This window comes from Clarias gariepinus, chromosome 3 (genome assembly GCF_024256425.1).
Source record: "Clarias gariepinus isolate MV-2021 ecotype Netherlands chromosome 3, CGAR_prim_01v2, whole genome shotgun sequence".
In the NCBI taxonomy this organism is placed as follows: Eukaryota; Metazoa; Chordata; class Actinopteri; order Siluriformes; family Clariidae; genus Clarias; species Clarias gariepinus.
The window spans coordinates 5,964,039-6,036,127 of record NC_071102.1 but is presented as its reverse complement, the minus strand read 5'-3'; the positions used below and the strand labels follow the sequence as shown (position 1 = coordinate 6,036,127).

At 36.5% G+C, this 72,089-nt stretch overlaps 2 protein-coding genes across 2 annotated transcripts; both read right to left on the bottom strand.

Moving 5' to 3' along the window:
* Positions 1-12,471: 12,471 nt before the first annotated feature.
* Positions 12,472-25,903, bottom strand: lpcat2 (lysophosphatidylcholine acyltransferase 2). The gene is given in 15 exon segments (XM_053492993.1): positions 12,472-13,530; positions 14,337-14,440; positions 14,442-14,473; positions 14,637-14,735; positions 14,876-15,029; positions 16,320-16,445; positions 16,526-16,608; positions 16,819-16,873; positions 17,344-17,378; positions 18,573-18,631; positions 19,393-19,453; positions 19,870-19,982; positions 21,218-21,435; positions 23,423-23,565; positions 25,574-25,903. Coding segments are annotated over 15 exon segments (1,680 nt in total). The 5' UTR covers positions 25,790-25,903; the 3' UTR covers positions 12,472-13,348.
* A 9,004-nt stretch (positions 25,904-34,907) lies between these two features.
* mmp2 (matrix metallopeptidase 2) lies at positions 34,908-53,227 on the bottom strand. Its single transcript, XM_053492009.1, has 13 exons — positions 52,921-53,227; positions 52,240-52,466; positions 51,506-51,654; positions 50,873-51,001; positions 50,622-50,795; positions 49,922-50,095; positions 47,318-47,491; positions 47,024-47,179; positions 46,351-46,477; positions 40,012-40,148; positions 38,953-39,112; positions 38,133-38,242; positions 34,908-35,843 (listed from the first exon to the last, which is right to left on the bottom strand). The coding sequence occupies exons 1-13, from the start codon at positions 53,074-53,076 to the stop codon at positions 35,743-35,745; spliced, it is 1,974 nt and encodes a 657-aa protein (XP_053347984.1). The 5' UTR covers positions 53,077-53,227; the 3' UTR covers positions 34,908-35,742.
* Positions 53,228-72,089: the final 18,862 nt, after the last annotated feature.

Below are 72,089 nucleotides of genomic sequence, written 5' to 3'. Positions count from 1 at the left end.
TGTGCTGATGAAGTACAGTAATAAATCCTGGTGAGCATTTTTATAAGACAAGGCTTTAATCATGCTGCTCTTATGTAAATCTTAAAAACATGGTACTTTAAAGTGGTTAGAATTGAATATGGTAGTAGCAGTAGTAGGAGTAGCAGTTTCTTAAAAAAGTCACCCACTAATGTTTTGGACTGTCTTTTACTTTGATTACAGATTACGGCATGCAATCAATGTCACAAAAATTATTTCCATCCAGAGTTGCATTAATTTGGAAGTCTTCTCCAGCACATCCCAAACATTCTCAATTGGGGTAAGATCTGTGAAGGCCACTCCATGCTCCCTGGACTACTCTCACTCACTCACTCACTCACTCACTGTCTTTACTGCTTAAGCCTGTCTTCTATTCCAAGAGACTTGGGGCACAAGGCGGGGTACACCCTGGATAGGGTGCCAATTCATCACAGGGCATGCATGCACACACACAAACACACACACACACTACGGGCAATTTGGGAACACAAATTAGCCCCCAAAGGAACCCTAAGAAAGAACCCAAAGAAAACCTTTCAAGCCTGGGGAGAACATGCACAGGGCGAGAATCAAACCTGGCTGGGAATCAAACCCGAAGTCTGGAAGTGCAAGGCGACAGTGCTCTTTTTCTCAATTTGAGCACAATAAGCTTGGCATGATCATTTTGGAAATTGCTATGCCACCAGGGAAGAAAAATAATCCATTGATGGGAAAAGCTGACCTTATTTGTTGGACATACTGTATAATGTTGCTGAACTGAGACCTGACCAACTGAAACAACCCCAGATCATAATGCTGCCTTTAGGGACAATAGGGACGATGCATGATGGGTGCATCGCTTCATCCACCTCTTTTCTTACCCTGATGTACTCATCAGTCTAGAACAGTGTAAATCTGGACTCATCAGAAACATGAAGTTTTTTTAAGGCTTCAAAATCCATTCTTAATGTTCCCTAGCAAACTGAAGCCTTTTTTCCCAATTAGCCCCACTGATAAGTGGTTTTCTTAAGGCTAAAGAACTGTTCAGTCCCAATCTCTTGAGTTCTTACTTTTAGGGTTAATCATAGCCATAATATTCACTGTTTTTTTTTTTCACCAAACGTTCAAGTGATCTCACATCACAATAATTCAAACTGTTTTTCTATTTCGTCCTTGAAGATGATGGGTCACCACTATTCTTTATTAGTAGTTTCAGCAATCTCCTTAGTAGTTTTAATTTATTGATTCAGGCCAAAAATTTGACCCTTCTAAAACAGAGAAACATCTTTGCCATGACCACAGGATGTATCTTCTAATGTGGTTGTTTAAGGAATGAGAAGGTACTCATTAGTTAGGGTTAAATGACTTGTTGCCAGCTGAACAATATTAATCACTGCAGTAATTATCTAATGGAAGGCTTTTAACTATTTGCTTAGTTAAATCCAGGTGGAGACTTTTTTGTCAGGTCATGTACATTACTTAAGGATAACCTTAAGCAAAGCCTGTAGGCTATGTGCCAATTAGTATTTTGGTAAATGTTAGATTTTTCTCCAGGAGATGGTCCATGAAATACTTGACACTGGTTCAGGAAGGGTATACATGGCAGGTGCTGGAGAGCCTTGGGGCTGTGGGTGAAAGGTTGATCATTAAGCGAAACAAAGAGCAGACGTGTGTATGTTTTTTTTTTTCTTTTCTCTAAATTACATTACTTCCTCTGGCCTTTTAGATCAAAATCACAAGTTTGCAGAATCACCCGAAGAGCTATTCCAAACAGGAAACAGGCTATTTTTTTCCTAGACTATGCAGTTTTATAATCTGCAATAATGTAAGTTATATGTAAGGATACTTTGAAGTTTAGGATTGGAATTCACTTTTGTATTTTTTCTTATTCTTCACTGATATGACTTGAAAATCCAAGGAAAAATGCTTTGCTTGAACACACACACAGAATATATACTAAAAGAGAAAAGGAGAGAGAGAGCAAGAAATTTCTTCTAAATTAAAGTTTATGACTTGAAGATACAATCCAGTAACATTTCTGCTGGGCAAAAACCAACAAACCTTTAATTTGTGTCTCATTGTCCAAACCAAGTTTATTTATATGTTGCAGATTACATAAGCGGTTTACAAAATTAGATTATTATTGTTAGTCACGCCATTACTAATTAAGTACTGTAATTACTAATTAAGCTAATATGCATTAATATGCAGTGTAACATATTGACACCACTGAGAAGGGTCTTTGACTACAGTATATATATGCATTAAAATATTTAATTTCCATCCTACACAGGGGTAGGAAATTGATGCCACTATATAAATTAAAGAGATACAAGAACAGAGCTTAGCTAAAGCTTTTAGAGAAAATTATTATTGTGTGTTTCACCATTACTGTTGTTTTCCCCTACTACTGTCATAAAATGCTGCAAAACACTACTAAATTTGTCATATGTCAAAATCAGTCACAATGTAGTTCTTTCAAAGTATTAATAAATTTCATGATTATGGCTATAATATTTTTCTATAAAAATTCTTATATCAAAATACTTTTTTTTATTACTTGTGGTTTCTGAGTTAATATTAAGCTATCCTTATCCATATTTGCTCTTTTTGCACATGCCGAATAGGGAAACAGAAAAAGTAGAATCATCATAATAATAATAATTATTATTATTAGTAGTAGTAGTAGTAGTGGTAGTTGTTGTTTTCTATTTATTATATATATTTTTTAATAAAAGCATTCCAAATTATTCTATTCCTCTGACACAACTGGAACCAAAGGCCAGCCAATATTCTGGTACCAGACACCACAGCACACTCCCAGAGGCCTTGTGGAAGCACACAATGAGGGCCCAGTGCTGCCCCGTTGGCAAAAGGGGCAACCAAAACCTAGGTGATTAAAATGTTAGTGTTTTTAATGGTGTAACTAATTGGTGTATGTTATACAAATACACCAATAAATAAAGAACAGTACAGGAAACTCCCAATCTTAGAGACACAGATTATTGTGACATCTTGATGTCTAAATCCAAAGTGATGGACATGGAGTGAACTACAATGTGGTATGATACACCTATTTTTCCTACTCTAAGTCTAAACATAATAAACGGCCAGTAATCATGTCTCTTTTATTCAATAAAGTGGAAATGTAACCAAATGCTAAATTTAGATTGAGCGAAAAAAAAAAAAAATCTGTGGTGTATAAACAATCATTTACTGTTAAAGTAATACTGATAAACAGTCCTCACTAGCTTTTCTTTTTTATGTGAAGTGGCTGTCAAATAAGTCACTATGAATTATCTCTTACTATACAGTGGAAACAACAATGTAGGAGAACAAGTGCTTTGATATAAACCTGTTTGGCCATATTGTTGGCTGTAAAATAAATTAGATTCAATAATTAAGCAGCATGTTGACAGCAGTCAGTTTTATGCCTTGTGCCCATTTTTTTTTCTTGTTTTGTCAGTATTTGTATCACATTTTTCAAGTGAAAAGAGTCCATCTTTTGTGAAGAGTGCAGACAAAACCAAAAGGAGAAGGACAGCTAATTTTCCCCAGATCACTGTACTGATTAAATTTCATACCAATGCCTCATAAGATTATTATCTTTTGACTCATAATTTTTGATTATTCTCTGTTACCTTAACTTTATCCAAATAATGACTTTGAGTCAGACATTTTATCTTTAGTGAAACTGTATAATAAATAAAAAAACATGCTCAGACGTAACCACGACAAGTGAAAAACCTCATGCATGAACGATGACGTCTTTTTTAACACTTTTGCAGCTTAGCTTCCTCTTTTGTGTCTGGGAGTTCCTTAAATTTGGACTTAAATTGCGTAAATATTTCCTCACCTTTTTTCTAAGAAGAAAAGGACTGCAAGAAGCAGCATGGTGTCAGCCAGAGGTTTTAAGGAAGGGCTGTCCTGTGTTTGTGTTTCACCCTCCAGGAGGTGCCGTTATGGCTTTTGTCCCTTCTGCTCAAGGCCAAGACTTTTTCCTTAGATCAAAGACAAGTAAGAGTGCTACAAGTTGTGTTTACTTAAGAAGTCTGGGTTTGGGAAAACTGTGCATAGCTGTGGGTGGTATAGCACAAATAAAGTACAGTACAGGACACTCCCAATCTTAGAGACACAGATTAATGTGACATCTTGATGTCAAAATCCAAAGCGATGGATGTTGGAGTGAACTACAACGTGGTATGATACATGATTACTTGGCGTTTATTATGTTTAGACTTACATTAGAGTAGGAAAATTAGGTGTCTCTTTTTTTTCTGTAAAGTGGAGATGTAACCAAATACAAATGCAACATTTAGATTAAGCAAAAAAAAAAAGTGTTCTTAAAATATATATATATACAAAAAGTGGTGACCTATTATAATTTTTAAGTGAATCTGGTTGAGATGAAGACTGAGAAACCAGAGAATGCAACCAGAGACATTTCTACGTTTCAGTGGGTTTTAGCTGCTGGTCAAATATTAGACATTAAACTATTACTATGATGTGTTGATTGTCTTTAATGACTTCCTTGTTTAAGTTTCTTTAACCAGGGGCATGGTGAAATTTATGTTTATTTGGTTTAATATCCGTTTATATTTGATCAATGTCAGCTGGGCCAAGATATACTAAGAGATCGGAAGTATTGGGGTCAGGAGTAGCTTAGTGGTTAAGGCACGGTTCAAACCCCACGGCCACCAGGTTGCCACTGTTGGGCCCTTGACCCTTAATCCTCAACTGCTCAGATGTATAATGAGAGAAAAATGTAAGTCGCTCTGGATAAGGGCGTCTGCCAAAATGCCTAAATGTAAAGTATTAGGACACCTGCCATACACCGATATTTGGACCTTGCCCAAACTTGGAGGGAAATGATGAGGCACACAGTTGTCTTAAAAGGCTTTGTATTGTTACACCCCAATTATGCAAACCAAAACAAAGAAACAAATACCACATGGCAGTTCAAATCTAAATTTGAAATTTTATTTACAATCAAGATGGCAAGAGCTGATTGGATTGTTGGTGGTTAATGTGATGCAAAATCTTGTCCCTGGACTGTGTTAGGGTTTGTTCTCTCAGTGCTTTGTGGTTTCCTCTGCATGTTCTGTTTCCTCCTGCAGTGCAAACACAATGCGTTGTGGGCCACTTGGTGTTTCCAAATTACCAGTGGGTGTGAGAATGTCTGTCTGTGCCCTTCATTGTGTTGCCACCCTATCCAAATGTCCTTTGTCTTGTGTGCTGATCTCCATGAGCCTGAGCTCTCCACAACTCTACACTGGTTATAAGCAAGACAGAAAATAAATGAATTAATGAACGAATTAATAAATTAATGAAAGCGTCCCACTCCAAAATAAATAAAGGGGGAGGAGAGCAGCAGGTCTAGCCTTAATTGCATTTCCTTTAATGTCAACCAGTCAGGATGGACATAACGGTCTGGAAGGTAGACAAGTTGCAATGCAAGAGAGAGAGAGAGAGAGAGAGAGAGTCTAGACATATAAAATTGAACCCACAGAGGACGGATGGCACACATTCAAGACTACCACACACACCCCCACATAAATGGTAGCCCAGAATGGTCTATGTAAACTTTACCACAACCCATGAGTGACAAATTCAGGTATGACTTTATTGTTGCTCTTAATATAAGTATTGAGTTTTAATGCACATGAGAACAGAAGCCAACACATCAGTGTCTGGTTATTGTTTTGCACATAAAATAAATAAATAATTTGTGGTGAAATAGTTGAAGTTTAACCTCTTGTCACATTCAAGTAAAAAAAAAAAAAAAAACACCATAAAACTTGAATGGTCAGATAAGGGGAAGTGCCTCTTATTCCACTACAGAGGCACTGTAGTGTTACTGTAATTCACTTGGTGTCATTTGATCTTAGATGAAAACAAGCATTTGGGAGAGTCCATCCCTAATTCAACCCTCTGCAACTGAATACCTCATGTCCCAAATTCAAATAATCATCTATCAGGTGTAAGGCTCAAATAGTTAACCTCTGTAGCAGTTAAACTGGCATTTTACAACATACGGACCACCAGAAATTGGCATGGAGTGGATAATGATGATGATGTTTGGTTTTAGGATGAAATCATTCCTTGTGCAGTCCTAAAATTCTTAAAAGCAGCTGCATAGTTCACGAGTCTGATGGAAACACTAGAAATGTTATGCTTCACCTTAAGCTGCCTCACATCTTGAATAAATGTGCACAACATGAACTTACTCCCCTACATTGTTTGTATTACCTTATGTTGACAAACATAAATATACAGAAGGTTAAATCTTCTAGGACAGCTTTGGTCATAATAGAGCACGAAGAAAAATGCTGCTGGACAGCATGTAATTCTGACCATAACAGTCAATAACCATTCACTACCAGATTTCCTTTTTGGTAAAGGGCCAACATAGTCAATGGTAATGTCCTCAAAAGGGGTTTGCAGAACTGGAATATAATACAAAAGTGCTGGCTTAAGCTTTTGCTTGGGTTTTCCAATCAGCTGACATGAATGAGTATGAAAAGGTTTACAGTATTTGGAGACATCCTGTTTTAACTGTGGCCAAACAAAAATGCTGGAGTATTCAGTTATAGGTTTACTATGAGGTAACCTAGACTAGACTTGCTTAATTTACTCACAAATTATCAGGGGTAAATTTACTTAATAGCAATTGTTCTTTGTTTAAATTAATTGGTCATGACAATGTTGAAGAAAGGTGATATGATTGCTACTCTGAATATTCTACTGTGCAATCTTCACTTTGCTCTCTTTTTGGATCTTCCATAGAAACTGATTATACATTTTAAGAAAGTGGTTAATTTATTTATAAGTCCACCAAAGAAGATGACTACTGAACAGACTCAAAAAATGCTCGCCCATCCGCCCCTAGCGGGTTAGATTTGTTCATTGCCTAGGCAACAGCCTATGCATGGTAAATATTATGTACTGTATTTTCTTTAAACCCTTATGTGAATGATTTGGAAACAAAAGAGTTAAAATAAGCAATAATGGTGGAGAAATATTTTTCCAAACTCTGTCATCTACTAAATCATTTCCGAGGATGATATCAATGCCATACATAGGCAAAGAAAGACAAACACCCATAGCAACCTCCCCACATACTAGATCAAATGATAAGAAAGAAATGGTGTAAGTGAATCTTTATTGGAACTGACCCAATGCCAACAACCTGTGTTGTTGATGTACCTGCATATATATATATATATATATATATATATATATATATATATATATATAAAGAAAAAAATATTTCTAGAATAATGTTCCTAAGAATCATCCACTATTCCTGAACTCAATTAAAAATCTTCCCTTTGTTTATATCATTAAATTGTTTAGTCACTCACATGAGTCACAAATGTGTCAAAAATATGCACTCTTCAGTGAGAACCGCAGCTTCCAAACTTAATGTTCATTAATAGAAGTAGTGATGTGGTCTAGCACTAAACTTTTAAACAGCTCTGATAAAATCAGGTTGCACACATTTTCAGAGAACCACTGAGCAAAATGATCCGAAATCCTAGGAACAAATTCTGCATGGGATACATTTCTTACCCTTTCAAAAGTTTTGTCTGTATGATTCTGGCACTAATTAAAATCTTTCGAGTACGAAGCATTAACGTAATCAATATTTTCACTAGAACTAGAGGAAGAAGAACATTATTCAGTCTTGCCCATGAAACCACACTTTATTTATAATATTATACATTATATTCATATATTCAGTTGCTTCCTCAAAAGATGGATGCATCACTGGGTTATTTGTTTAACCCAGCAAGATGAGTTAAATATTCAACCCAAATGCTGGGTCATATTTAACTATAATGCTGCGTTAATTCTACCACATAAATTGGTCAAATGTTCTACCCAGATGTTGGTTCATTTTAACTAGAATGTTGGGTTAATTCTACTTCACAAATACTGTAGGTTATTATTATTTTCATGTTTTACAGTGAATCTGTAAAAAAAAAAAAAAAAAAAAAAACTACCCGTGTCTATTAAACAGTTAAATTACTTTAATATACTGGTCTATGAAAAAAAAACTTCCAAGTTTTGCAAGCCATAGATATATGCAATAAACAACATCCTATTAAATGTTTATAGAAAAACATTTATTTTTTAAAAGCACAAGAACAGATAATCAACAGTGACATCATTACTATACTATTACTCACAAGGGTAGAATGGAGTAATTGCACAAATAGACTGAGGCAGCTTATACAGAGCAGGATCTCTCTGTGACTTTAGATATCTTTTCTGCAGAACAAAACTATCCAGCCCTGGTCTCATTTTAACATACAAACACTGTCTATCACTTTTCAAGTAGGCCTCGCTATTTCATAGCAACATTACAAAAAGTCCTCTACAGGAGCACACTGCTTTTGATAGTTAAGGTCAAAAATATAAAATGCCTTGAAGCACACATCAACGGCCCCAAGTAGTGTGCATTGCTCCAGAGCCTGTCCCACCAGAATGACGAATGCCTGAAAGCAGCGCTGGTCATTATCTCCCAAAGTCAGGATGTAGGGGTACGGCCTTGACACTTCAGCCTGCTGGAGGTATTCCACCATGTTGGTGCCAACCTTAGAAAGAAATGAAAGAAAGTTAAAATTTTGTTGAATAGCAAAGATTAAACTGAATAAGACTATCAATTTAGTGTGTAATAGAATTTATACTAAATAAAAAATGACAAAGCTAGGGTATAGGTAACCTGAAACAAAAATATGGGGACAGCTACTACCAAAAATAAAACAGCAAAATAAGCATGGCTTTTGGGATTAAGCTCCTTAATATATTTTTTTAAGTCAGACTAGTTAATGTGGTTGCTAATGCTAGTAACCTAACCAAATGCCTGCTCATGTTAGCACTACAGTTAACAGTTTGGCGTTCATTCATCACTTCACCATCTTCGTCACCCTGAAAACATTCTACAGAGAAAGATAAAAATCTCAGACATCTTAGCCGTTTCTTTCATACACAGGTGTTGTTCTTTGGCTAGCAGCTATTGTCAGCTAAATTATCTTACCTCAGACCAGCCTGAAAGTTTGAGTGTAACCTTAACACGGTAACAGTAATAAATCTTACATATAGCAATAATTTTTCAGTCATATGTGACTTAGGTATTAGTCGTGGAACTTGTGGGAAGAACTTGTTAGGAACATGTGTATACAGACCTTGTATTTAACGTCATTTTCCCTTAAATGTACGAGGAGGATAAACCGTCATCAGCGGTGTGGGAGTTTAAGAGAAGACACAAAGCTCTGACTGACATCCGCTGAATACACCGGTGAACTTTGGGGAGGGGCCAATCAAACTTCAACCCAGCAGCTGGGTTATACAAAAACTACCCAACTAATTGTAAATAACCCAGAAAAATGACCCAACAGAGGCAACCCAGCGTTTTTTAGTGTGTAGGACTGATCAAACAAACATTACTGCCAGAAGATGATCTTCATGTGATCTTCATGATGGTCTTCATGTGTGTGCTGGCGGTGTGTACTAATGTACTCAGAACCTCGACTCTACTTCAAAGTGCTCCTGAAACAACTACTCTAACCCATGGACAACACTAACCTAACCAAAAATATATAAATAAATAAATAAATAGTTTAATTAAAAAGGAAAAGTGGGAGTTAAGAAACTATGCCTTTTTATTTAGTTTAATAGTATATGAAAAACACTTACCATTGTTTTGTACCAAGATTTTTGGAGGCCTTTTATTCCAAGGTTAAAAAAACAGATTAAAAAAAAGCAAATCTAGTCACTGCAGGCCTCCCCAAATACATATCTACTATGCAAGTCTGGTCATGTACCAGTTTTAGTTCAATAGAAAATGTACAAACCCCCATTTGTTTCAGAGTGCTTAGGGGGTAATAAAAGATGCCCACATGCCAGTTTTAAATTAAGTTGGAATTTTATTTACAATCGAGATACCAAGATTAACTTCAAGAAGAGAGAGAAAGAGAGAATGTTGGCGAGGGAAGCGTAAGTATAATTTCTTAATTGTCATTTCACAATATTATACATATCTATGAATGTATAAAACATATGCGGCTCACGACTAAATGCAAATAATGTGAAGCCAACGGATGCATCCAGCATCTCCTATACTTGCAGGGTGAATACAATTAGCTTGCTGCATTTTGCGACTATTTGGCAACTTGTCAATTAAACTCCTCATCTTGTCAGTCTTGACCTTTCTTTAGAAGAGCATCAGATCAGTCTCTTCTTCATCCATGTAGGCAGATACCAGCTTGCCCAGACCCCTTTATCCAATCCTCGTGTGGTTCGGTGCAAATCAAACCTAATTAGTGACATTGATTGTTTACGATTTGACTAGAGAGCTTTAACCCGAGGCTGCTTTAAAATGGGTCCAGCAATATAAAAGAGAAGCACTAAGAAATAGAAGGCAAGTAGGAGAAAGAGGCAACAATGTTATTTAATTGATTTCATGCCATCTCATCAATTGTGGTTAAAATGAAATGGGCTTTTTTTTGTCTGAAAAGGTTACAACAAATTGACGGTGGAAATCACAGCTGGAGAGCACAGTGCACCGAACAGCAGGGATTTAATGAAGTGAGCTGCGTGCCATCATTCATCCAAGCAGGTCCTTACAGAAAAGAACATCAGTCTTCTGTAGGACGCCACCATCATCATCATTGACCCCCGGAAATTAATTTTGTACATGCACTAATTTAGAGAAAATCATTTATTACAGTATTCACACACACACACACACACACACACACACACACACACACACGCACACTACATGCTCAGTCACTACCTTTCTTTTAACTTTATTTGACAGGATGTATGGCATGGTAACAAAACTTCCTGTCTAATATTTTGTCATTGTCCATGTACCTCTGCTAAATTTGGCTACCCATCTTGTCAGTGTATTAAGAGTAATATTCTCTTGATAAATCAACATAAAATTTTTATCATGCAAATATGAGATTTGATTAATTGTGTGATAGATGAAGAATCAGCCAAGTTAGGCCAAATCCCAGAAAGCTTTCCATACTCGAGGTTGTAGAACATGTAGATTGCTCCACAGTGTGCTCATGTCAAATCAGTATTTTCAGAATTATGAAGTTTTGACAAAACTTTCAAATCTTTAATGAAATTAATTGAATATACAGAGCTGGCCAAGAGTATTAAGACAAACAGGAAATTCAGTGCTTTAGTGACATTTAGTTTTTAAATAGTAATAAAAATCAATATAATAAAAATTATTTGTTATTTTATGTGATGAAATGGTTATATTTGTTGTTTTCTTTCGGCTGCTCCCATCAAGGGATCGCCACAGCAGACTGTCCGATCCGCACAACGGATGCCCTTTTTGACACAACCCTCCCATTTTATCTGGGCTTGAGACTGGCATCAGTGGCACAGTGGATGAGGTTTAGGCATTGTTTGGAAAACAAACCTGGGCCTTCCACATCGCCTATATAAAAATTAATAGTAAGTATATGAAGTTCTTTATTATTTAAAACGTACTGGTCCCAGCTGGCCATAGAGTCAAAAAGACATCTGCATGATTAATCTTGCTTGATTTATTCCTTAAGTTCATGTACAGGAATATTCCATATAGGACCTACTTCTTAATCCGAGGTGGACACCCTGGTTTCAGCAAGTTAAAGTTTTCCCACATATTAGTTCAATCCATTTTCATAACCTTATAGCTATCTCATAGTTTAGATGAATGCACAGTATGCAGAAAATGTGACATTTTCTGCATAAACATGGTCATGGTAAAATGACATTGCATTACAAAGAAAAAGGAGGAAGTATCTAGTCTTTTCGTTGTAATGCAATGTCATTTTACTATGACCATTTTTGTGCAGCAAGTGTCCACCTTTTTTTTTTTCCAATGATGTATCATACACATATACGTACAGTGCATTCACCCAAAACTAAGAACTCTGTTCCAGTCCCTGCGTCAGTTTACAGTTATGGATCAGAAGGATACAAAGACGGATTAAAAGGCAGCATGACTATTAGAATTCTCCTTTGGGTCACATTATATTATTTGTAACCACCCATAAAACATCTTATCCATTCCATTTAAGTATTGATTTGATACTTTTGATCCATCTGCATAAACTCTCCTATACAGTAAATGCTTTTATACAATTTTATACACTCTGGATAAATTACATGATAGTGCTTGGCTTACTAAAATTTTAAAACATTTGTTCTTTTACTCTGCAAGATTAATAATAAAGTGTCGATTGCATGCACAAATACATGGAGAGCTTAAAGACCAACGATTTATCATGAGTACATGAGTAATAACTGTGGGAGAAGAAAAATGGGTTTCTGCTGTCACCTGGTGGAAGACTGCAGAATAAAAGCATTAAAAATTATATCCTTAACAACAGGTTTATTTGTTTTAACAGCTGGAAAATCTTCCATCTGTTTATCCAGTGCATCTGAACACAAATGACACTATTAGAATCCATGTAGCTTTATTGTAAATTTAAAATAGTGCTTAATAAAATAAAAAAAAACAGTCTGTAAACAGTAACAGAGATTTGGCCCTTCTTGGCTCACACTAATGTATAAGTGACTAAGAGAGAATGCAGAATGCTAACTTTATAAAATAAAAAAAATGGATATAAAAACAATTGTTACACACCAAGGAAAGGAAAGTAAGGGAAAAGCAACGTAGATTAGAAACCACTGGGTTACATCTTTACAGCTGAGTTCAAAAGGAGATAACTGCAAAGGATGGTATCAAATCAAGTATTAGATTGATTTTATCCACTGATAAATTATGAGAAAAATCTGAAAAATGACAAACTAAACGTCACATTGCTCTAAATTAAATGCAAAGATTAGCATTTTCCTGTTCACTTCTAAACCTCAAATTGAATTATGGTAGCAATGTGTAATATTATGTTTCCTCTAAAGATGTCAGTAGTTACATTCTATCATGTGATCGTCAGAAGAGAGGCGGATACGTTTCATGTTGAAGTGGGTATGCATTTTTTTTATTTGGCTGACTCTGTATATAGCTGGCTTTTACAGTGTTTGAAGAAGAATTTTTGTAAAGTTGTAAACTTTGTATCTTTGGATTAATAAAGTCACAGTGGTACAGTATAATCATCAGCTATTTGCAGAAACACACCAGCGTTTGAATGCTAACTACAGTATCCAGTAACGTCATCTAAATTTGGGGGGAAAATATGTGCATATACTTAATGTACTGATCCACAGCAATATTTTCTTTTGGATTCTGCAGAAGCACAATTATTTCTAGCAGAAGTGTGCTTTGCTGATTGCCTCACAGTGTAATGGATATGACTTTGCTCTTGATATAAGGTGCTTAGTCATCCTTCTTGTCCAAGTTGCAGTCTTCCTGCTGCTCGCCCAGGGGATTCATAGAGGAGTAGATGAGGTTCGGGAGGGGTCCTTCTCCCAGGAAGCACTGGTATCGCTGGAACTCAATGTATGTTGTGAAGAGTTTAGCATACTCGGGGTGGGTGTAAGCAAAAGAGAGAAACTCATCTAAAGTAAGAAGGAAGGGGGGGAAAAAAAACAATTTAAGTTATAGCCTGTTAAACATACTGTATAGACTGGATACATCACCACAACAGTTTTATCACCGTTATTGCACAGAATATATAAAATAAAATAATACAAAGCAAAAATTAAACAAAGCTAAATGCTTTTAAAAAAAATAACATTAACTTGAGAGTCGTTAATTCCTAAATCCTTAATTAAAAATAAACAAGTGACAGTTATAACAAAGGGGAAAACATAAAAAAATCAATTGTCTTCCACTTCCTTAGTGGACTATTAGTTGGTAGACAAAGACACTCTGTCCTGTTCCAAAAGTTAAAATGCCTTTATTAATCCATGGCTTGGCAAAGATTTCAAAATTTTAAAGAGACACCTTTCAGGTCACTTGAGTTTTCATCAGGGTCTAAATATTAACTAAATATTTGTGGCACTTGGTTACTCTTAATTTTTTTTTATAAATATTTTAGTGGAGGTAGAAGATGTTACACCCATTGAAAAAGAAAGTGTTAAAATCTACAAAAATTAGTGCATAAAGTGTATTTTAAATTAGATTAGATCTATCTAGATCAACTGTTTTATACTGTAAAACTTTTCAATTTTAAACTTTTATACTGTACTTGAATGTGTGACACTTTGCTCTTTTTCTTCTTTATTAAAGACCATAACATAACTGTTAAATCTAATGTTTAAACCATTTCCACGTATAAACTGGAGAAAATTCACATTTCAAAGAAAAATATGGCCGGGGATGGAGGTGCAAACTTTTTAATCTGTATAAACTGTATACTTACCATATGTGATATGTCCTGATCCATCAATATCAATTTCATCAAAGAGTTGGTTGACGTCGAGATCACAGACACCGAGAGTGGTGCGAAGCAGGCTAGTAAACTCGAGTGATGCTGTTGTCCTCGTCTATGTCAAAAAGCTGAGGCCAATCATCACACAGGGTTAGTATACAGCTATATATCATATTTTCACCATCGTTACAATATAAACTAATTAAAAGTTTATTTACAAATGCAAAGTTGAATATTTAAGCTCTGGGATAGTTCAAATAGGTCAAATACTCATAAGAAATGGGGATGTACCTTAAATGCTGTCTGGATGACTTCCTCTGTGTTCGCTGGTCGACACAACACTGTCATACCGATGACATATTCTCTAAAATCAATAGTGCCATCGCCGTTCTGCAGGGCAACAGGGTAAACAGTTTATTAGACCTACTCTAACATACATTTCTGGATAAGAAGATGCGAAGAATAAGGATTAGACGGGATAAGAGGTAACTTTGAAGTACTTCATAAAGTAATTAAACACACACACACACCCTGTCAAAAAGATGAAAAAGCTCCTGAAGCACAGGACTGACGGGAAGCTTGAGAAAATTGGCAAACTCCTCAATCCTGATTCGACCTCCTTTACAAGACTGGGCAATGGCAGCAAAATTCTCCAGCTCCTTCCGCATGTTATCCCATTTCAGACTTTGGAAAGATAAAAAAAAGAATCATAAAATAAGAAAACATATATTAACTTAGTTTTACTTAGAGACAGCAAAGAAAACCTGTGATATACATGAGCCAGCCATACATCCAGAAACCTCTGTAGTCCAACTAGGGACGGGTGGGGCCAAAGGTGACTACTGTATTTAGACTGATTTTTAAGACAGTGATAGGATTCACATTACGTAATATGGGCTATTTCGGAACACATGAGCCCCCAATCCTCTAAAAATAGAAACTTACAATTACAGCTAATACACAAGGGTTAGTCACAAATTATCTGCACTCTGGTTGTAAAATTAATTTTAATCATACTCATCATGTATATCGCTTTGTCCTGTATTCAGAGTCGCAGGGGTCTATCCCTCGGTTGAAGGCTATAACAATAGACCTAGAGCACAAAGTGGGGTACACCCTAGACCGCTAGCGCAGGGCACACACACACACTCTGGGCAATTTGGGAACACCAATTAACTTAATCTGCAGGTCTTTGGACTGTGGGAAGAAACTGGAGTACCTGGGGGAAACCCACCAAATATGGGGGTAGAACATGCAAACTCCATGCACACAGAGCTGGTGGTGTAGGGCGCAAGTGCTAACCACTATACCACTGTGCTGACTAATTTTAATTAAAAAAAAATTGAAAATACAAATAAATAAATATCTTTTTATAATCCCCTTTCTGTCGCAAATTTTGACATTTTAACAATAGAGGGTGTCTATTAGGATTGACTCACTTTTGGAACAACTAGTGGACATTCAAAGAACTGCATGTTTTGGCTTCTATTTTTTCAGAACCAGAGGTTGTTCCTATGCACTACAAGAATGGTAAGTGACATGTCACTCATCACGTTTATGTGCTTCATCACAAATTTCTGCTTCTGATTCTGATTACATATACAGTACACATGATGTGTGCATTCAGATTTAGTTAAAATAAGAATAAGAAAAAGTGTTTTCAGGTCAAAGTTCCTAGATGAATCCTTGTTCCTGTTTCTATTTGTTGGTCTTTCATAAAGAGAGGCCTTACTTGCAACCTTATCTATTTTTATCACTGATAATTATTATAACCTAAGCATATATACTTATAAAAGTCCTGACCTTTTTTTTTTTTTTTGCATTTTCAGTTTTACCTTGCACAGGCTTCACATTGAATATGGCCTGATCTTACATTGACTCTTTTCATTATATTGCTTTGTGATGCAGCCATAGACAGTGCATACAATATTAAGTGTTATGGAGAATGCAGCAAAGTCTAAACATGTGCTGTACTCAAGCTTTCTGCTGATCTTGGTAAACTCCACTAGCCCCGCCTCCATGGGCAGAGTCAGCTGGCCTGCTGAGATCATCAGTCGACAGTCCTCAAAAGTGTGATCTGTAACAGGCACGCCCAGAGCCCTGTTAAAACACAAAGTTAATCAGTACTGTCTGACTCATTTTACCCCGCTAACTTACTTGTACCATCATTCGATCCTTACTCTGCCATTTGTGTCCTCACAGACTGTGCAAATTTTATGGGATCGCTTTTCTCTTTTTCATTGGGAATATATGGGGGAAGGAACTGAAAGAGTAAGACAGAAAACAACATACTTATGATCTGTTATAATTCAGAGCATTTTATTTTAAACTGTAAACATTCACATAATATTTGAAGGAATCTTTATCTGAAAAGAATGTTGTATTTTTTTTTATGTTGGTTGCATGTATGTTTTAAAGATAGGATGTCTACAAGAGACATTAAAATAGAGAAGTTGACATGGAGATGGTTAACCTCAATTTGCACTGTCGTATAAAGCTGACACAGGGTGAGGGCGACCAGGTTTCGGCTGTAACAGGAAGCAGTGATAATGTTACTACATGTCCTTAAGAAGGAACCAAAAGCAAACTATGTATTTAGCAGTAAGCATGACATTGGCTCAATAGTTGTCAGTTTTAGATTTCCCAAGAAACAGAAATCAGTATTGGTGTATGGATTTCAAGCGACTGTATACATAATATTAATAATAATAATAATAATTTCAAAAAGGGACTTTGTTCCACCTCTATATTTAAGCACATTGAAAACACACAAAATAGGAAAATGCTTCTGTTGCCTGTCCAGCGAGGATTATTCCCTGGAAATTAGGACTGGAAAGTATGACAATTCTCAGAGCTCATTACAAAACTGAAATACAAACCAGTTATGGCAACACTCTGAGAAGATATTTCATGTTGAGAGCTGAGCAGTTAGCCATATGATGTGGACATAGACAGAACAAACAACGTAAGTCTGTGAACTGTTAACTGAATCACTTACAATGTAGGTCCTTGCCATGTCCATGTTACTGTGTCCTGAGGAACAGTACAAATCACGCACATTAGTTTTATTAGATAGAAATGTGCTTACTTTCCCACTGTTTATCCCAAATATTACAAGAGTAGAAACCCTTATTTGTATGCAGGTATGATTGTAGATTTTTTTCTTACCATTCATAATTACTAGGTTATCAGGTGATGCACAGGCATTTTTTTGTGCAAAACATAGAAACATTTGCACATTCTATTTATACCCATGTCATACTTGTATTGCAAAATTCAGTGTCTTATTAGAAAGTAAAGTAATATACATATTTTTCAATTAGAATCACTATTTAACATTACAGAGTAGTGCAATAATGAGTAGTAACTTGGTATTTATTTATTTTTTATTTCACTTGGCAACCATAATTGTTGTGTAGTTTTATTAAGATATTCCTCAAAGGCAACAAAGATCATAAATGCATAAAGCAGAGTTAACTCCATCCAGAAAATGCCACTGCATGTTCATACATTGTATGTTATAAAACGAAATGAGTACGAAACGACTGCATGCTTGTTCTTTACTGAATAACATTATGACCCTAATATTAAGTAGGTGTCCCTCTTTTGCCACCAAAACAGTTATGACCTGTGTGTTTTGACCCCTCTCTATTGGAATTACAGTAGCATTAAACATGGTTACATGGTTAAAGAGCTAAAGTAGCTCTTCTATTGGATCAGACCACACAGGCCAGCCTTCACTCTCCATGTGCATCATAAAACCTTGGCCACTGATGGCCCTTTTGCCAATTCACTGGTTTTCCTTTCTTGGATGACTTTTGGTATGTCCTGACCACTGCAGCCTAGGAACATCCCACAAGAGCTGCAGTTTTGAAGCTTTGACCCAGTTGTCTAGCCATTACAATTGTCTACATTACAACTGTGTCCTGGGTGGCTAAAGCTTACTGATGCACATGGGATGCAAAGTCTGGCCTGTGTGGTCTGATTCAAAAGAAGAGCTGTTGTAGCTGAAATTAATGAAAAGGTTATTTCTGGTTGTAATACAGAGGTGTCAGAACACACAGTGCATCACTGTTATTTGTGGCAAAAGGGACCTACTCAATATGTGGCAGGTGGTCATAATGTTATGGTTGATCGATGTATATACTGTGTATATGTCACCTAGAATCAGCAGCAATAATGACAGCAGCAAGTCATTAAAACAGCACTTTAAAACAGGACACTTACCAGTTTGTTGGGATATTTAATTAGCACTGGCTGAACAGGGACCCCTGGTAAGAAAGCACCTAAAAAAAAAAGAAAAAAATAGGAACAAGCCTTCTGTTTCTCAGAAGCACACACAAATTCTGAGAGTTTATTCTCATTTTCAAACAGATTCACACCCACTGAGCACACTGTGTATATCGAAGCATACAAAATGCACCATAGTTAACCCTGTACTTACTACAGTTCTGTTACTGCAAGTAAACATTCTATGCTTTTCTGGTACTATATATTGATTATGTATCATTTCTAAGTATCGATCAGACTATGCCCTACATTATAGTGTCCTATTTATCCTGCTGAGGAGCATGATCTTATTTAATCAATCAAATGCTCCAGTTTACAGTATAAAGCCTCAGAACAAGTACAATCTGTTTAAGCGTTTGAACTGACTGTATGCAATTCTTAAATAATCTAAAGTCTGATTAAATAAAGCTTAATATATACTTAGCCACTGTTCTGTACAGTATAAAGGAAGAATGTGTCTGATATGAAGGTCTCATCTGAAAGATCTGTTCCTGTTTTAACTTCTTCTGCAAACAAAAATAAACCCTAAAGTTGGTTTCCTCACATACATTTAATTCAGTTAATGTGGGTGTTGTAATGCCCCTGTTCAGCAAAGAGATGTTCTCATGTTATTGCATGTATAAACCCTGACCACTTGTGTTAGCTCTTTCTTTCTCTCTTTCTTTCTTAATGACTTGCAGACATCTCAGAAATAACAAAAATAAATAAATAAATAAATTAATTAATTAATTAATGACATAAAAGTGTTCCCTCTTACCAGGCTTAAAAGTAATGAGACACGATCTGTTTGTGCATGTTCCTTCTGGAAAAATCAGCAGCTTAAAAAAAAGATAAAGCATATGCATTGATTTAGAATGCATTATGCATAATACTGTGTTTCCCTATGATTTAATCAGAATCAGTCTAATTACCGTGTGTTAAATTCATATTTCATACTATTTTCACAAATGAATTACTGATGAATACAACAGTCAGTGAAGCACATTTGGTCCACGGCAGGAAAAATCTAGACATTCTTTCTTCTTATACAGGAAATGTTGTTCTCCAAAGGAATTTTAAAGCAATTTCCTGATTTCAAAACACAAAGACTCAACTCTGAAATCCCCTGTTTAACTGATGAAATCAGTTACATCATGTATTTATAATTAGCATTTTTTATAATAAAATAAAATAAAATAAAATAAAATAAAATAAAATAAAAACAGTAGAATGAAATGCCGGGTGTTATTCTGACCTGTGGCCAGAGGCCTTCAGATTTGGCCCGGTTGTTGATGGCCATGATTGTGTTTTTGCGCGAGTCTGGGTCTTCCCGTGAAACAGTGATAGGCTGTAGGGAGCGCAGAAATCCTAAAGGACATACATTTATATATAAGTACATGATAAAACATGCATGTTGTGCACAGGATCTGTATAAATATGCATAATAGATGTCAAAGCGCAATGGAACTTTAACCTTAAGGCTCTAATAAAATATCAGAGAAATGTTAACACTTTCATTGTTATGGTAAAAGTGTGTTTTGGACAATCAAGTCACACCCCCTTGCACAGGAAGTATTGCAAATCATGGGGCGTTTCCTTATCGAAGGTGACTGATAAGAGGGAGTAGGGGGGGTATAAGGGTGTGGAATTTTTTGAATAGTTGAATAGTGAATAGTTTATACAGTTAAGAGAATGTTTTTATTTATCCTGTCTCCAAAAGAAGGGACACTCTCACAAAATTACACTTTTACTAGAATTAGGGGAATATTACTTTAAGAATTAACAAAAATTTGATAAACAACTCAACGTAAATGTACCCACAAGTACTGGTCATTGAAGTGTGGAGTTAAGAACTAAAATCATTAGTTAAGAAAGGTAAGTAAGAAATAAAAGATTTAGGGCTTGGAGCTAGGAAAATAAGGAACAACACAGTCAGTGAGACGGTCAGATATGAATTTGTAGCTTTTAGAATTGTAACACTTTTTAATTAAAGTGTTTTTCCTTTTACATCGCATCACTCTGCTAATGATTTATTTATTTTTTATTAAAGAACAGAAGGTCATCATTTTTATTTGTTTATATCAGGAGTGTTGAAGTCTAGCACGCTGCATAACAGGTGCATTGCTTTATGTGCTTCCCTTCTTACCCTGACGCGTCCATCGCTGGTAATTTTTTTTACCATGCAACTTCACCGGGGCTGAAGTGATCTCCATTTTTTCCTGTCCACATTTCTTCTACACAGTTCATATTTCAGCACTATCCTTCCAGGTTTTAATAATATAATGAAGTGTTTGTAACCCAGTTCCAATAATTTTAAATCTCCATAGTTGTTTTCTTTGCTTGATGCAGCCCAATAAGATGACCATGTCATTTTTTTGGCTAGGCAGTATATTTACCTTATCTGACAGAAACCCCTGTGATGGCTAAGCAAACTATCAAACAGTTTTTATAAGGTTAAAGGTCTGTTACTTGGGAAACGGTTTTAGTCTCTATAGCACTGTTCAGTCTCTTTAGCATTGTTCAGCCTATTTAGCCTAATTGGTTTGTGTGCATATACTGTATTGTATACATGGTGATAAAAAACAAGCACATGTTTTACTCACGGCCGAACATGGGAACAAGTAGATTCTCAGCGCGGGATACTACAGATGGCATGCCTGATACAATGCATGTGATAGAGTCAAAGAATGAAGAATGAGGAGCCACAACCAGAATCGGAGCCTCGCTGCTGGTCGCCCGTTTCCCCTTGACTATAACACGAAAGCCCATCGCAAAGAAACACAGACGACCCAGAACCGCCATTACTCTATGAGACAAAAAGCTACACAAACATGCACATGGTCATGAGATGCAACAAACATACAAAAGTAGTCTGAAGTCAGTACTGTGCAAAACTGTTAAACCATCCCCCTTTTCTTCATATTTTGCTTCTGACGACCCAGACTTGCTTGTGTTTTTAATATAATATTAAGGAAGAATCCTTCAGACATTTTTTGCCTCTCATTTTTAGTAAGGTTTTGGCTTTTCAGTCCAGCCACTGTAAAAAACATCTAACTTAAGGCATGAACCAATGAGAAACAGGTGCAGATGATGACAGATGATCAGGCTGGTGATTAGTATACTGGTGATGCTGAATGCTGAGTGGTTGGAACAGAAAAGACGAAAAATGAGGTTGCTGCTGAGGCTGGTTTATTAGCATTATCTTTTTAATTGTATTTTTAGGGACTTTTCAGATGGTCACAGTAAAACATTTTTTACCATGTCTTTAATTTAATTCACAATACAGTACATTATTTAGTTTTATTTAATAGGAATAAATGATGGGTGGCTCAAGTATTTTGCAAAGTGCTGTATATATAAATATAAATAAATATGTTAAAAAGAATCCAACAGTAAAGATAAATAAAAATAAAAAAATGCTTTACAGCTTCCATCTTCTAAACCACCCAAATTGTCCAGTTCATCAGACTTGGTTCCAATTATCTTTGCTCTATTACAGTCTTGCTGTTTCTATGTGTTCATTTCTGTTCATCAAATGTTGATTTCGGGTCTCAATTTTAATTATGAAGATCTGGTTTTCATATTTAGTTGTTTGTCAGTCTATCAGTTAAATCCCTTAGGGGTCTGAAGCCTTTCTAAAGAACTCACTTGGAGAGTGATTCAGCACTTTCCTTCAATGTGTGTAAATCTTTACCAATATAGTAGCTAATTATTTTCTCTCATTTACAGTATGTAAAGCATGAAATATGCTTTCATAATGTGGCTGATGTAAATACAGTATGTTAGATTCATGTGCAACTTCTAAACTTATGTCAAACTACACAAAAAAATACAATTTCAACTACTAGCAGAAAAGCAACGACAATGGAGAATAATAACCTGGCAGGTTGTTTTGAACACAGAATTTACAGAGTTCATAAAAGTCTTGGTTGTGTGGCCACATGACTGATGTGCCTCATTTTTTTTTTTTTAGCAGAGCCTCTGTTTCTTTTCATGAATGTGTAAGACCTATGGGTCTAACCCTAAGGGTTAATTTAACTGTACATTTCTCTCTCATTCACTCTGTCACTCAGAGAGAGCCTGTGGAAGAACCTTTGAATTCCCTCCAGTAATAATTTGATTAATCAGATTAGACACTGAAACACATCACTTCCTGTACAACTACAATGCAGTGCATTTAGTAGCGCAGCAGTCAGTTTACCTGCATATAAGATGGTTTGATATACTTATTAAATAAAATTTCCCCATCCTTTTCGCATGTTTATTTTTTTTTTCTTGTGTGTGCAAAATATGCGAACCTAAGTTCAGAGTATTACTGTGTATTAATTTTAAGTGTATTTTTGGAATTCATTATTTCTACACAGCAAACGTTTTATGCATATCACTGATTGTTCATTACTTTATAAATGAGCTTGTGGTTATGTGGGATTTCCTAAAAGCAGTTCTTGCACATTTTTAAGGAAGTGGCCTTTTCTACAAATTACCGCCTTTGTCACATTTAAGAATTTTCAGAATGACAATCGATGCTTAGTTCTCTGTTTTCTATGTGTGTTTGTTATTATGTCACCTGTGTTGCACTGTTAGTTAATCACACTTTGGATCTGACTCTAAAGAACCAAATGGCAGCCTCAAACTATGTTAGAAATCAATGTGCAAACAACATGGAATTGTCTGAAAACAGTATTTACATTTTGAACAAAGTAGGCTTAAATTACAACAGATAAACACGTCTTTATTGCTGGTGACCCTGAGTGTGAAAGATTACTTATATATCATGCGCTGTGTATTTTAGTTTTAATGATGCTTACCTCCTCCAGCCAGTGAAAGGTTCCACCTCTCCTTTGAGAGGACACTTGAACGTGATTAGGGAAGAAACGAGCCATGCTGCCATAAGAACCAGGAAGAGAAAGATAACCCGCAGTGGCACGACGATGATTCCCAAAAGAAAACACTGAGCACATAAATACACAAATGCACAGGGAAACAGATAAGGCAGTCTGGTGTTTATTACCACAATATACAAAGATATACACTACACGGTTTTATTTGGCCAAACATGCAATAACATTGTAGCCAAATACATATACTGTACTTCAATATGGAGTTGGAACCCCTTTTGCAGCTATAACAGCTTTCACTTTTCCTCATTTGATCCCATTTGATTGGCTTATTGGATACATGTACTGAATGTATGAATGAGGAGGTGTACATGAATTGCTATTAAAGAGGGCTTTGAATATATAAAATCTGTAAAGCACGAATGTAAAGAGAAGTATTCATTTGAGAAACTGATATGAAAAATAAAAATAGGGAAGTCAATTAACTGTGCATGAAAATAAATCATCTGTAATCTGCAATTTAAATGTCATTGCTGGGGAATCATTTTGTAGAATTAATAGTTGTTGTTTTTTTTATCCCTTTTAGTAAGTGCATGCTAGGGTATGTTTGCTTTTGGAATTAAGATTAAAAAGTTTTCATATAACATGTACAACCATGTACATTTAATAGCAGAACCCCAGTAAAAAGCAAATGAGTCATTCTTCAAAGATGGTGGAAAGCGCTGTTACTTAGTTTTGCTGATGCAAAAATGCCATTTAAAATAACATAACAGAGAAATTAGTTGTATATGTTCAAAAACGATGGATACTTTCAATCATGAAATACATGTTCTTGCTTTAATGTTGAATATTTAATTGTAGACTTTGTTGACCAGACTTTTAATTGTACTTTGCTTATGGAAGTGGGGCCACTTTTCATCTAAAGTTATTTCTTTCATAAAATAAATCTGATTCACAACATCAATATCTTATAAAATAAATTAAACACTAAAATCATGAAACAATAATTGATTATAATTAATAATATGAAATAAATATCAATCACACCAAACTTTGTCATTGGTGTTACTGTTACATAGAAAGTTTTATTTTGCAATATATATGACAATTGCTCCTGCATCAGAGGTCACCAGATGAAGAGCACTGAACAAATGCAAAAAAGGTATGCCAGATGGCTGGATTCATTTGTTTAGAAATGTCATCATTTATTTATCAATTTTATGCAAAGTTTTTAAGTCTGCCATTAATCAAATGATTAACATTAGTGTTAATCATTTTATAATTATAATGGCCAAGAATTGAACATAACTGATTGCACATATAATAATTAATTGATTTTGACACAAAGTAATTAAAAACCATGAGGTCTTACACATGCAAGCCATTTTATTTATAGTTATAAATTTTATGTGACTTGTTATTTGTGTTACCATCATCAGTGTAACTCATCACTGGTGTTACCCTCATTGGTTTTCACAGGAAGAGAGGTAACAGCGGTTATCAATTGTATAAAAAATGCATTAAGCTCTATTTTTTGTGGATTCATAAAGTTTAAAAGTACATTATTGCTATTAAAGAAAATATAGTGAAAAAAGAAATAAATTTCTGGAGATTTTTTATCATCCATATTTGACATTTTCTATAGAATGACCCAAATACAGATTTTTTTCTCCTTCTTTTTTATTTCTAAGAAAAAAATAATGTGACACAAACCACATGCTCTGCATGTATATATATATATATATATATATATATTTATATATAAAACACTATACATGTTGGTGCATGTTTCAGATGGGCTGTATATATGAGGTTTAATAATTTTAACGATGATGTTTCTGTACTTTTACACATTTAATGCCACTGATGAATGATTGCACTGTGTGAAAAAAACGCCTTTCCTGCAGCTGAGATGTGAGAATGCACGCATACATTTATAACCGTCTTCACCTGTTCGTTCTGTAGAATATATATAAACAGCTGGAGACTTTCGAATAACTTGTGCATGTGCACGTGTAAGTACATGTACTGTCAGAGATGCACGACATTAGATCTAACACGCGCGCTACCGTGTCTGCGTCAGCTGACAGATCAAAGAGAAAGAACAAACGCGGCACTCACTTTAATTTTGTCGCATTTGGTCAGTTTGATGTCCACGCGGAAGGGATTGATCACGGCTGGGAGCAGGAGCGACTCCTGCCTGGGAAATACTCTTTTGGGAGGCATCTTCAGACCGTGACCATGTCCCGGCGCTCCGGTGTCTCCGTACGGTTCAGGAAGAGACGCAGAGTCACTGCCCTGCACTTCCTGATTAATAACAGGAGCTTCGCACTGCATACAGCAACTATACTGTACAACCTTTATGTCCTTCTGCCTCCTCCTTTTCAGGTGTTACTGCTCCGTGTCGGGCTCCCGTCGACCCGCCTATAGTTCTCTAAGCCTTTAATCCTCTTCTGAGCTGCACAGGCAGATCTTTATCAGTTTGCTTTAAGGAGAATGAGTAACTAGCCACTATATGCAGTATGTGATGTTCATCAGTTTCAGACTGTTGCTATGCATACCCAGGGTTGTTGTTATACTGTACTGTAGGAAGCAAAAGTTTTAGATGATTTAAAATTTATATTTAGTTCAATTAAAAAAATATATTTAGATTTAAATTTTAACAGTGGTCATTGTCACAAAGCAGCCTTAAAGAAAAATAGGGAAATTAGTATGAAATGTGTGAGAAAATGTGTATAAATCAAAATGATAGCAACATGAGAGAGGTGTGGAGAGGCATGAAACAACATGAGAGAGGTGTGGAGAGGCATGAAACAACATGAGAGAGGTGTGGAGAGGCATGAGGAGCATTACTGGCTACAAGACGAGTGGCCAAGCTGTTGAGGGTGATGTGGAACGTGCTAACGATCTCAACACCTTCTTTAACAGATTTAATGTCCCTCTGTCTTACACCACCTCCAACTTCAGCTTTAATACAGGCTCCTCTCCTTCTGCTTCACCATCCACCCCCACACAGAAAAACGACTTCTTCTGCACTCCCATCAATCAACATCTCAGATGACCAGGTAAAACGCGAACTGAGCAGGCTCTGCCCCAAAAAAGGGGCAGGTCCGGATAAAATCAAACCAAGGGTCCTGAAATCCTGTGCCCCTCAACTATGTGGGGTCCTACGGCACCTGTTTGGCCTGTCTGGCTGTACAGAAAGTTCCTGCCCTGTGGAAAACATCTTGCATTGTTCCTGTCCCCAAAATACCACGACCCTCTGCCCAGAACGACTACAGGCCAGTCGCTCTAACATCACATATCATGAGAGTGTTTGAGAGACTTCTCCTCTCTTGACCCTCTTCAGTTTGCATATCAGCCATCCCTGGGAGTAGATGCGCCATTATACATCCGCTCCACCGAACCTACTCCCGCCTCGACAAACCTGGGACTAGTGTTAGGATTATTTTCTTCGATTTCTCCAGTGCCTTCAACACCATAAGACCGGCAGTACTCGGGGAGAAAGGACCATGCAAATTGACACTCCCCTGGTCTCATGGATCATGGACTATCTGACATGCCGTCACCAGTATGTCAGGTTACAAAACTGTGTGTCTGACACATTGATCTGCAGCACTGGTGCTCCTCAGGGGACTGTTCTGTCTCCATTTCTTTTCACCCTCTATACAGTACATCTGACTTTAAATATAACTCAGAATCATGCCATCTACAGACGTTCTCTGACGACTCTGTGGTGGTGGGATGTATTAAGGACGGTGACATCTCCGAGTACCAGTCTGTGATGGATGACTTTGTTTTCTGGTGTGAGCGTAACCACCTTCAACCCCTCATCAATGGGGGTCAGGGGTAGCTCAGTGGTTAAGGCATTGGACTACGGTTCGGAAGATCCCAGGTTCAAACCCCACAACCACCAAGTTGCCACTGTTGGGCTCTTGAGCAAGGCCCTTAACCCTCAACTGCTCAGATGTGTAATGAGATAAAAATGTAAGTCGCTCTGGATAAGAGCGTCTGCCAAATGCCCAAATGTAAATCTAAATGTAAATCAAGAAAACAAAGGAGCTGGTGGGCAACTTTATAAAAAGTGGAACCGCTGTGACACCGATATCTGTCCAGGGAGAGACAGTGGACATGGTCTCTGCGTATAAATACCTGGGAGTGCATCTGGATAGCAAACTGGACTGGTCAGTTAACACATTGGCACTCTACGAGAAAGGACAAAGCTGGTTGTACTTTCTGAGACATCTGCAATACCATTCTTAGGATGTTTTATGAATCTGTTGTGACGAGTGTCGTTTTCTATGCTGTGGTCTGTTGATGCTGCAAAATGAAAGCGGCAGACAAAAACAGACTGGACAAGGTCATTAAAAGGGCTGGATTTGTCCTGGGCATGGAGCTGGACTCTGTTGATGTCGTGACAAGAAGGAGAATTCTGTACAAAATACGCATAATGTTGCCCAATCCCTCTCACCAGCTACACAGTGTTCTTTTCGACCAGAGGAGCAATTTTAGCCAGAGACTGATCATGACCAGGTGTTCTACAGAGGGCCACAGGAGATCTTTTCTCCCAATGGCCATTAAACTATATAACCTATCTCTTTAACGCTTTCACTGAGGGATAGGGACTGTCAGTAGTTAATGCTCAATAATACTTTCAGACACTAATGTTCCCACAACTCAAGATAAGTTCCAAGTCCAAGTGCAATATCTGTTTATCAGTCCATTTGTGCAATATTCTTTTCTATTCACTTATACTACATTTCAAGTGCAATATCAGTATACAGATTATATATTTTAGTGCAATATGTAAAAAAGTGTGCTATATTTAATTCTATTTTTGCTTCTATTTATTGTATTTTTCTTTTACTTTTATTTCTTGAATCTTGAATGATCAGGTTGTCCGTGATGAGCAAGCAGAGGGCGACGATGTCAAGGAAAAATTTCCAGAGATGACAATAGGAACCCATCCTCAACAGGGAACCCATCTTCATCTGGGTGACAACGGTATACAGGGTCATGGGAGGCCTGCAGCCTATCCCTTAAGACTTAGGGCATGAGGCGGGGTACACCCTAAGCTGGGTGCCAATCCATCACAGAGTGCCTACTTATACACACACCCACACACACATATACACACTGGAACTAGAGTAGTCAGAGAAAACCCACCAAGCACTGGGAGAACATGCAAACTCCTCACACACAAAGACCTGAGGCAGGAATTGAACCTACTGGACACACTGGAGGCTTAGCACCTGGACTATCCTAACCCACAAGCCACCGTGCTGCCGGCTAAGGTACAAAACTGTAGGAATATTAGTCCTAAACTATTGAGCAACTGCAGTCACAAGTCCTTAGAGAACTAGATCAGCCATGGTAAAGTGGAATCGTCCCCAGCCGCCACATGAACATCCCAAGCAGACCAAACAGGGCCTCCATGCGACGAGATCTCCAACTAGAACCAGAGACCAGGATGAGTCGACAGGTCCGGAGGGCAGAGGGGGTCTGGATCACTGGGAGCTCAGAAGTGCCAAGTGTAGTAGATGTTATATGTCAAAAATATTGGATAGGTAACAATCCATACTCTACAATCACACAGCCTTCCAGAAAACTATAGGGCACAAGGTGTAAGATACCCAGAGAAAATTAACATTGTTGAAGGCTGCTAAAGACCAAAACCATAAATCTGGGATCCCCAGTCTTATCCACAAAATGTTGGTGTGGCTGCATGTCTCCATATCAACCAAACTGCATTTCATATACAATATTATGTGTACCTGGAGGAATGACCTATTATGTGTACCTTGGCTGTAGCTACATGCGAGGATCTGTCTGTTCTACTTTACTTTCTTGTGAGAATAGACCTAAATCTTTCTATTAAACATTCTTGAGTTAGGATCTAATGGTATAAAAGAGTGAAGGACCAGGAATGTGCAGTCTGTAATTGTTGTATCTTAATGAAATATTTGTTTTAGTTTAAAAAAAATTTTTTTTTTTTTTTTTGGTTAGTTAAGGACCACTTTGCCACCAATGCCCTAGGTTCTAAATTTAATGCCACTAATATCCAGTTTAGATAATCTTTGACCCTGAACTTGTGAAGCTAGTATCTTGTTCTGGTTTACCTGGTTACCCATAATAACTTGCTGAACTTGTACAGTAGCCTGATGAGCTGATGTACCTGATTGGTGAAGCTGGTAAGCTGGTGAAGTAGTTGGTAAGCTTATCTGAGCTACAGTAGTGCTCTGTTCTCACAGAATGATAACCTATATGCTTTAAATATGACCCTGCTGAAAAATCAAGTGTAGGCTCGCTTTGATCCTGAACTGGTTAAGCATGTGTTCTAGGCTAGGTCGCTCAATCAGACGTGTTTAAATTTATAGTTCAGCCTGGTGAGTTGTTAAAATAATTTGATGAAGTTGGCAAAACTATGGTTACATTGATAAAGCAACTTGGTGAAGCTGGTAAAAAGCCTGGTTAAAATGTTTGACCAAGTTAGTTATGTAGTTATGCTGGTGAATGCATACAAAAAGTTAGAGTTTTACTTTGGTCGATACCACAGTTATGCGGCTAAACATTTTGAGGTCTTTTCAGTGCACATTAATAGTAAAACCACTATTCGCTCTGTCTCAATCTTGAATACTGTGATGACACGCGCACGCACGCACGCACGCATACACACACACAAACACAGAAGGTCAAGAAAAGCAAATTAAAGACCAATGTAAAGCATTAAGAAACTGTTCTGGTCTTCCAGTAGACCAATAGGAATAAAATGTATATTAAGCAGAAGCCAATTAAAAATTATTAGTTCCATTTGTAGATTTTATACTGCACACATAATAATGTAATGAACAAATTATTGTAATCATATAATCTGTGGTCCTAACATTTATCATCTTTATCATTATTATCATTACTATGCTTATCATTATCTACCAATGTCTGCATTCCTCTCGTGTGATACAGAGGTAATGTCTGGTGCAACATCGCTGCATTACAATGCAACCTTTCACCCAGCTGTATTAGCCTCTGAATTACAGGATCTTTGACACCAAATAATTTGTGGTAGTGATGGCATCTTGCCTAATGGCATGTTACAGATAAGGGTCATCAGTAACAGTTTTTATTTCTTAGAAAAGCACAAAGCTTTTTTATCTCCAATCCTTCACTCCTAATATTTATCTTGGCAAATATTATTGTATTAATATTATTATACTATCTTTAGGAGGACAGAATCATTTATCTTCCACAATAAACATCATTTTTAGTGAGATATTAAGATGCCCCCAAAATGCAGTAACCTTTAAGTATAAAGTTGCAATACTTTAACCTTTAAGTATTGCAACTTTAATTGCAAATTCAATTTCTTTTTTTTTTGTTGCCATAAACGATGCCTGAACATTTTTTTAATGTTTACTAGAACATTAAACCTTATTATACAGTACATAGTGACCATGATCAGGGAATGCAGAAGTATTCATCCCCTGTTTAAATTAGGTACTCTTTGGAATTGGCTGCGTGTTTGAGGTTATCTGTTGCAGGGAGTGAAACAAACAACTCTGGCCCAAATATTACAATCCAGATTACCAATCCATGTTGAAAAATCAACATAATTCTTTTTTTTTTTTTTTGGACTTTAACTGATATTTAAAAATTTTGTTGAATTAGATCAATGACTTCAGAGCCCTGAAATTTGTTTATGACTAAATGTACTAGAAATTAAAATATTTTTATTCTGTAACGGTGCATTTATAAGAATAATTGGTTTTGGTATTTCAGAGTGATGTCTTTAAATATTTGTGCAGAGTATTGTCTACTTTCAATATTGTTGCCAATTTTATGTAGGTTCACAGCACACATTTTAAGGTTAAAAGTTTGCTTACTCTTTCACTCGTACACTCAGACTCACACTCTACACTCATATGTGGTTCTTTTAGAATTTTTATTTTTTTAAATTAAACCATGTGAAACAAACAGGGTTTATATCTAGAAATAAATGTTAATTTGAATACAAAATACACCTAGAATTTGCTTTCTTTAAAATAACTAACAAAATATGTATAAATTAGGAATCTCCTAAATAGAAGACTGACAAGCTGGACGGCATGTGCATTTCCTCGAGTTAACCACAAGATGTCGCTGTTTATAGGTGTTAATTAGTAAAAGCTCATCTGGGCAATGTACTTACTGTTTCTATATTTATTGTAGGATTATGTTCATATGAATAAAAGTAAAAATTAAGGACCTATTTTGTGCATACATTTTAGTTGCTTAATTGATTTAATAATTTGAAACAAGTGTTAAGTGAGAACTGAGCAAAGCAAAAACCATTTCCACAACCTAACGTAATGCCTTCAGTGAATTTACTGTACATCAATGTTATATACAAGAACAGTGCATTTGCATCTATCACCTTAGACCAATACACATATTTTCAAAAACTATTTCACAGTTCCTAATTTATTCCTATGAAAAAATTTATGGAACATAATCTATAAATAATTCTGTATCCTTCCATATAATTTGTCCCAACAACAACTCAAAGACCATCTAGGCTTATATAATAGAGACTTGGCTAGGATTTTAACCTGCAACCACTCAACCCATTCATGTGGTGCATCCATTTAAACAAAAGAACAACAAATTAAATTAGATAAGATTAGATAGCACTCAACTAGCTGATTTATCTTCCCCAGAATGCACACAAGCAACTTCTCAAAACACAAACAGTGGTGACTACCTTGAGTTAAAAAAAATATATATTTTTTTACTATAATTTGATCAACTCTGGTCTAAAACAAAAGCAAATACCAAACTTTAAACCGGGTAGCTCAAACAACAGAGACCTTATTAACAAGACAGAAAATAATGTGGCTAATTAGACTTTTGTCCAAATCAATGGTTGCAATTCAAAGCTTATCACTTTCTCATAGTTTCTCTTAGTAATGAGAAGTTTAGTTATGAGAGCACTGCTAAGGGACATGATCCTGTACGTGTGTGCTTTCTAGGAATTTCAAAAATTAATTTCTCACTAATGATGTCTCAATTTTTTTCAGAATCCCAAAATACAGAGAAACATATTTCTTACAGCTCATTCTGCCCTGGGTCTAATCCAACAACTTGGATTCTGAGGTGACATGTTATAAACCACCATACCTCACCACTCAGGAACATGTTTCAACATGAAAGAAATAACAACTGTCAGCAGATGATTTTAGTGCTCACCATTTAATTACTTAAATTGTGATAGCCATTGATCTCAGTCTCTGCTTCACATTACTGTATGTTTTCTTTTTTCTTTTTAATTACAAAATAAATGTAACAACATCAACATTACGAACGTTTTGGGGATGAATCGGTTTTACATAAATAATGAAATAATAATTTTAAAACAAGAAGTAATCTTTGTAAGCCAGAGCAGTAAATCTTTTATTTATTTTTTTTTTTTTTTAAGAAACACCACTACAAACACCTAAATTGATTGTGTGTTGCCTCCCAGACCTGACCGGAAGCTTGAACCAACAAAGTTTATCAACCACCAGATATCAAACCAAAAAGTATTTTTTTTTGTTTTGTTTTCTCAGTTTCAGATAGTGTGACAAAGGCAGTTAAAAGTAAAGTCATATTGGGAAACACAATTGATCCTTGCCTGTTAAACAGATTCCACTGATAATTTAGTGAATAAATAAATAAATAAATAAATAAATAAATAAATAAAGGAGACTAAATGTGATGAGTGTAAATGGCCAGCAGAGGGCAGCAGAAATTAATACTGAATTGTCTAAATCTAGTTACATTCTTTCCTCAAATCTCTGAATAAAAATAATAATAATACAATAACGTTTGCCAATGTTGACCCAATCATGTGCTATTTTCGTGATACATATCCATCTTTTACAACATATGAATAGCACACATCCAATCCCAAAGTCTCGCTCAGCTGGCTTCTGGAAAGCTCTCAGTCTGTCAGGAAAAATATTTACATGGCTGCGTTTGTTAAAACGACGTATATTGAAACGAAATGTGTCTTTTGTGCACCCTAAATACGGTTAAGATCTTGTTTTGTTGCAATTCATTATTCACACCGTGTGACCAGTTTCATTTAAACGCTTTTAATCCTCATAACGTTTGTACGTAAGCTTTGTAAAATCATCCAGTCTCCTTTCCACTAGGGGGCAGAGTAGAGCAATAAACTCAGAGCCATGAAATCAGAGAACGACAAAATATGCCAATGATGTAAACCTTTTTTTTCATTAGAAAGCTAAATATTTGTAATATGTACGATGTCTTTATGTGCTGTATTTTTTATTGCATAGATTGGTATTTCCTTTTACTGGAGCAAATATGGCCAAACGTGGTATGATAGCCGACTGTCCACAAACTTTTGGCCATATCATGTATAATTCCAGGTCAAATTTTTGCCAAAAAAAGTGCAAACTGGTAACAAATTGCAGTCTGTTCATCTGTTTGTTTTGAGGAAATGCTATGTTTTTTTTGTTTGTTTTTTGCTCTGGACATACTGTATAAAGTGAAATGTAAATGTTTCCCATAAAATGAGTTTGACACCCCAGTGTCCTGTAAAATAAGAACCCAGAACTTTCTTTTCCTGCAACTACTTTGGGTATTTTATGTTCATACCCTTGAAATAGGACACATGAATGTACAAGCTAATCCTTAATCTCCAAGGACAATCTTTAAGGATGATCTGACAAGTTAGAGGACATGTGCATTTTCTTTAATCGACCACAAGAAGTTATCAAGTGGCACAGATCTGTGCTGGCAGCACGGCATATTTCAATAATGATTTTAAAAAAAGTGCTTATATGGAAGTCTTGCTGGTGTGTGTTGATGGGGAGTCTTCAGACATCAAACTGTGCATTTGGGTTTTTGGATATTTCAGGTAGAACGAAAGTTATCATTATTATATAATATAATGTGGTATCACATTATATGTCATATCAAATTTTATCATGTTGCAAAAATGTACAATTCTTAAAATATTTTTTTATTAAAAAATAGAAACACCCAAAATAACCATAAAAACAAGTGTGATATTTCTTTGCCGACCTGCCCCTTTTTATTATTATTATTATTATTATTATTATGCTAAATCATGTTTGTATAATTGGCTAAAATTAAATAAAATTTAATTCATCATATTGCCTAAAAAAATGTCACAATCCTGAGCCCTATACTGTATGGTTTTTTTTTTTTTGTGTTTACAAAAAAACATCACAACAAAAATGGCTAAAATGCTTTGAGTTTTAAAAGCTAGTTGTAAACTTATAGCCTAAGTTAATTATTTAGCATCATACGAATAAAGCTCTGAAATCAGTTTAAGTATTTACAAGTAAGTAAAATATTAAACTATTATTAAAATATACTGATAGCATAATTTTTTTGTGTGTGTGATCTACGATGTACACACCTTTCAATTGTTTCGATAATAAAAAAGACATTAAGAACAATCTGTCTTTATTTTCAGACTTACACATAGTGACAAAGTGCACAAAGCAAACAATAATAAAAAAACATATAATGCCAACTCAAATGGTCAAAATAAAAGAACATATGATTAATTAACAGTATTTTCCATGATACTTTTTTTTTCGGTCATTAGTCCATCACACAACAAACCCATATACAGTCTCAGGCAACCCGTGCCCTCATTTGTCTAGTGCCATGAGAAAAATGAAAGAAGAACAGAAAAAAATCGATGTGCTTCTGTTATGTTTGGTTTCTGTGTTGCTGCAGAACACACTTTTAATTAATGTACAAAAAAAGGAAAGTGCTTACCCTATATGAAATGATATAAAAAAATACTGCACCAGTTAAGATTTTCCACTAATAGAATAATAAACAAAAGTCAAAACAGCAAATACATTTAAAAAAAACAAACATTATTTTTATGCTTATGATCATACTCTTACAGTCCTACTTGACTGAAAATGGTTTATGAAAAAATACATGAAATACAACATTACATGAATATTCAGTGGGGACATACCTGATGTCTTTGCAAATCTAGTGTAACACAAATTAATTTTCTTTAAGAAGGCCACGACTAAAGAAAAAAAAAAAAACGAGCACTGAAAATAAACAGCAACAATGCAAATAATTTGTAAAGCTGGTTAGCTTTTTGTTTAACACCAGATTGATCTCATTCGGGAGAGATCTGTGCGAGAGAAGACGTTCTGACAAATTGGAGTGTTGCCAATAAAACATTACATCATAGTGGCACAGAATAAGATGGTCCAAATTTAAGGGTCAGGGCTAGATGATGGTGCTGCTGCTCAGCAGTGCAGCCAGTCTGTTTTCACCTCTCCCACTTTGACGATCCTAAAGTTCTCATCCATTTTGTGATAGTGGGAGTCTTTGAAGAAGTAGCTGTAGCCTGTAGGGCACAAAAAAAAAAAAAAACAGGGAATGAATGTTGAATAATATTTGACATGTTAATTCGGAGGCAGTACAAACACAAACTAAACAGTAAAAGCACCAGTGTGCAGCACAGTTTGGATTGTAAGTTCCTGGTATTAACTGTCTCTTCTAGTTAAATGAGTCAAAATAGTTTAGATGAAACAAATAAATACACGATTGTGTAGTGTATCAGGTTTGCACCCTCAGTAAAAGGTTAAATAGTCAATATCTTGGGTTGTAAGATTACTGTACCCTGTTCTTGCATTGCACTTAAAGTGAATTATCAAGTCAGCAGAGCGTTAAGGTTCTCTGTCAACGTTTAAAAAGCTTTGAGGTTGTGTTAAATTGCAGCTTTTTACTGGACTTATAGAACTTTGCAAACGTCTTGAGCCACCCCTCATTTGACTCAATGTCTATATTGCTTTATCCTGTATAGCTTGTAGTCTATCCCAGGAGACATAAAGTGGGGTACACTCTGGACAGGGTCCCAATCCATCGCAGGGGGAGGAAACCAGAATACCCAGAGGAAATCCACCAAGTACGGAGAGAACATGCAAACTTCAAGCACACAGAGGCGGGAATTAAACCTGGCCTTGAATCAAATCTGAACCCTGGAGGTAATAAGGTAACAGTGCTAACCACTAAGCCACCGAGCTGCTTACCTCTCATTTCTCCATATTTAATTACATTTATTTATTACATATATGATAAAATTAAAGAATGGGAGCAAATATTTTACCATGACTGACTGCTAAATGCCTAAAAATACTGTTTAAAAATTGGTTGTTATGTAACATCAGCAGCAACCTCATTTCCCCTCTCGTCTGTTCCAATCACTCAGCATTCAGCATCATCAGTATACTAATCACCGGCCTGATCTTCTGTCATTATCTGCACCTGTTTCTTATTGGTTCATGCCTTGTTGATTATGCTTAAATGATACATTGGTCACTGTGTGGCTTAACAAACAAAAACCAATTCTCTGGTACAGGGACTAGATTGAAAATGAAAAAAAAAAAACTTGCCAAAAATGAGAGATCAAAGAAGTCCTTCAGAAATTCTGCAGAACTTCTTTTCTTTTCTTTTATTTCTTAAGACTGTATACAACAAAGTCTGGCTCTTTAGAAGAAAAATGTGGGGTGGTGCAAGACTTTTACCCAGTAATGTTTGCTTAGTTTCGGTAGTGTTTCCACATGCATGTCCCATGATTTTAAAAAGAGTTTAAGATTTTTCTTAAGTTGATCTTAAGTTGAAGTAAGTAGTGCCTCATGTGTGGGGATTTGGAATAAGTAAAAAATACTGTAGTTACAGCATTGATGTGTGGCAGACCACTGAATTAAGTTTAAACATAGCAAATCAAAAAAGAATAGCTTTTATGTATTTGTTTCTGGTAATACGCTCATCATAATGGCAGGATGACTTAGTGGTTAGAATGGTCAACTCACACTTACAGGGATGTGTGTATATGTGTGTAGAGTTTGTATGTTCCCCCCTTGCTTTGTGGGTTTCTCCGGGTGCTCTGGTTCCCTCCTACAGTTCAGCAATATGCAGTGTAGACTGTTTTGAATTTCTAAACAGCCCATAGTGTGTGAATGAAAGGGTGCGTGAGTGTGTGTGCCCTGCAGTGGGTTGGCATCCCATCAAGGGTGTATCGTGCCTTGTGCTCTAAATTCCCTGGGATAGACTCCAGGCTCCCCACAAGCCTACACAGGATAAGCAATGCAGATAATGGATGGATATGCTTACCCTGGGTGCCTGTGCTAATGATTTGTCCTGTAATTGGAATTTTGTTCAGATCACCAAATTATTTTCTATATATCCAATTAAAAGGCAGAAGTTATTACTTTTTTCAGTATGTGCAAAATGAGTAACTGAAAGTATTCATCAAGACAGCTTTCACTTTGAATCTACTAGTAAAAAAAGATGCTCACATTTACAGGAAATAGGAAAAAAAATTATGTCCATCATAGAGGTAGTAACCTCCCAACACAGAGGCTCGTTTCATGCACCATGCACACTTGCTCTATTTAATATTTTTTGTAAACAGGGTATGAGCGTATTTGAGAGTTTAGGTGCCGACTGAGTGTGGTAAAAAGTGTGCTTGTGTGTGTTCTCTGCATAAAAAGGAACAGATGGAGCAGTGATAGAACTGGCAAGAGGTCCATGCTGACTTTCTATGAAGGTTCACCACAAATATATAATGTCATGCAAGTTCTATTAATCTATTAATGAGATCATGCAGTTTAATAACCACTGAATCGCTTACCGCCTCCGTTCATACTGAACGCTGCATCCAGATCATCTGGAACTCCATTCCAGGAATCGGCAATAAGTTTGGGGAAGCCGGGATCCATTTTATTCTTGGCCTCATTGTACCTGTAGGTTTATTAAGAAACAAACCATGTGCTGCTTAAAGGCACACTTTTATGACTTTATTATTGAGTAAGTATAAATACATTTCAGATTTTTAAACATTAGTATTGCAGTATTTGTTAGTTGTTATCTATGTACAGTATACACAGGTGTATATATATTTACACAAACTATCTGTCACTAGCATGGGTGAAAGCAGGTCTGCACTTGCAAAACCAGTCACTAAAGCAAGAAAACACTATTTTGACAAGAACTTTGTCTCCTTAGTACTGGTAAATCCAAATTGCCTTTAAACTGTCCATGCTGTTCTGTTCATGACTAATGCAAGATACAAAGCAAACTAACTTCAAACACAAGGCTGAATCCCACAACTTTTGTTCTGAAATCACAGCATGGCTATGATACTCAGGCTGCGCCCTTGTGCCTATCACCGCATCATAGCTATATCATAAAGCTATTATCCTTCTCACCAATCAGAAATGAAAGAATGCATAGACATGATGTGCGTCACAATTTGCATTATAGAACCACTTGGGAACATCTGTGAAATTTTAAACACAAAACATGTCTTTTTATTATGAATTTAAATGTCCTATCTTGTTTATCTTGTCCTTATGGGTATAAAATCTTTTGCACTCATTTTTATGCCCAGTACAATATTTTGCATTGGAATTGGTGGTGTGACATTGTGTGTGAGACAGTTGAGAAAATACCTCCAGAATTTGTCTCCAGAAAACAGGTAGGTCTTCTTGCTCTTGTGGAAGGCATAGGCTGCATCTATGCGATCGATGTCTGGTGGGAAGCCCATGGAGGAGATCTTTTTAGGATAGCCTCTCTCCAAAGTGCTCGCTGAATACACCCAAATTTCATCACCTAGGACACACACACACACCTTTGATATGACTGCATGCCTGGAGCCTGAATCTAAGTATTTATAAGAAAAAAATATTTAAAAAGAAATAGGTATAAAGGTCTTTATTTATTAATTTAGCTAACAGAATTAAGTTTACAATTAAATTAAATTTGTCCTTAGCTTTGTATTTGCTTTACAAAACATTTTACATTTTGCCTAATATAATTAAATTGTGCAGTATATTATAACTTTTTCCAAAGTGTGACAGTAGGACTCATTTTAGAAGTGCTATCTATAAAACTGAGTGTTTCTCATCATTAACCACCAAAGTCAAATAATTATTTAATACACGGGCTGCAGATGCATACTGTAGATCTAAAACAAATGCAGTCTATTACAATTATTGAGGTAGAGATAAACTTTACACCATGGGCCCCATATGCATACAGATGTGACAAATAATTGAATATTCTTCTTCTTCTTCTAAAGTAAACATCATGTTTATAATGACTTTTTTCCATTAGGATTACACATACAATTAGACAGTGGCACATTAACTGAGACTGACTGTAAGTACATAGAACATTTCTAGCTACACCATATATACACTCCAAAGTGTTTAGCCCAGATACACAAATTTGCACCATATATACACACACAATACAAATGCAGTGAATGTTTACAGTGAAAACTATTTATTTTTCTGACATTTGACATCCATCTACTGTATCATTTAATTTAGCATGGATTATGAAAAACTTGTACCTATTTTCAATTGTTTCTATCAATTTTTTTATATAAATTCAATTTGTTCAAATTTAATTGTTTCTATCTATTTTTTTCCTTTCAATCTATGAATTCATATATTATTAAAATTGTTATTTCTTTAATTTTACCATGTCCTCTGTGCGATTTTTACCTGAAAAGAACACAGACTTCTCCTTCAGTGGGTTCTCATAGGCTGCATCTATCTTCTCAGGAAGCTCACTCCAGAATGTGGCCACCAACAATGGACCTAATGGCTTCTTATCTGCATTAGTAGTTCTAAAAAGGAATCTGGAGGAATAGAGAGAAAATTGACCCAAGCTTGACTTATGAGTTGTTTACTTGAGTGACTCAGACACAAATAAATTTGGATTCAGTAAAGAGTGTTGCTGGTGAGCAATAGACCAGCATCACTTAAAAAAATGTAGAGAAGTGTCATCCAAAGGCGAAAGAGAGCGAGAGAGAGAGAGAGAGAGAGAGAGAGAGACTGAAAGAGAGGCTGCAATAGTAGATCTGCTTCCTGGCAACAATGGGTGATTCATTGGAGCATCTGTTTCTCGTTATAGCAGAGAGCGGAGCCAGCGGGACAGGCCCAAACTGTGCTTTTTCAACATTCAGCACAGCAACAATACTCACTTCCCCCAGCTCCTTTTCTGCAGATCTATTTTTCAAAGGCCAAATTATTTCAGACCTTGAATAGGCAGATCCGGCTTGCGCATTTCAACTAAAAAGCAAATACGGAAAAAGAAAAAAAATCTGGCTGCAGCAAAGTTTTACCCCTTTAAATTCACCACTTGAGTCCTGCTCTGCAAGTCTTCATTCCAATATTCTCCTTCATGTTTATTAAACCTTTTTTATTGTTTCCTATTGCATGCCTCTGGAGTTGCTTTGTACAATGCATATGAGTGATTAACTGACCTCTGACAACTAACTACTAAAAAATAGCCTGTGCTATAACAGTGCATTGAAGAGAAACCATATCCTAATGTATAAACATCATTACTGCCAAGACTTTCTACACTTCACTCTACATTCAGTGGTCAGCAGCACCACAAGAGCAGTCAGGATGGCAAATCACTGGGTGAGAAAGTCATTACCTGTCAAGCTATCCCACTGTCTCTACACCAGCATGATGCATAGTTAAATAGCCTCAAAGGTTTTTATAGCTGCAGTGTGTCACCTTGTCTAACATACCATATCATAATCATTGCATCCACAACTTTTGAAAATTCTTCCCTTTACTAGTCACTATTCCAGACTGTTGTGATGCCGTACCTCCTGATAGAGTGAGAATTGTATATTTATATGGTCTATTTCCAACAGTAAAACAGAGGAGGGGTCTATCATTGAGACATTAATGATCTAAACCAGGTCGGTATCTTTCAAAGTTACGGTGTGTTTATTAAAAAATTTACTCCTCAATTTTCCCTGGAACTAAGTGTATGGTACTGGTTAGTCATACAGCTAGTTCTGGTTAGCTATACAATTTGAAACATGGTTTATGAAACGCCTAAAACAGCATTTAGTACACCATGACACTATGATTATTTAGTAGGTTGTAATGAAGGCATGTGACACCGATGAGATAATCAATACAATATCAATTCGTAGCCTGGCTGGTGAGTAGAGTGGGTCCAGTGCCACTGTCCATCCTCGCTGGCAGAGGCAATCCAGCTGGCAGAAGACCATCTGGCAGCATAATCCCTCCTCTTCACTCTCTCTCTCTCTCTTTCTCTCTCTCATCCCTCCCATTCTCCTCCCCTCCCTTCCCCCATGGCTGCTGCAAAAAACAGGGGTCCATGCCCCTGCTCTTGTGTTTTTCTGCCTTCCTTCTTTACTCTCTCTTTGCCATGCTCCCCACCACAAGTGGGTGTTTCTGTATCTGGGGCGCAAGAATACAGTCTGAGTTGATCTGCCAGTCTTGCGGAGAACTCAAACACCTCAATGTCCAGTGTCCAATGCCCAAAAGTTGTCCTTTCCCACTCATACTTTTGGGTTAATGATTGGAAGGTTGGGGATTCAAGCCTCAGTGCTGCCAAATTGCTACTGTTGAGCCCTTAAGCAATGCCCTTAACTCTATCTGCTCCAGTACGCAGGTTATGTTAGCTGTTGAATCCACTCACAACCCCAAAATTACCATTGTGCACATTAATCAAGGTCACTTACAAAAGAACTGGCCCATTAAATCAGAGTGCACTCTTATGCATCACCGAACCAATCAGAATTTTTAAAGAGATATTGACTGATCAGGACACTACCTTACAGTGCTATGCAAAGGCCTTGAACAAACCTTTATTTCTTTATATGAAATTAAATTAAATCTTGTAGACTAAATTTAAGGAACTAGGAACAAAAGTTTTATTGCCACAACCTGCAAAGTGCCTAAATATAGCAAAAAAAAATTGGTTGTTTATTTAACAACCTCAGCAGCAACCTCATTTCCCCTCTCGTCTGTTCCAACCACTCAGCATTCAGCATCACGATGTATTGAACTGAAATAATTTGATAGACCCCATTTTATTTGTACTACCAAAGGTCCCACAAGCCTCCACAAGGTTTTTTGCATTTATGTTATTGTATAAGTTGTGTAGCGTTCATAACAGCTTCTTTCAAACACCCTGACACCTTTCAATGTACAGTAGATGCCTCAGATATTATTAGACAGCATTAAGGAATTCCCATTGCTTTAAATATTAATATTGTTTTTCCCATGTCAGACTTATTAGACATACTGTATTACCAAGCTCTTTTATTTATGAAAGTGAGTTTCCTTTAGAGAGATGGAATATCTATTATAGTCTTCAAAAATCTAGTTTAAATGTCACACACCTCGGCTAAATGAGACCACACACATCACAAAGAAATAGTGCATTACTCAGGATATAGTTACAGACAACAATTCATATTTCAAATTAGTATAAGTACGGAGAGGCAATTATGAAAACTAGGAGTCTTAATGGGTCTCATGCCAGGCCACAGGGACATGGTAAAAAACACAGAATATATCAAGAATATAAAAAAAAACATTTACATATATACCCAGAGTATACCCTCTAACAACCTTCTAACATGCTACAGTACCAACCATTAGTGTTCTACTGGTAATAAATAGTTTCATAAAAGGAAAGGTGTATGGGAGGAGGCAGCCCTGGGATGCCCAGAACAAGCAGTCATTCAACAGGAAATTGCTGACCTAAATTTTTCTGCGACAACAGTTTCAAACCAGGGGAGTTAGTATGCTTATCCACAAGACATTTCCATCCATCAAGTTTCCTTCCTCAAGCCAGAAGCAACTGGTATCAACATAAACATCATCACTTCCTATTATCACAGTAAGGGCAGCAACAGTTACTGATACACTGCCGGGGTTCATGCTTTAGATGTTTTGGCCACAGAAGAATTTTGCATTAGATGCCTGGATCATGTTGGTATTACTAATAGGCAAAAAAAGAAAGATTGGCTTGCAAGAACTTTAAGACATTTGTGTTGCTATTACCTCATAGTCTGTCTATACATCTAGACTTGGAATGGGAGAGAAGGTAATCAAATGGCTAGACACCACTCCCTTCCAACACTGGGTTAACAGCCACTCTTGAATACACACCTGTCAGCATTCCCGTCTGATATTCCAGCAAGTTCCAACAGCACAGCAAGAGAGGATTACAGAAAAATAGCCTAAAGGTCGACTGACTCACAAGATTTAAAATGTAAAAAAAAATCTGTGTCGTAAGCAAAGTAAATCAGATTAACGAAATTTCCACTGCAGCTGCACAAATATAATGAATACAGATGAGATTAAAAATCAGTCTTGTCTGTTTTCCAAATGGTTTAAACAGCTGTAGAATGTGACCCAGCTATGTGAATATCTCAGGGCTAAATTCATCTTTCCCTGAGTAATGTGAAACTCTTTATTATGTGATGGCTCTGTATTTATGATCATTATGATATATAGCATATCCTTTGCTTCTATCCAAGGCCAAGATGTTAAGACTTCATGTGACTTAACGTAACTTAACTTCAAGTTAAGTTAAAATCAGATCTGTTGAAAAATTCTACTGAAATCAATCCCTGTGAGGCAATAGAAAGGCTCTAAGGAGTAATTTTTCTTAACAGCTGTTGTTTATACTGCTGAGGCTGACAGATAACAGCTGTATTCTGCAACTAATCCTGAACCGAACCTAATCTAAACAAACCACACAGAAAAAGGTACAAACAACAAACACAAGACTATCATTAGAGTAAATCAAAGGGAAACAAAACCCTGTAGCTCTTTCATGAGATTTTCATAGTGTATACCCCTTTCCTATTTGCAGTTTTTAACTAAAGGGCTGAGGGCTTAGGGTCACACAGTGCATAATTCAACATCCCTGAAGACCTGTTTTTTCAAAGTTGGAATAGAGAAACATACTTGGTCCAAACACTGACTTTAACCTTATTGGCCCTCAGGCCTCTTAAACTGACATCACTGCTTGACCTCACTAATGGTCTTGTGGCTGAACAGGCAAATCCCAAAGCCATGAACCAAAATATAGTGGAAAGCCTTGTCAGAAGAGTGGAGTCAAAAGGGGAACCAACTTCTTGTTAATGTTTATGGTTTTGGAATGGGTACAAGTGTCCGCAGAATAATGACTATAATATTTATTCATTACTGTTCCATTTTCGATTCCTAAAAACTTTTAATCAAAAACTTTTTTATATATATAAACTGTTTTCTAGATTTAAATACTGTTGTCATGACAACCTTTGAAGCTGCCTTTAGGGCTATGAAAACAAACTGTAATTTTGATTGGGAATTACAGCAGAAGTTTTGGTTATTCATTTAATTCATAAATTTTTTAGTATAAATTTGTATATTTAACAATGATCTTCACTGTCCTAGGCATGAATTTAAAGTTAATATCTATGTGCCACAAGGCTTATCAGTCAGCTGGACTGAATTTCGAACAGGAAAAAAGTTCAAAGTGTGAATACAGGATAAAGAGAAGACCTCTGTTTAAGTAAAATTACACCCCCATGCACAGATGTCCGATCAAGGCTTAACTCCATAGATAATTCCAAGGATTCAATATTGGTCTATGTGGTGTTTTGGTATAAGTTCCTCACTACCGGTGTTTACTAGAAATCTGAATACAGCTCTCAGTGTGTGTGTGGTCCCCTGATTATCATTGCTTACCACAGCGCAGTAAGGATTTATTCATATTAAAGATGGGTCTGTTTTCAGAATACTAAGCACTTACTCTCTCTTCTCCCAAGGCTCGGCCCAGATTATGTACATAAACTGTGTGTGTGTGCATTCAAAAAAACCTTTTTTTTTTTTCTTAGGATTGCATTATTAGAGTTAGCTGATCCCATCAAATCTAGTTCCCAACAGAGGACATCTGGAGTAAATGGATGTCTCTGTGTGTATCTGTGTGTAAAACCATGAGGTCTACAAAGACAGAGTCACAGCACTGATCAAACACTAATTTCATGTCTTTTATAGCCACTTCTGTTTGGTGATGTTGATCCTGTCTCATTATTGCAAGCTGCCTAAAAGAGTTCGTCGAATAGATTAACTATTGAAAAAAGCAGATAACTACACTACGTGTAAACATGATGGAATGTCTCCCACAGGACGTTTTATCTAAGGGTTGATTATATAATTATAATAAAACAGTCCAGTCAGCAGAACCTGAGGTTTGTTGAAACATGCTTTTGCTTGTGCCATCAAACATTTTGCTTTGAAATCTGTGGAGAGATTTGTGGTTTCTGCTCATGTTCTAGCCACACCAATTCACACACACACACAGAAACTTAAAGATATGAATCCTAAGTCCAGACCTATGCAAATGTATAAATCAGCAGTTCTTGCCACTTAAATCCAGCCTAAAAGCATAACCTTATTTCATATAATTCCATTAAGTTTTAGAAATACAGTATATTGCAGTCAGAGATGCAGCATTAGTTCTATGGGTTTTTATTTTTTCGAAAAGATAAACATCATTTGCTGTGATGATTATTTATTTGTTTGTTTGTGTATGTATGCATGCATGTACAGTATGTGTGTAGTATGTATGTGTGTAGTATGTACATATGCATGCATGTATGTATGTATGAATGTATGCCTGTTTGAATGCATGCATGCATGTACTGTAAGTATGCATGTATAAATACATGTATGTGTATATGCATGTCCATGTGCATGCATGAATGTATGTACAGTATGCAATTTTGCATACCTGCATGTATGCATGAGTGTATGCAAAAATCTAAAGACATCCTGAACAATAGGTTCTCTAAAGGTTCCCTTACACTTTGTGGGAAATACTTTGGGATAAATGTGGGATATACTCTGGCATACATAATTGCTTTCATTTTTATTTGTTTCATTTTTTTTTCATGCTAAACCTAGTGCGAATTTGTTCTTTTAGTCAGCACACTAAAATTATTATTTATAATGATCTAATCCTGACTTTGATTTTGCCATTAAAAAGACAGATGGTATCATCGTTACCTGTCTGTAAAGAAGAACGTCTCCCCTCTGATCTGTGCTATAGCATCAAATATGATGTTCTCACTGCATATATCCATAGGAGTGACTGGACCCATAGTGGGAAGAACTGGCTGTCCTGTTGGAGCACCTGTGAGGAAGAGAAATAATGTTGTTCCTTAATTCTGATGCTTATATAGGTTTAAAACATGACAAGATGTGCTGCTATAGGTAAATAATCAATGCCAAAGTAATGTTATGGGGCTTGATGTGGTAATACTTTTCCAATTACAGTATGTCCCAAAGTGTTTAATCATCTTATACCAAACCAATTTGCCAATAGCTGAGTTCACATGGTCTATATATGACCTATTTATTTAATGTCATGACACACTAGCCTTTCTCTCACTGTTAAAAAGCATTGACACTGGTGACTTTTTACATAAATGTTTTAAAAAAATATTCCTTAAAAAAAAGCAGCATATTAACAGTTCTTTTTTGTAATTTTGTCTATGTGTAATTTATTATCATAAAGATTTTGTCCGATCACATTATACAAATTATGTTTAATTTGAATCACTGTATATTTAGCATTATAGTCAGAACTGCTGTTTGAAAATTCAATAACACTGTGGTAAATGATTTTTTTTTTAGTAGCATACAGTACTTGTTCTTCTTTTTTCTATTCTATAATTACCGTAGAGCTCCTGAATTCCTCTGATGTCGTCGTTGGAGAGCCTGAAGTGCTTAGTGTAGGTGTAGATGGGAGCCATGAGTGCTCCAGGGTCTTGAGAGTGCTCCAAGCCCAGAGCATGGCCAAACTCATGGGCTGCCACCAGGAACAGACTGTAGCCTAGAGGAAAGTGACCAAAGACCGGGTCAAAACACTTGAGCCTGGTCATTATATAATACATTACTAAACAAAAGTTCAATAACAACAGTGTCATATTTTTAGTTAAGGAAGTATGGTATGGTATATTTTATATCTCACCTTGGTCTGGACAAAAGCCCCATTTGCGGTCTTCATCAAAACTCTTGGTGACACTACACCACATCTTCCCATCATTACGTCCAGAGGTGGTACAGGCATCATAGGTTTTGCCCAGGAAAATAAAGGGAAACACACAGGGTGATCCCTCAGCATTTCCTCCAATTGTAGACATGGCTGCAAGGAGAAAATATGTTTATAAAAGGATATACAGAACTGTCTCACAAGTCATACTTTTTTTTGCTTGTACATTCTGTCAATCAACCAATGGTCATGTACATCTACTTCACAAAAAGTGGCAATATGACTGTAATGGCAGATGACAAATCGAATCCCTACTCACTGCAAAATGCTTCTCCTATTTAACTAAATGCTGCTAAAATAAGCTTACCTTTTATGATTTATATAAATTCTACATGGAAATTTGTGTATTGACACATATTTATACAGAATATAAATATACAATTTATACTGTAGATCTTAAACTCATGGGCAGAGAAGTGTACTACTCTCATCTGATACCTGAGGACGAGTGAACTATAACAACTGCGATTTGTTGCTTAAGGAACTTAAAGCAATGAGTTAAATAAAAATGTGCCTTCCTGTTTTTGGCATTCCTCAAAAAACAAAATATGGACAACATTTACTCCTTACTGAACCACCTGTTGCTTTTTAATTTAAAACCAATTGCACAGGAATTTCCTTTTTATCATGAGAAAAGTTCCAGACATTTTTTCCCCAAATGTGATTTATAAGTTTCTAGGCATTCTATGTAGGTTATATTTTATGTAAATGTAATTAAGTGTATGGTACAAAAAGAAAAACAAATAGATTTTCTAAGGCTTATCTTATTTATGTTGGTGTGGAGAATTCTAATGAATTAATCGATTATCTTTATAACTTATATTATATACATAAAATATCATATACTTATAGTCCTTAACCATATTTTTTTTGACTTTTCTAGGTTAAAATTTAATGTGTTTCAATGTCATACCCTAAAAACCCTTATTTAAAGTTAAACCTTGTATGACAAAAAATTTCTAATAACAATTTCATGAATTTAGTAATTCTGCTGATATATTTAGTAAAATACCTGCTTTTCTGTTACCCAGTACTAAATTAAGGGTATTTTAAATGGGACCAAGGCTGGTATTACTAGTTGATTGCTAATTTCCTTAAAATATAGACACTGCTTTACATTAAAAAGAAAAAAAAAGATAAAATAAATTGTTCACAATGATAAGAAAGTGCAAAACAACATAAAAACCTGTCTGTTATACACATCCCCCCCTTTCCTAAGGCTATTTCACAGTACAGCTGGCAATAAATGATTTTATAGAAATGGTTTATTATCCAGGGAGAGAATAATAGCATGAGCTTCTGTCATTAAGAGATCGAGATGTCTCACTGGTAGTTAACGGAAAGAAAGCATGTCTTTTCACAAAAAAAGTGAAGAAACATTATTTAAAAATATGTAGAAGCATTTAAATCTCTTTAGTTAAAAGAGCTGCCCTGTCTCGCAACACATTCTTTTTGGTCGTGAAATTGAAAAAGAATCTGACAGGGATGCTTTTAACATTAGCAAAGCACCAGATGCTTTAAATATTAGTATGGTGATATTATTAAAGAAATGAAACTCAAAAAACAGTGAAATGTGAGGCTTTGCCTTTCCCGCACTGCTCAGATTTTATTTTGAACGATGGACTTGATGGAGCCCAAGGCTTCTTTTGGTTTTTAGCCAGAGGTTATACAGTATGAACACACACTGGCACAGAAACACACACAGGGCAACATTCCCAGAGAATTAAATCCAGATGAAGAGGCCTGCTCCTTTCTTAGTTTTAGCCAGTACTTTGACACAATGGAAAAAAGCTACTGCCAGCCCAAAGTGTGGAAAAAACAACAACCTTTCATAGCCTTCAAGGAGACTAACAGGCCACTGCAGCTCGGTATAATATGCCTAGGGGACAATCTAAGGAATTTATAAAAAATTAGCAAAAAAATAGTTAATGAATAATTGTTGTTCATTAGAATAACAAATATATATTTTTTTTATATTTTACAGACTAAACAATTTAAGTGACAAAGCCATAGCAAAAATGACTAACCATTCAGCTACTTCACATAAATCTTCTTGTTCAAAAGATACTACACTGCTTTGTTGTTTTTGGCTGGGATCTGACCTCAGTGGACACATTTTTCTACGGCGCATAAAGCATTTTTTTTATCCAGTCTGTTTATGTGGCTAAATTAGTATAAATCTCTTGAGCATGGCTGTCTAAAATGGCTCTCTGCCAACTATGTAAATATGTGAGCATAATAAGGATAACATCATTTTGTATTATATAATCATATCATCACACAGTTAAGCTTCATTTGACAATGTTTCTGGACATAGTATAATCTCTAGTATTTCCTCTCTATAGCTGTGCTATTGTGTTTGCAATTATTTTCCATAGCCAAAATATTATACTAGATTTACTATATAAGTTCTACCATATATTCTGTAATTCACAACCACACCTTTTATTACTTTATTATTAATAATAAAAATAATATATATATATTTTTTTATAATGGGATGGCAAAAAAAAAAAAAATTACCAGTTTCTGGGCAGAATCCATACGTCTTATCCTGGTCATAGTTTTCTGTAGTGGCGCACCAACGGTACCCATCATCTCTACCTGCAGTGGTGCAACTGTCATACTTCTCTCCTTGAAACGTAAAGGGAAACTTACATGGTGATCCATCTCCATTTCCACCCAGTGTGAGCAGCACTGTAAAATGCAAAGTACACTTTAAAAAGAAATTCATTAAAAAGTTATGTAGGGTCTGTTTGGTAACCAATGACCTGAAAATCTTCATAATAGGGAGGGGATTGTATGACTGTATGTTCTTCTGTAATTCATATTAAGATACAGTAGGTCAGGTCAAACCAGGTCATGTGGATTTCTCAATAGGTTCCATTATGTGTTGCATGAGTATTGTATATAGTATAAAACATCAATCTGCAATACTGTTTTATAAAAAAGGTTTATTGCTGTATACAAGTTAGGAAGCTCATTCAAAACCCAGTCATGACACAGAACCATGAAGCAATTGAGTCATGTAACCAATCTTGGCAGCTTAGAGGTGCTGGAACGCAAACTCTCAACCCTCTGATTGAGAGTCAACCGTATGCAACTCTATATTATGGTCTCACCTCTGCTAGGTACAGTAAGTAATACAAATTAGCAAAATATATATTTTTTTCTTTTGAGAAATTGAGAGTAGCATCATCAGTATCAGCTAAGTGGTACTCACATTCATGTGGACAGAACCCGTACTTTCCATCAGTGTCAAAGTCATACGTTGTTGAACACCAAAGAAAGCCATCATCACGTCCTTGATTTGTGCAGCTGTTGTAAAGTTTACCCATAAAGAGGAATGGAAACTTACAGAACTCCCCCTCTGCATTGCCAAACTTCACCTTTACAACTAGAGAGAGAGAGAGAGAAAGAGACAGTAAGAGGAAATGTAGTTTTTGAGAAAGACCTTTGTTTAGGTGGAAATACCTTGCCCCTCTCCCAAAGTCCAATGCTCATCATCATCGAAGTGGGAATCTCCTCCAATGCCTGAACCTGGAGCAAATGCGTGGGCCAGGAGACCATCCTTACCATCAAATGGATAACCATCACCATGCTCTAAAAACAAAAAACAAAAAAACAATGAAAAAAAAAAACAATGTTGAGGTCTTCTGTAATATTTGTTTCTTATATTCTGTACTTTGGGTTCACTGGCAGGATAGAAATATTGCAGAGTTCTCAACTGGTCAGAAATAAGTTGGGTTTTGGACAGAAGTAATTGTCTCATGATTTCTTTGGACAACTCATGAATTGACATGAGCTACAATTTCCAGTAAACTGAGCTGTGCTTTTAATTATATAGTTAAAAAAACAAAGGCAAAGTTGAACCGAACCACTGCTTGTGCAGAGACTCAATGCAGTTACAGTTCGTTTACTCACTCCTTTTCTGAGATAAACTTTACATAGCGTTAGATATTGCATATAAATATAAAGTCCTTTAAAAACGTTTTCCCGTCAAAAAGACTTAAAACTTTTCTTGTCAGTGATTCTTGTGTTTTTCTTATTATGGTGTCTAAAGATCCAAGAAAGAACAAAAATCACACCAAAGGTATTTTTTAATACCATTTCGCCCAAAGTTGATCATGATATCAGCCTCGCCGGTCATGATGCGCGTGAATTTAAGAGGTGTAACATCACTCCAGACTTTAAAAGCGCGGAAGAATGCATCATCAATTGTCTCCTCATCCATGTCTGGAGTGTGGCCCAAGATCCTAAAAAGAAGAATGGTACAGTAATTAGACCCCCATACTTATAAGTGATGCTTTGGTACCCATGTACTCTTAGGATAGACTGTTTGACATGGTTACTGTAAGTCCTATGAGACATTAACTGCGGTAATGAAAAATTGATGGTGTTGGGTTTGTGTCTACTTTTAAGAACATAATCTAGATATATTATCAAAACATTTGCTTTTCTGTCTTTTACTCATTCTGTTGCTAGTGATGCAAACACCATCATTCCGGTCAGTTCTAGCCACAAAAGGCAGCGTCAGGACATTCTTTTAGCATTGCTAATGCTGTCGTTGCTTTCCAGTACGTACTTTGTGGCTTGAAGGGACACCAAATATGGCTTTTGTTTTATTTATTTTTTTCATTTAGAAAAGGAAAAAACACTTTAGAATCCAAAAAGGGCACTGAACATGATTTCCCAGAACAAAGTGTTTGAAGAGTCTCATTTCACTATCTTAGAAAACAAACAGCAGGAGGTTAAGCAATGCCTTGGCTCAGCAGTCAGGCTCACACACACACACACACACACACACACACACACGCACACATACGCACACATGCACACACCTGTATGTAACTTCATTATTTTGCCACTTAGGCTTTGACGGGAAGAAGTTGTAATTGGCCACATCTGGAACACCACAGCGTGGCCTCTTCATGATCTCAACTGTCTTCTGGTCAATCTCTCCGGTCTCTGGAAGAGCAAAGAACTTCTGCATCTTTTTCAGCGTGTCCTTCAGAACCATCAGGTTGCAGCGGTCTTGAGGGCATCCATAGAACTTATTCAAATAATGCTTTAAGAAATAAAGACAGATAGGAGGGGGGAGGGGAGAATAAAGGAAGAAAGGGGAGACAGGAGAAAACAAGAACAGAGTTTACAGAGGTTAACCTCACTGGAAGTCATACCACATTCCAAACCCTCTCCTGCCACATCCCACATAAGAAATGTAAGGGGAAAAGTAATTTTGAGTTGAGAAAATTGCTTTTTAATGAAAGCATACATTTATGCACTCTTTATACACTTATATATTTTAATGGATAACATAATATATAATAAGTGGTGTCTTTCCAGAAGAATGGCAATTTTTTTTTTATTTTGCCAATAAACATTTGCCTTGAATAAATGCATAAAGAAATATTTAAAATATGCCAGAAAAAAATTCTCATGAACAGTACATAATTATATGTTGCAATTAAGTATCTTTAAGTTTTGACCTGCAAAACCTGTGACAAATATAAAGCACTCACCAGCGCTACTTCTTTGTCTGTCCGAGCTACAAAATCATCTCCTGGGAACTTAATGATAGGCGAAGGCGCTGCGAATGTTCCTAAAGAAGCGAGAACCTGAACCAGGAGAACTCGGAGGATCCAGTGCCTCCGACCGAAAAACGTAAAGAAACTCATTTTGTCCGCGTGCAGAAGGAGCCCAGACGCGGACGGCAGTAAAAGCTCGGACCCGTGCGCTCTCGAGGCTCGTAGGCGGACTCGTGGACGGTGACTCGCGCGCACGGTACTCCGGCGCTGCTTGATTCCCGGTGGAGCGAGGACAGTGAAATTGGAGCCGCGAGCGCGTGCGCGTGCACCGAGTGACGTGCTCATGCGCGCAAACTGCGCCAGATGTGCAGAGAGGAAAACTCGGAGGATTGTCCAGATGTGATGTGACTCCTGATTCACATGTAAATTTTATATGTGTGAAGTGTAGACCCTTGTACACACACACACACACACACACACTAATTGCTGCAGTCAACACAATTATTATTATTATTATTATTATTGATAACTTGATTTGAAGTGTTTATTACTACTACTACTATTACTACTACTATTACTACTACTACTACTACTACTACTACTAATAATAATAATAATGGCCAGGTTCAGTGACAATGAGAAATAGAAACTTATTCCTACTTATTATTACTTATTTAGTAATAATAATTATTTATTATTTAGTAACTTAATAATTATTAAGTGTAATATATGTACCTTTCCCATAATTTCTCTATATTTGTATAGAAATCTAATGATAACTAAAAATAAAATAAACCTAAATAGACAGCCAGTGTCCCTGGTGCCAGGGCAAAACGCTTCTTGATCTGATTGATGATTTATTAAATCAGATTTGGACTGTTAATAATAATGGCGTATTGGTTAGCACTGTGGTAACGAGGGTCGAAGGTTCAATTCCCGTCTGTGTGCGTGGACTTTACGTCTTCCCTGTGCTTGATGGGTTTCCTCTGGGTGCTCCGTTTTTTCCCACTGTCGAAAGACATGCAGATAAGTCTAATTGGTATTCCCAAATTGCCCATAGTGTGTGGATGAGTGTGTGCATGAATATTTGATGTGTGTGTATGTGTGCCCTGCTTTGGATTGGCACTCTGTCCAGAGTGTATCCCACCTCGCGCTCTAAGACTCCTATGTTAGGCTCCAGGCCACCAGCGACTCTGTATACAGGATAGGCAATATAAAAGATGAGTGAATTATTATTATTATTATTAGTAGTAGTAGTAGTAGTAGTAGAAGTAGTAGTAGTAGTAGTAGTAGTAGTAGTAGAATTTCCACAGGTGGTTTTTACATGCATGTGTTACATATAATTCACATCTGGACATTCATGTTTACTTGAACTTACATGCTATATTTTACTGCAGAACATTTTGTCATCCATACATATGCAATACTTTTATTTAGCAGTCAAAATGCACAATTAAAATTATGCATAATTATGGTATAAGTACAGTCCTATGGCAGGTGTGTGTTTATATGGTTTGTATAGAATTATACGTTTTATTCATCATAAGTTAAAACACCCATGAGAGAGATGTTAAGTTAATGTGTTAGACTGTGCTAAAACACAACAAAGTTGAAGTAAAAGATGCAGTGATATTTGTATTATTATTATTATTATTATTTGGAGATAAAGTCAGAGAGGCCAGATTGAGGTGGTTTGGACATGTTCAGATGAGAGATTGTGAATATATCGGTAGAAGGATGCTGAGGTTGGAACTGCCAGGCAGGAGGTCTAGAGGAAGACCAAAGAGGAGATTTATAAATGCAGTGAGAGAGGACATGATTGACATGGGCAAATGATTCGCTGTGGCGACCCCTAAAAGGGAACAGCCAAAAGACAAAGAATTATTATTATTATTATTATTATTATTATTATTATTATTATTGCGGAGGGATTTACTATGGATGATTTGAACCACCTGTTCCCCTACATGTTTAGTTTCATTAAGTAATAAAATGCATTGTTATTTGAAATGTCTAATACACAGCTACACTGCAATGTATTGAAGTAATAGTAGCAATTCACCAAAATGAAACCTTACCTTCCATGAAACTGAATAGGTGGGAATGTCTCTAAAGACTTTGAAAGGAAAGACTCCCCTCTGGTGGTGCACAAATGTTATGCATGTCCCGTTTCCTGAGTAAATATCTGCACAACATGCTTTCTTGTTCTCTTCTCTTACATTTTTTCTTACCCCGAGTCTTCCAAGCAAGAATTCACTGGATAATGTGGCTGCATGCAAAGTGCTGTTCGTATGTCAACCTATTACCATTTTCTCTTTCTCACTACAACATACTAGCTATATTTAATTGTTCGACTTGAGTAGATATGTACTATTTATGACAATATTATGATACAACTATTATTAATTTAACAAGGAAATCCAAACGTGATAACCCAAAAAATCTAAAGAATCTTGAAGAATACCATTAAAGTGCATAAATGGTGTATTGAGCAAATCTTTTTAGTGACCATTCTCTATTAATAATAAATACCACAGTATATACTGTATACTACTATATAAAAACAACACCAGTGACGGTGTCATCTGGTGACAATGGGAAAAGGCTATTACATTAATGTTAATTAGATGTAACATGTAAATTTCATTATAAGTTCTCTAGATTTAATTTATAGAATTATATTTATAACTAAATATAAAATAAACCTAAATAATCAGCCAGTGCCCCTCGGTGCGCCTGATTAATAACTTATTAGATTTTATTTGATTGATTAGATTGTATTTGGAGTGTTGAATGATAATTATAATAATAATAATAATAATAATAATAATAATATAATGAGATAGTGACACCTGGTGCCAGAGTAAAACACTACACTATCTTAATTACTTGGATCACGTTCTTCTTCTTCTTCTTCTTCTTATTATTATTAATAATAATAATAATAATAATAATAATAATAATAATAATAATAGCATAGGTACATCTAAATGAAAAAAATATTGTCTATAATTTTATACATTTACATACATTCTTTTTATATTCTGTTTGTGTGCAAAAAATAAATAAATAAATAAATTTAACGTGACAGTGCCCCCTGGAGCCAGAACAAAACAGTACATACAAACAATATAATAATAATAAATAAATAAAAATCAAAACGCTCCCCCTGGTGCCAGAGCAAAGCACTACATTATCTCACAGTACAGAACACATTATACCTGATTGTTTCTTTTTTTATTTTCACTGAAAGTGGCTCGGGTCTTTTCTTGATATCGTCTTTGTTAATTTTCTTTGGACTCATGGTGCTATATCCTTACTAAATTTTGCACAAAAACCCTTTTCTCCACTCATACAAACCGGTTTTGACCGGCTACCGGAGATGCGCAACACAGACAAAAAAAAATCTTTGGTACGTGAGTTAGCCAGGACGTTCGTATGGCAAGGGGTTCACTGTATTTTGCCTTTCATACAAGACGACAACAATTCAAAAGCAAACACTGTGTTGGTATATATGAACTTCTTTTTGTCCTTTAGTGGGTACAAACGTTCGCATTCAGCCCTGTATACAGTAATCCCAGCGCCGAATGTGAGTGCCCTCTAGTGGCACTAGGGAGCACTGCACACTTTGATGATTTCTCAGTAGGGTTTGTTGAGCTTGACTAGGCCTGCATATCCACCCCTGGATTTCTTTTAACTCCTCTTGACATCTCTCTTTTTCTCATGTGGAGGATTAGACTCGACGGTATATTGACACAGACTCTTTATGAAGGAAAGCCGGGGGACTTAGTGGCGGAATCTTACAGTGAGAGTACTCTCAAACAGGATTATTTCTGCCTACCTTGGCCTGCAAATCGCACTGCATCAGGAAGGGGGTGTTAATTTTTCAGGTCTGATTGCAGATGAGAAGCGGGCCCGTTGTACGGTCCGTTTGGCGGCGATGGGCGAAGTCTTGTGGCTGTGTAGTCTGCCTTCATTTCATGCTCTGTCACATACAGCTGTCTCATGCTCCTGACAGGAGGATATGTCTCTCGTCTCTGTCTCAGTCTCTCTCCTCACACTCCTTCTGTCTCTTTCTGTCTCCCCAAGTGTGTGTACAGGCTTTGTTGCGTACATGAATGCCTTCGAGCATGGAATGCAAATGTATCAAAGAACAGCGTGAATAGAGATAGACTTGATAAACTTTGATTTGCATGTAAATTGTTTTTTTTTCTTCTTCTTTTTTTGTTACTGCCAGAGTTCTTTTAAGTAGAAGTGATTTTCCTTCTCTGTTTCTCTCTTTCCTTATTTCCAAGTCAATCCAAATTCCCAACTGGATTATATTAAATCTGGATGCACCACCGAGTCACAATCAGTTGCACATTCTTTAAAATGAAAGACATTTTCATTGAAAAAATGGCTGTCTGTTACCATATGGAATAATTTAAGGATTAACTTTATCAGAGTAGAAACATACTTTTAATACTAACATTATTTTTGTTTTTTAATCTTGTTTCTTTATTTGTTCATTTTATTTGTAAGGCATATTGAATTTTTGAATGTTTGTATAAAATGTTCTTGTATAACCGTATTTCTCATGTATTGTCTTCACTTAGATTTAAAAAAAGACATCAAAAAGTAATTTTTTAGGCAATGTGCAGCTGCGTAGTATGTTACAGCACTTCAGAAAGGGTAACATTAATTAAAAAATTTAAAAAAGAAGATACATCTGTATTGTTTTAAAAGATTCCCGTACCAGGTCTTGCCAAAAAAAGCTATACATATATCTGCATAAGAAAATAATTAGATGTATTTTATGTAATTTTTATTAAAGATGTTATTGTAATGATATTGTAATAACTAGTGATGGCCAGACAATAGAATCAGAGGCATTCCAAAACTTTAGTTCTTGTGGGATGTTCCCAGTCCGCAGCAGTCAGGTTCTACCAAAAGTACTGCAGTCTAAGGATGGAAAATTGGTGAACCAGTGACAGGGTAGATAGGGCCTAATGATGCTCATCAGTAATAAAGGCTGGCCCGGGTACCCTGATCCAATAGAAGTGCTACTGTACCACATGCATCGCTGTTTTGGTGGCTAAAGGAGGTTGTCATAATGTTAAACACCAAAATACACATCAATCAGAGTCTCCTGGTAAACGCAAGTAACTTTAAATGCAGCAGAGGTAAGTTTTGCTTTCCTGAAATGGTCTTCATTAGAGCCAGTTTTATCATGATGCTTGATGGGTTTTGCGAATGCACTTGACAATACTGTTCTTGCAAGACTTGTTCCAGAACAGCTGACCTTCATGTAAAACGATATTATTCTAAAATGTAGAAAATAAATCCATAAATTCCAAACTTTTGACTGGTCTGTACAACTTTTTGACTGGTACTGTATATGTAGTAAACTGTATTAAAATTTTAAATACAAGAAAAATATCAAATATATCAAACATTATTCATTCATTCACCTTCAGTGACTACTTCTTTCTGGTCAGGGTTGTGATGGATCTTTCTGATGTTTCTCTCTCATGATGCAATGCTGCCAGTATTTTTTTTTTCCACTTTTGCTCCTGCATGTCTCATATAAGGAGAATACTAAAACAGCCCTATGACACAATCTGTGTACTTGGACTGTAACACTGTGTTTTGGCTCCTGGTCTCATGCTCTGGACTCGGACTGGCAGTGCTCTGCCCATCAGGTTTTTTGGCATTTTGGAGAGTGCTGGCCCGTTCATCTGGGTCATGTTAGAAGCCGTGTCAACTCCTCAGATGCTCATCTGTTAGGAACATGCTCCATATGTGTTTGTATGCGGCACCGCAATGGGACGACTCCTCTGCTTTCATGCTCAAGTTTCAGTCCTTATGCTCTTTTTTCCAGTTTGAATGTGGATGTGCAAGAGTGTGCACTACAAAGTGCATCAGAGCTCAGATGTCGTACGAGCATGCACTACAAAGCGAATGCTGGCTTGGTTTTTCAAAATATGTCAAAAAGCTAGAATACTAAGAATTGGACTGCTGCAAATGCACATTTGTATAATAGAGTGGAAACATTTGTTTGCTGTTTCTTAATCTTACGAGCAAAATATTCTAAAGCTAGATTTATGTATATTGCGTGTATCATGTACATAGCTTTTTAAATATTAAATTAATCATAAATAGCTATTTAACATCAACAAATTTAATTATATTTTAATGTCAGTGGATACATCCGATTAAATCAAAGGACCAAAGTGTAAGAACTGACGCTCATGTTATTAAGCTTTTGGACTAAACAAATATATATATATATATATATATATATATATATATATATATATATATATATATATATATATATATATATATATTTAAAATTGTTATGTGTAGTTGTACAATGTTTACCCAGGATGGACATATCAAGCACCACATTACACAAAAATGTCAATTACATAAATAGCAGGCTCAGGTCGTTGTGCTGTAAGGTAATAAATTAAATACATCTATTTTTTATTTTTTTTACCATATTACTACCAGAAAATTGAAATGATGTCACAAAAATGTAGAACTCTCAAATTGAGCATATTTTTAAAAATAAACCAACTAAAAACCAACATGTGATCGTGTGTATCGGTGCTATTTCTTTGCTGATGTGTCCCTTTTTTTTGTTGCTCAGTAATGTTTGTTTCGTTGGTAGCCCTATATATGTTTATTGAAAAAAAAAAAAAAAAACAGCAAAAAGCCAAATAGCAAAAATGCTGAAGATCCTCTAATGATAGACCTGCAATTAAAGATTATAACCACTTTTAGTTTACGTCATTAATCAATATGATGCAAGCTCACACAAAAAGTGCAGTCTCAAAGTGAGCTCAAGGTAATAAGGAAAGAGGTAATAATGTTTCATTTACATTTCGGCATTGCCAACACCATATTTTTAGCTGTCCCGTAAGTTTAGCACCATCATAACACAGCTGGATTTTAGATAAACATCTTAGCAGCAGTCACTTACTGACACCTTGAGAACTTTGTTTTAGTGGCACTAAATCCATGATTACTCATCTCAAGTCATAAATTAATAATCCTTTTATGTTTTTTTTTTTTTTCTTTTTGTGACAGCAAAACTGTACAATACAAAGTCAGCTGAAGAAAGCAGTTTTGGGAAGCTAATGAATCTGTTCGAAACAGAAGTTAATTTTGCTAAGTACTTCATAACAGTGTCATTTTACACCTTGCTGCGATTGCATGATGGAAATATTATGATTAATTATTGAACATGAATCCATCATCTTTTATTTATGTGTGCATTAAACAGCACTGGGACCCCAGTGCCACTGTGTAATTGTTGTTCCATTGTGTCACTGCTCTGATTTCTGATGTGACTAGTGATGCAAAAGGAGCGCATGATAGATCTAGGCCTCTGATTGATGCTTCGTGTGTGTATCTGAACTGAAACAGCCAAGAAAATTATCATTATTTAAGGCTTTTTGCTCCTCGCTGTGTCTTTTTTTAGGAAACGACTTGTAAACACTGATGGAATAGTGATTTCCATAATGGGTGCTGCTGGAAGCGGGCGCTTCTCCCGCATCTTCGTTCCGTCTCAATAATAGGTCCACAGCTGTAGTTAAAAAATTAATCAAATTCCTTGGCAAGTCAGAAAGGTTAGGCTCCCTGCCCTGGAGATTTGATCATCTCACGGAGATGAGAGGATATGCCTTTGATGAGAAAAGCATGTCAATGATTTGTGTGTCATGAGTGGACAGCAAAACACTGTGCATGCTTAAACAGGGCTTTATGATTGTGCATGGAATAACACATACACACACTCACACTTACACAGATGGAGAGAGATGAAGAAACGAGAAGACGAAAGAGGCAGAATCAGAAATAGAGTGAAAGCATTCTCAATCATAGAGCAATCAGATGGGTACTGACATTTAAATTAGCTCAGAACAGATTTAATCTAAACACAGATGCACTGATAAATGTAAAGTGTGAATGGCTCGATGTCTCTTCAAGATGGATTTAGTGAAAGAATGATGAGCTCAGAGAGAAGGAGACAGAGAGAGAGAAATCAGCCTGTGGCCTCCTTTGAATCTGTGTTTACTTTTTTTTCTAACCAAATTCAAATATTGATGCCTTTCTGAGCCGTAGACAGATTACTCCCCAAGGCATCAAAAAGTATGAGCTTGTGTATGTGTGTGTATATGTGTGTTTATGTGTGTGTGTGTCGCTGCAGATGAAATATGCATGGCTATTCCGAATTGCTTTTAGTTACTGTAAAATATTCACCCAGGTGTGCACTGGGTGCAGCTGACAAGCTGCCAGAGGAGATGAATTTTTCACCGCTGTAATCATCCTTGCTGAAAATGCAAGGGCAAACTGTATGATCGTTCACGACAAGAAATCCGAAATAATCGCACTAAAGTCTTAATGAGTTTAATGTGATTTATAGGCGAAAAAAAAACCTATCTACACAGGTTGTAGGTGTAAGGATACATGGTGCAAGATGTGTACTTTGTCTGTATTCTCTCTCTCTCTCTCTCTCTCTCTCTAAACTAAAACATTCAGTCCTTGTGAGCTTTAAAATCCTTTCCCCATACTGACACAGACTGGATATGTTCCCTCTCTCCAGGGGTCCTGTTCCCAAATGCTGCCTATCTGGCATTAATATATTCATGCTGGTATGTGTGTGTGTGTTTAGGTGTGTAAGAGTGAGATTACCTCATCAGCTTTATGTAGACAAGTTGTCCTTGTCTGTCTGCTCTGCTTGCTGCAGACTCGACAGACTTCTTAGAACGGCAAAACAGACCCATAAAGTTGAGTTAAACAGTTGTAAATGTTTGAAAATAAAAAAAAACAACAACCTGATTTCATGTGCTTGACCTACCAATTTCTAGAATAAAACGATATATTTTCTAGAAGCGTGCATGTACCAAAAAACACTGTGGTGGTGCTCTTTTATTTAAAGGTATGCTGAAGGGAGACTAAGGTGTTGTGTAGGTGAAAATCAGAAGATGGTGAAGTGTCCGGTGCAACACGTTAAGGTCGGCCATGGAGGTTGCCCAGCATGGCTGCATCAAGCTGATAAGGAAAGTGGAGAAGCTGAAGCAGCAGTCAGTGTTCAGTAGCAACTGGATCTCGGGAAGATGCCTAGACACAGAGGTGTCCCAATGGCATCTCTATGTAGGGCAAGGCACATAGCGCATGAGATAGGCCTGTTGCACACAACTCACTCCTCTAATGGCTTGCCATCCCTTTTTTATATTGTGGTGCCAGATTAAAGAGGGTTGAGCAGTATATGTCACTGGATGTGGTGAGATCTGTACCCAACCTTGTCTCAGAAGCATCAGTATGGACCAGAAAATGGGTTGTAGAGAACATGGTAGTTGGTAAGGCATCTTTCGGAATGGTTGTTGTGCCTCATCCAACCACTGCACACATTCAGGTTGGTTAGGTCAGAGAAGACTGCCACAGAGGATGATTTGGAACAAAGTGTCTATAATATCCTAACAGTGCCAAAAAGGTACATACCTGTTTTTTCATTGTTGGCTGGAAATAGTTTTAAACAGCTTCTACGTTCTCCTCGTGTTCCTTAAGTAAAGTGGAGCGAATTCAATACTCCGGGCACATTTTCCCCTGTTTACCTCTTCCAGGACTTTATCAAGATGCTGAAAGTGGTCTGCCCAGGAGCCCAAGTGAATGATGACATAATCAACCTACTGTAGGTAGTGGCAAATGGAGTGTGCTATCACAGGATGATGTATATGAGCTACTGGAAAGTTGAGCCCCATGGAAAGTTGAGCCACATGTGAACCAAACGAGAGCACCCAATAGTGCCAATGGTGGTGCTAAATGGTTTTTTCAGCATGAGGGCCACAGGGCTATGGTATCACTCAGCTCTTTCTCTTACCAGACTGTTGCAGGAGGTAGTTCACTGGTACAACTTACTCTGTGATGGTATAGGGACGTTGCCACTTGGCCAGGAAATTAAAGATCCAAGCCAATGTGCTCAAATGACATGCTGATCATGGGCAGCAAAATGAGCAGGGCAGGTTTAGGTTTCCTCTGTGCTACTCTTTGGCACTGGCTTCAAGGCTGGGCCAGTGAACTCTTTCTCTGCCATTTTTTGGGCCCTGAGGTGACTGCCAATAGGGTGAGAAGGTACTAAATGCATAATGACATCTACTTTACTGCATGGCACTACCAGCAGGTCACTCTCCTCTCTTCTTCATTGTGTGTGATAATACAACAACCCATTCTTAACCAGAAAAGGTTGGTCTGTTGGCCTTAGTTGCTGTTGTGTGGTTCATGCTGAGGCAGCTGGCACAGAGAGGTAGAGGGAGATTTGGGCTCATCCTCTGTCTTGGTTCAGTCCTCCAGGTGTTGTACCAGGGTTGGAAGAAGTGAGTCTTCAGGGTTCTTCTGGGGTCACCTAGGTCATCATTGCGGGTGGCTGGTTGGAGTGGTGGTTTCGTATGACCAGTTGTGCACTGGATACTGATTCATACCTTTCCAATATATTACTCCTTATTCTTTCAGGAAATTAAGAGACAATTTCAAAGACACAGGCAATAGAAACCAAAAAGTCTTAAATAATCTACATATTTATCTACATGAATATATCAACAAATATCTGTATTGCTTGTATTTCGTTTTTTTTTTCTTATTTTTTTTTTATTTAATGACCTTATGTTTCAATCAGGTTCTGCCACCCTCAATAATCCCATGGATGTCAATACAGTGCTGTTACTGTTCTCTCTCCTAACACACTAAAGTGAATTTTCTCCTCTGCTGATAATCTAAGGTTTACTCCTTACTGTAGATCTGGGGACTGCATTATCCAATAAAACTCTGAGTTTATCACTTTATTCTTTTCACTCCCTCCACTTTCTTACTACAATAAGGTTTTTTACTTCCAGTGTTTGCAACCTCTCACATAGAACTTTAGATTTCTGGGGAAATCTCTGCTTAATTTTTTGTATTGTACAGGATGCAAATTCTTGCCCCACAGTTCACTCAGAAGTACAGCTTTGCACAATTAACCACTCTGTCACTCATCGTCTGTACCACTTAGTGCTGTATACAGGGTCGCGTGGGACCTGGAGCCTATCCAGGATGTGAGGTGGGGTGCATCCTGGACATGGTGCCAATCCACTTCAGGGCACACACACATACACACACTCACACACACTATCAGCTAGTTACGAAGGCAAATTGGCCTGACCTGCATGTCTTTGGACTGTGGGAGAACTCCATGCACACAGAGGCAGGAATCGAACCTGGCCAGGAATCAAGTCCGGATCCTGAAGGTGCAAGGCGGCAGTGCTAAACACTAAGCCACTTTTTTGCACATTTAATGTACCTTAAATCTTGAGACACTCAATGTGTCCTCCTTTACACACAAAATATTATTTTTAAATGATGATGGTGGTAAAATGTGATCATGTGAAAAAATGTGAATGGTAATTTTGTTCACAATTTTCTCACACTATAAACTATTTCTTACCAAATACAAACATAAATTATGAGGAATCCATCTAATATATCTCAATATTGGGTTGTTTTAAATTAAATCTATGATTATTCTTGCTTGTTCTTAGATGATTTTTCTTGTTTCAAAAATTGCTAACTTTTTTTTACTCTATTAACATATAATTTAGCTTTTCAATACTTAAAATTTGTAAACAAACAAATAAAACTCTTAAACCCGCGAACAGACAAGGTTGAAAGTGAAACTTGAAAGGATTAAAAACGTGTTTATAAATGTGCATAAAAAAACAGATATTTAGTTTACTGTAATTTTTAATTGGAAACAGTTAGTAAAGTTGGCCGTATTTAAAGATGTTGTCCGTGTGCAGTGTAACATTCTCTTTCATTTGTCCAGGAAAACTGTAAAACGTCCTGGTTTAAATTTGAACTGTACAATGCAAAAAAAAAAAGGGCTTCTTTCACCTTCGTATTTCTATGATAAAAATGTGTGCGAGAGTGTGTGTACACAAGGTATACATGCAAGGATGTTGCTGTGTCCGGTATGGCGTCTTCACCTCCCCTGATTCTCGGCAGGGTTTGATTTAAATCTGGCCTAAGTGGCCTCTCTCTCAATCTTAACCACGACCTGGCACGCCACCTCTCCCTTTCCCTGTCATTCTCCGCTCTTTCAATGCCTCGCCATTCTCACCCTCCCTCTACTGTTCCCTCCATTCAGGATATTGAAAAAGACCTTTGACAGGAAGGGGAGGCCCGTGGGGTGTTGAGCAAGGATATGGAGTCCACTGTGATAGATTACTGTATCACCTTTCAGCTGTCAGGTACCAAAAGTCTGCTTTCTAGATGGAGTAATGTCAAAAACAACTCCATCAGCATTTTTCAGACAGTCTACCCCCCTCCCAAGTCTACACATTGTTTTACACAGTATGCTGCTATACCCAAACTGACAAAGAAAGACTTTCTTATACCTGCTTCACCGATTTTGGTAATTTAGTTTTTGCATTTGGTTATTTTGTATAATGTTGTCTGCAATACAAAATAACCCAAACTGCATTTTTTTTTTTTTTGCAAAATGACCACATGCATGATAAACATTTTACTTGCCCTACTTTACAGTCCCTTTATGTACAATCTACTGCACATGGATCCTCCTGCCTTATTTAATCATATTTAATCACAAGCTAAATGTTGAGTAATTACTGTGTATAGTGTTTTTTTTAACAGTGTTTTTATGTTAGTCTGTACTCTGAGGGCTACAAACAGTCAAAACCAAATTCCTTGTGTGTGTCAACATACTTGGCAAATAAAACCTGATTGTAATTCTGATAAAATTTTTTAGTGAAAATGTATTGACAATAAATTATTGAAATCTCTGAAAATATACACAAGAACACATGATCAAATAATAAAAGTATTATTAATATGATATACGCATGTATGTACACATATTAAAAAGTTATCATTAGGGATAGTTATTGTTAGAAATAAACAGAGCATTATATCATAAGTTTATATCATAAGCCCTCATCAATGGCAAAGACTGGGGTCTGGCAAAGAAAACCCCTGGGTCTCTGGGAAACTTACTCCCAGAACTTACCAAAAAAAACATCACCAGAGTTGTAATCAGTCATCTGTTTGCAATCACTTTCACAGCCTGTATAAACACACTTACACTTATTGTGCAACAAATGTGATTTTACCAAGCCATACTAACTTATTATCTTTTCTTCCAATTAGTTTTGATAACTGTTTTTAATTTGTCTGTCCCTATTCTTAATAATAAAAAATGCTTTTGTATCTGTCTCAGCCCAAGTTTCATGACAGATAAGTTTGTTTCTAACATGGATGCAGCAGGTGAACCAGAATAATTAAATGTGGTGGCAGTTCAGCAACGTTTAGGTGGTTACAGCAGCATCCAGCCAGGCTCAACATGATTATTTAGACTCCAGAGCACTTTGGTTTACATCAGACAAAAAGACGAATAGAAAACCGCATTCTGAACCATTTCCAGACACAACAAATACAGTCATGCCACATGGACTTTTTAGCATCCACTCAGTGCTCCAGTGTTTAATAACTTATACTGTAGGCAACAAGACATGCTAGGACAATTTGTTATCTCTTACATCGATTACCGATTGATTTTCATCTTCTTATGAATCCCTATGAATCTTGTCCGTCAAGTCCTTCAGCACTTTCTTGAAAGTCAGCTCTTTGTCAGTAAAGAGCAGTTTGAATTCCACATGCCCTAAGTATACTTTATTGACTACATAATCAGCATGGAGGGAGCGATAATGGATCAGAGCAAAGTCACTGTGGTAACTGGGCCTCTCTCACCACAGTTACAGTTGCAGTGCTTCCTTGGCTTTTATCAGCAATTCATCTATGGGTTTAGTTCCATCGAACAACCCCTGCCTTATCTCCCTTAAAAGGGACCAAAGCATTTCCAATGGAATCACTTTGCCAAAGAGGACTTCTAAATTATGGTTTTACCACAGCGCCTATCCTGAAACACCCAGGCCCATCTAAAACCACCATAATATAGGTGGATGGTCCAGGGTCGCTGTGGTGGTCTTGCAATAAATCTGACAGAAACCAATATTCTGGCTGTCAATTTGGCCTTGGAGAAAACTCCAGCTCCTAGTACACAGTGTGGACTCCAGATACAGCTGTCACAGACTACAATGCATAGTACAATAATTCCCAGTTAAGTTCCCACTAACTGGAGTTTAATCAGTCACTCCTGATATAAAGAGATTGGTTTAGAGACTGGTTTTGATTTTTGGCTTGTCAAGTGTATACCTTTGTCTTGTCCCATACTTTGATGTTTGCATACACCTGACACATTGTTTGGCTTTGTTACCGTGAGTTTTATTACTGGCCCCTGTTTCATAACAGGTTCAAAGGTATTTGGGGAAAAAAAGATGGTAAGAGTTAGTTTGTGTTTATAAATACTGTGGCATAACATTTCCTATTGATGATGCATTACAGATGTTTCTCACAAATGTATACATCCAAATGGAATGTATAACACATACACAACACGTGTTTGTGTTCTTGTGCACCCAGTGAGGGACTGGCACACCACCCAGGGTGTACCCTGTCTAGTGCCCTGAGTTCCCTGGGATTAAACTGACTGATTATACTGTGCTTCTTTTTGTATTTGCTTCTAACTAGCATCTATTTTTCTAGCTAGCAATGAAAATAAAGACAGATAGTCATTTATGCAAACTATTTGAAATTACTGCTAAACTACAAGACTACACTGTGTCCAATTCTGTAATATTTCACAATCTGCAAGGACAAGCAAGAAACAAGATGCAGATCTTAAAGTAATGCAATAATACAGGACTTTGTTAAAAAGGTGGCCTAATCCCAGGCTCAAGTATTAAAGGTATTGGTTAAATGGCATGTTCTGAGATGTCAGCTGCATGTATAAAGTATATTGTGTCATCTGATGCGAGATAAGGCGACATATGCAATGTAAAAGAAAAAACACAGCACCAGAGTAGCATCCATTAATATGCGAGCAGAAAAAAATGGCTTCAGTTTAATTTATATAATATTCCCCAAAGAATCATTATTATTCCAGGGACCTTGGCAGCAACATTTGGCCTTTAAAGAAATTAACTTTGTCTCCTTGCTAAGTACACCAATACATCAAGCCATAATCTCTCCAGTAGATGAATCGTATTTCAAATTATACAAGACGAATGTATTCGTATTTCATATTTTTCTAATTTTTCCTGTCTGACCATCTGTATGTATTAAGACTTACTAAGATTAATCTCTTGATCCTATTGGAGCAGGAGCCAGGTGTTTTTCCTAATACAAGCATGAGTAAATAAGGCTGAGTATCGAGACCTAATCCCTGGCATTATTTTTTATATTTCAGTAATATATTTGGGACAGTGATTTCCCCGTCTTATACCAATGTCAGACTCGCTTTTGTGATTTCTGTTTGTGTGTGTGTATATGTGTATGTGTGTGCATGTGTGTGTGTGTGTGTGTGTGATGTCTAAAATCCCATATGTGCTGTATTGTGAATATCAGTGGCGTATGAAATTGCTCTGCATGTCTCCAGATCGCAGTGCTAAATCATTCAAGAGCTCCATCCCTGTTAGAATGGGGGATAAGGCTTGCTTTGGGTATGGGTGTGGGGTTATATGGTAAGATTGGGTTATTCAGGGCTCAATAGGGAACGAAAAGGTCAACATTACCATGGCCTATATCTACATCTATGGCTACGAGCCCACTCTGACTACTGTAAAAGCCATGATGTTGTGGTCAAAATATAATCTAGTCAAAGTGCTACTAAAGGGCTATAGCACATATTACAGGTATTATAGGTATGGGTATAATGTAGGATTATAGCTAGCTAGCACTGGTAGAAAATACTCAGTGATAGACATACTTTGGAATAACATACAGTAGTCTTATTAGATTTTGTATAGTTTGTTTTTTGTCTGTCTGGGGTTTACACTTCTTCACCTGATCTCATTATTTATTTTAGCAGCAATAAGTGACTTAATTAAAAAAGCTCAACATTACCATTAAACATTTTTTTATACAAATTAAGCCATGCTGCAAACAAGAATGAGACTCAAATCATATAAAAAAGATACAGAAATACAGCAAGCATTAATACCATTTTCTATATTAGTGTATTTACAGTACGTAAATGAAATTCAATACCATCATGCTTACTCAAGCAAATTTGTACAAACAAGCAAATCATATAAATATTAGTGCATGAGTTGTTCATGATAAAAAAAAGAGTCATTTTAAAATTAATTCTTGTAAAAAAAAAAAAAAAATTATAATATTGCAATGCTACACTTAAATTAGTTTGTCATACAGATATAGTATCTATGCAATTTGTATTGAAGGCAGCCAGAAATTCTTTACATCATATCAATGCTTTCCCCTCTTGTCCTTTTCCTCAGTACACACTCAGCAGACTACTCACAGCCGTGTGAACCTCCTGTGTGGAACAATAAAGTGTGATGATTAGGGCGGCCATTTGCAATATGAAAATGAATTCCTCAGCCCTCACGAGGCTGCACCTGGGTCAGTGCTCACACGGCTCACGCGCATGCAGTAATTCATCCTTTGCATTATCTCAATAATGATATATGCCCCGGATTATGAATGGAGATGTTTCCCCCTGATGGTGATTTAAATGGTATTCGAGAAGGCTTTTAGATCGCTTTTGCCCTCCACAATCCTGAAGGTGGCAATCAGGTTCCACCACGCCAAAGAATTCATACTGAAATCATAAAGTTCAGCTGGCTGTGTGAAAGACCCTTGCTTGATTTTCATGTTGCAGCCAGAGGTAGACTAACAGATTTAGTATAAATTTGATAAACTGTACATTTAATATTGATGTTGGAAGATATTTGAACTGTGTGTTGTTTGAGTGTTAGGATTTTTTTAATGTTGCATAAAAAGCTCTATAAAGAGTGAGGTTATGAAATTAAATTAAGAGACAATATAAAACTATTATTTTCTTTAGCTACTAAATGTCAGTAGCTGAACTATTTTTAAACAAAAAGCTTTTACAGTAATATCCAATGTTCTGCTATACCATATATGATGGAAATGTTAGCATTTTAATAACATTTTTACACCAAAAATAATGCAACATTTAAGTTGTTGTTCTTGATCAGAACCATGTTAAACATTTCACTGTAAACTAGTGTATTATATTCATTAGTCAAATGTAAGCTATGTTGCATTACTGAGCTGCCTCTGTTTAAAGAAAAACTTAAGGCTCACTTATTTAAGATGGCTTTTGATATTTTATAACATCATATGTCTTTTATAATTTTTTGCAATTTTGTTTTATTTTGTTTGTATTTGCTATCTAATTGTTTTTTTTTTAAATAAAACTTAAGATGCACCTATTTAGAATGGATTTTAATATTTTTAGTTTCATGTGCTTTTTAAAATTTTAAAATTTTATTTGTTTTATTTTGTTTTAATGCTGTGAAACACTTTGGTTCACTGTAAGGTGCAACTTTGATTGATTGATTGTGTTACGGAGTCTGAAAAATTTACATGGCAAGATTTTTTTTTATAACATATGCAACCAAAAATTTGGAGAAAAAAAAAAAATCACCAATTTGTTTATCGTTAATTACCTATCTAAGGCTAAGTTAATTACTATAGTTACATAAATACAAATCAAGAGTTTGATATTGGTAACAACATTTTCTAAAATATTCCATGGAAAAATCAATCACCACTTTAATTCATTCATATTCAATTACATTCATAATCACCAACTTTAATATGCTTACTTCCCATAGTAAGAACACTGACACTCTTTGACACTTCAGCTCTCTTGCAACAGTATACAAAGAACAAACAGCTTCCTGACCATGTCTGTTGATATGCATGCGCCTCTTTGTCAAGGGTTAGCTCTGAAGTCTGCTCAGAGCGTCAGCTCTTATTATAAGTCAAGAGTCCAAACACAGGGTGCATTTGTGTACACATGTGTGTATGTTTCCATGTATTTCAAACAAGATGTTGGCCGTCAAATGGCTAACTGTTGACGGCTGTCTCTATATTGGATTCCTTTTAAACTAGAGGGACTAAAGAGTCTGCAGAGCCTCGCATGGGGCAGGCGAATCACTCGTTCCCTCCCTCCTTCCTTCCGTCTTACCTTTCTCTCATCATCTCATCTGGGCCTCTACACAGCAGATACGTATCTGATGCCAAGCAGTTCAAAACACCTTCAGTTTTCCTGTCATGACAAAATTCACAATCACCTTCTCATTTCGTAGATAATATAAATAGTTTTTCCCAAGCCAGCAGCATGATTCCTGGTGGTGACACGCAGGTCCAGGTCTGTTATAGTCCCTCTGTCTGTGAGCTTGGTCTGAATGGCCTTGATTAAGGTTTGTGATTGGGAGCACATGGTGGCTGAGTGGAGTGTATGTGTTACATGTTTCCCCTCACACGGAAGGTGCGCGAGGGGAAATTGCAGAGGTTTGCCGTGCTGTAAGCTGACTCCTGGGGCCGATTTCCTGTGCTTGCTTTGCACGCGTGGCCTGCCGGCTGCTCCATGCTGGGAAGGAAACACAACACACGCAGGGTCCAAATCAAGTCTGGCAGCTCAGTGGAGTCACTAATCTCTGTGTATACACTGTGTGTATTGAAGTAAGAATTGAGAAAACACTACTGTGAAAACGGCAGCACTTGAGTTTTCAAAGTGGTATAAACACATTATCAAAGACAGCTCTTAGAAACGCCTTCGTGTGGGCCGCTCAGTGTTGATATTTCGTAAGTGTTGATTAGTTAATGGTTTTTCTCAACAAATCGATAATATACAGTATATATATATATATATATATATACTCAGCATTCAGCATCAACAGTATACTAATAACCAGTTTGATCATCTGTCATCATCCATCTGCATCTGTTTCTCTCTGATTCATGCCTTAAGTTAGATGTTTTTATTTTATTTGTTGTTGTTTGTTTGTTTTATGGGTGATTGGTTTGTAAGTCATTGTGTGGCTTAAAAAACCTTCCCTTGAAAGTGATCAGGTACAGTATAGGGTCTGGCCTCAAATGAGAGACAAAAAAAGTCCATATAGCCACACAATGACTTATGAACCAATCATCCATAGAACAAACAAACAACAGCAAATAAAATAAAAAAACAAATAAAAACATCTGACTTAAGGCTTGAATCAGAGAAAAACAGATGC

Excerpts from the sequence above, each read along its gene's own strand:
- mmp2 (XM_053492009.1), bottom strand. The coding sequence starts at position 53,076 with ATGAGTTTCTTTACGTTTTTCGGTCGGAGGCACTGGATCCTCCGAGTT. Across the intron at positions 50,796-50,872 it reads GACTTTGGGAGAGGGGCAAG|TTGTAAAGGTGAAGTTTGGC; the intron begins GTATTTCCACCT and ends CTCTCTCTCTAG. Across the intron at positions 38,243-38,952 it reads TCTGGAGACAAATTCTGGAG|GTACAATGAGGCCAAGAATA; the intron begins GTATTTTCTCAA and ends ATAAACCTACAG.